This window comes from Triticum aestivum, chromosome 3A (genome assembly GCF_018294505.1).
Source record: "Triticum aestivum cultivar Chinese Spring chromosome 3A, IWGSC CS RefSeq v2.1, whole genome shotgun sequence".
NCBI lineage: Eukaryota > Viridiplantae > Streptophyta > Magnoliopsida > Poales > Poaceae > Triticum > Triticum aestivum.
This window is the reverse complement of record NC_057800.1, coordinates 214094379-214166467: the sequence shown is the minus strand read 5'-3', so window position 1 is coordinate 214166467 and position 72089 is coordinate 214094379.

The window sequence follows — 72089 nt, the reverse complement described above, 5'->3', positions numbered from 1 at the left end:
TCTTCCGATGGAAGTCGGTCGTTGACCACATTAACCATGCCGCACCAAGGGCACCAAGGCGGTGGACGACGGCAAGGCCTAGGAAGGGGATGATGCAGGGCCAGGGAAGACGTGACAGTGGATGCCCACGCGGAGAGGAGTACGAGGGTTCACTGGTTCGGCTATGGTGTGAGGCTGCCGTCGCCGCAGAATAACAGGGGGTGTGGGTGAGTGGAGGGATGGCCTGGCCAGCGGTGGGAGTAGTATGGGGGCGGTGAGGCCTCCACAGCGGCACAGCCGGCCACGAGAGGCAAGAGTAGGCGGCATGACCGGCGCTGCTTTGGGCGGCTGGAGCAAGAAGACCAGAGGTTGAAGAAGCACTAAGGCCGTTGGATGGACATCGTACGGTCACTGGAGCTAGAATCGTTCATATTGACTAACTTGACAAAGCCCTCTGCCCCCGTCAACTTAGTAGGCCCACAAGTCAGCCTCCCACTGTGGTGGGTCCCAGCTGGCAGGGGGGTATTCATTTTTTTGTGCGCAATAAGGAGGCACTTCCTTGCGTGCGAAGATATAGTTGGTGGGTCTGACCTGTCAGCGGAGGGAACGTTTTTTTCGCGAAATAGAGAGGCCCTTCCGGAGGCTCCCAGGAGTCAGGTGGAGGAATCATTATTTTGCGTGTAATAAGGAGGCATTTCCTTGTGTGCGGCCGTGGACCCAGCTGTCAGCCTCTCCACATACAGTCCACTTCCGATCGATGTCGTTCGTTGACCATGTTAACCACGCCGCATCGAGAGCACCAGGGCGGTGGACGATGGCGAGGCCTACGAAGGGAACGACACGGAGTCGGGGAAGACACGATAGTGGCTGCCCACGCAGTGGAGAGTACGAGGGTTGACTGGTTCGGCTACCGTCTCCGGAAAATAAAAGGAGGTGTGGGTGAGTAGAGGGATAGACAGGCCAGGGATGTGAGTATATGATGGGGCCATGAGGCCTGCCCAGCAGCACAGCCGGCCACGGGAGGCGGGAGCAGGCGGTTCCGACGGTGCTGGTTTGGGCGGCTGGGGCAGGAAGATTAGAGACTGAAGAAGCATGATTGCCGTTAGATTGACATCTAACGGTCTGACGCTGGTAGAGTCGATTGTTGACTAGGTTTCTTTTCTGATAAACCTTGTGTACGCATGAACTTAGTAGGCCCACAAGTCAGCATCCAAATCTGTGGCAGACAACATAGAGACCATTTGCTATTTTTTTAATAATTTGCAGCCCATTTGCTAATTCTTATGTAATTTGTTACAGCCCATTTTCTGCCCAGGACCACGGTCAAAAAGTTCAACTTTATTTTGCATATTTCGGAGGAGTCCAAACTTTTGTAATCCTGAAATGATAAACATTTTTAAGAACTTATTGATTTGCCAAAAACAATCCTTTTGTTTTTGTAAGCAAATAAGACGTAGGACAATTGACTTGGTTTAAGGGAAAACCAGTAGTAAAATAATCAGCGCTGGGAGGAAAAACAACAGCAAAAACAAGGATGTAAATATGAAAAGTGAATTTTATGTATTTTCAATATAATGATACGTGTATATGAACTAGTAAAACTATAGGTAGAGATTAGAAAATGGATGTAGGACATGCATTTCAAGAGGAAAATAGAACGGTGATGTGTGTTTGATTCAGTAAAAAAAGTGCCTGCGGATGTTGTAAGACAAAATATAACTAACACTGGCGGGCCTGAGGCCAGTAGATACCTGCTGGATCTTTGTGCCCTGTTGTCATCATGGGATGGGCCTGTTAAAAACAAAACCAAGCCTGGGTAGTCTACAGCCCAGTTGAAACTTGCTCGACCTGAAAAAACAATATACGTGCTCAATAAACGAGAGAATTCTGCAAGTACAAACTGATAACTGGGATGCAGCAGGGATATTGTTTTTTCATCGTGATAATAATAGAATGCACTTGTTTCGAAAAAATTGGAGAACTGGGAATTCGAACGGCAGGTGCTTATGCTACCCATCAAATAAAAATCAGGTGCATGAAAATTCGTTTCGAAACAAATGATTCAGCTTTATATCCACGTCGACCCTCGGCATGATGGTTGGAAGAAAATGCCAAGTTCATACCAAAAGATCATTAACAACAATACCAACTTGCGGATGACAAGGTAGTACAAGTACCAATACCAAACTAACTTATAATCTTTTTAGTCCTGGCCCTAGTGTTCGTCTGGTAGAAAATCTTGCAGAGGACCAGCTCCTGCTCATTCTCTTGCTCTAGGTCCCAGAGGTGGTACTGGTGCATCACCTAGTTGGTCCTCTGCTGGTCTAAGTTCTTGTTGGTGTGCAGCACCAGAACCTTTTTGCTGCCCGTCTGCCGGCCGTTGACCATCATCGGCAAGGTATTGCGGTGTTGTGCCACATCGCGTGCATGCCGCACTCTGACTGTATCTTGCGACGCGTCCACGTGCCCTTTCTGAACGCACTGGAATTGCGCTGGAATAAATGCTTGCTTAGGCCTCAAGGTGCTTGATCAACTCCTGATCCATGCAATCGAACTTGACGCCAGCTGGCAGCACCGGCCAATCCTTCTTCGACTTGCATGGGTTAATTCCAATTATATGGTACTCAATGTATGATCAATCGACTGTTTTAAGTGAATGATGAAAGATTTAGACAGATAAGTGGTACTCCAAATCTGAAGTCTAGAATACCCGAACACGCCGTCGGGATTCTTGTGTCACCTCATGCACAGCGTGTTGTCACGTCAATTCAATGTGTGGACATGATGAATAATTTGACTGACGTATACTAGTACTGCTACTGTACTACTTACTAGTCGTATTTAGTGTCACATTTTAACCATAGATTTAACTAACAAGTACGCACTTGAAGCCTAAGTGATATCAGTACATCATATATATATACTGTACTACTATATATATATACTGCGCAACATCTCCATCATCATTATCCGTACATCCCGCGCAAATGAGTTAGGATGCACTTGATCCCAAAAAGGTATCTATCCTTCAAACCAGAGGAGTGCTTCAAACTAACAATAGTACATAATATCCTACAAAAGAGGGTTGTTCTACAGTAGTAGAATACATGGCTCAGTCTACATATCAGTACGAATCAAGTTGTCCATATTTGTTGTTGGCATGAACCACATCGCCGCATGTCGGGTTTGCAAAAGCCATCCATCGCATGGAATCTTGATGCCTTTCACACACTGAAGATTATCTGGCAACAAGCTGTGTCGACAAATCTCTGGATATGGTGATTCATGAAACCCATGGTATGATGTGTAAACAAAGCCCCCCTGGCGAATGGAAGTTGCATAGCACGGTAATCATTGCTGGTGATATGATCGATGATTGGTTGGATGATCGGATAATTGAGCCCGAGGAACATGGAGTGGTTGTCGAGGCTGTAAACCCGCCTCCAGTTGAATACGCCTAGCCCAACATAGCTGGGATCTTTCTCGAACACGAAGCAGCCATAGCCATCAATGTCACGAACGCCCCAGGCATTGTACTGCATGTGGTTTGATGAAATGGTTTGGTCAATTTGGTACGTGCAAATGAGCATCAAATGACCACCGTCAGCTGAACGAGCGATAAACCACCACCCATCGGCTGGTATGATTCCAGGTCCTGGAATCATGAAGGCTAGTGAATTTGCGTCTGCTGCAACAATTCAAATTGGAGACCAAAAGGACAAAAATAAACAATCATGTTCAGAGTAGGTGTGGAATTAAGATTATTATAACAGTGACACATATCATAGACAGAGAATTGCAATGCCGTGGTGATAATCATACCCCAAGTTAAAAAAATAAGTCAATGGCTTTCATATTCTAGCAATATTCAAGGTTCAAACATCATGTAACAATGAGAGGAAAACAGATAGGATATGGCCTACTAATATTCTACCATAGCACTTACTACAGTTATCATATGAACTCTAAGCAATAACATGCGTTGTTTTAAAAATCCTGGAAATGAGAGTAACATATAGCAATCATGAGGTTATACTCATAATATCTATTCTAACAATCATTAGATACCAATTGTTCTCATATCAACTCTAACAATAACATGTGTGGTCATAAAAATCTAGGAAATGAGAGGAACATATATCAATGATGTGGTTATGGAGATACTATATATTCTAAATTTGTAACAATGAACAGGCAGTCGTATTCTTAAGGTAAACATGAGATGAGATAGAACAATTACACGACGATAGATTCCACCAGTATAGGCAGCCAATCTGTGTGTCGACCGCATAAACGATGCCATCGTGCACTATAGCATCAGACAGAAGTGTTGGGTAAAGAGGATCGACGATGAGCCATAACCATGTATGGCGACCAGATTCCAGATAGACTAATCCCATGTTGAACACGACAATGAGCTTGTAATCCATGTAGTCTTCTGATGGTGTGGGCACTTCACAGATTACAACCTTTAGCAAACAGAGGTCGAGCGAAAAGCTTGACGCGTCTCGTGCATAGTAGGCAGGAGTGTCTGGCGGGCCGCGAGGCTCGATGGTGGGGGTATCCAAAGATGGAAGGGTGGTCTCTTGCTGGGTGTAGATATCCACGAGATGCCATGGACTATCGGATTGGTGGATGAGGACGATCCAGTTGGCCTTCATGCCCGCCCAGTAGTGGCCGCGCATGAAGGACAGGTGGACGGGTAGTGGTAGCATGTCGAGGGGCACCACGGCAACCTCCTTAGGATCGTCAAGTCGGTGTCTGGGCCACCTGCGAGGATCGGGCATCAGCAAGTAGGGTGTCTTGAAAAGAGCCAGCTGGTTGTAGACGAGTAGACGGTACAAAGACACCGAGCATGCGGCCATACGGATGGTACAGAATAGGTCCATATGATTACAAATCTGATCCAAGAGAACATCGGGGAAGGAATTCCAATCGCGGCTCTGCGTGTCAGTCGGTTCTGCCATTGGGGTTTTCCGTGCCTGCGAGCCAGCGGGGAAGTGGATTCGGGCGGGCGAGCGAAGAAGCTTCTCCTCGCGTGGTGGAGCAGTGAGCGGGGGGATATGGTACGCACGAGCTACTAAGGAAGATAGCGCGGGCGGGCGAGCAGTGAGCGGGGGGAAATGGTGTGCGGCCGACGATGGGGAAGAGAGGAGGAAGAAGAGTGGAAGACGGGGAAGAAAGTGCATTAAATCTCAATTCTACTACTACTACCAGGATATACCGTCCTTCGGAGTGTAAATAGTTATGCCGATGACATGTGGGTCTACCACAAGAGGGCCCATATGTCAGTTAATTGAGGACAGAAGCATGCTCTACTGGCAAACATGATGGCAGTACTGGGTAAGGCTGATTTAGTAACACCAAGACGCTGGTTCAGCTTATTAATTAAGTGTCCCATCTGCTGCAGCGTCTATTGTGACTTCATTGTGAAGACTAGTTGAATAGTTCTCTCTGACCGAGATGGGGAATAATGGATCGCCAAGACTTCCTTTCTACATTATCCCTATGCCTCTACGCTCACTTCACTCAGTTTGCTCCGTACGTAGTCACTTGTTGAAATCTCTAGAAAGACAAATACTCCATATTTGGGAACAGAGGGAGGATTTTACTCTGTATTTGGGAACAGAGGCAGTATCACCATATGGAGGGAACAGAGGAAGCTTTAACTATGAACATGTCAATGGGAGGGAGTAAGTCCCATGCATGCATGCAACATGCAACACTCACACGTACACATGGACGCACACAACACTCACACACCCATGCGGCACACAGCACACGATGCAACATACACGCTCACGCTCAAGTGCTCAACCTACTCCCTATGTCCGTGAAAGACTGTACATTTAGATATTTACACATTCACCAGGGCATAATTAATGCCCACAAGTAGCAGACTTATGTGTGCATGTGACCATTGAGATAAGAAGATTAAATGAAGGTCGTTGCATGCTGTAATTAAGGGTAGACATGTAGCCTATACCTAGAGCACAAGTTGGTGCATTAGTCAATCAATATCGATTTAGATTAAAGGCTAAATGAATTGGAAGTGTAGATGTACTACACTCTTTGTTTTTAGCTGATTTCTTTTCTCTGCCAACTGACAGGTGGGACCTAGAAACCAGGTGACAATTTAACCAGTCAACAAAGTGCCACATCGACTATGTGGCCGGTCAATAGGGTGCAATACGGTGCTCTACGATGAGCTAGTGATCGTATAATCACCGCAAAACTATATATAGTGACCGTAAAGAGTGTATTGTTACATACGTTGACCGCCAGTGTATCTTTCTCATTTCAAATTAAGCCATATTAACCGGAAAGGACGCAGTATGGACTAGTACTAGTACTGCTTTGATGTGTCCCGTCAAATCGCCGAATGAGGAGAAGCTTGCTTACTACGCCTCTCCCTCGCCCACACGCGCAGTGGTTTGCGGGACGAGGAGAGGGTTTTGACTACAGCACCCTCTCCCTGTCCCTTGACTTCGCCCTCGCGGTGGACATGCAACAGTTCAATCGGTGTTAGATTGCCAAAATCATAATGTAGCGACCAGACCTCAAACAGTCTGATCTCTGTGCTCTGGTGTCATCCCTGGATCAGTAATGCTGACACCAGACAGTACTCGAAGGATTTATAGCAGAGTAGCAATCACACACTTATTACATCGAGTGTCTCAAAAGAGAACTTATTACAATAAATATGGCTTAAGGCCATCTAATAACGATAACAGCGGAAGGCTTGGAAGATAAGTGAGTCCATCAACTCCAACGGCATCACTGAGTATAGAACCACGACCTAAAAACTCCTTAATCGTCATCTGAAAAGTCTGCAACATTAACGTTGCAGCCCGAAAACGGGTCAGCACATGAATATGCTGGCAAGGTAACACATAGAGAGTAATGGAATGCAACAGCAATACTACATGCATATTTGGCTGGTGGAAAGCTCTATTTGTACAGTTTTTGCGTAAAGCCTATTTTTCCCTACTTCAAAGGAATAAATTTAATTACTATCATGGTGGTTGTTAAACATTGAGAATTGTTGTAGCGACCAGACCTCAAACAGTCTGATCTCTGTGCTCCGGTGTCATCCCTGGATCAGTAATGCTGACATCACACAGTACTCGAAGGATTTATATCAGAGTAGCAATCACACACTTATTACATTGAGTGTCTCAAAAGAGAACTTATTACAATAAATATGGCTTAAGGCCATCTAATAACGATAACAGCGGAAGGCTTGGAAGATAAGTGAGTCCATCAACTCCAACGGCATCACTGAGTATAGAACCACGACCTAAAACTCCTCAATCGTCGTCTGAAAAGTCTGCAACATTAACGTTGCAGCCCGAAAACGGGTCAGCACATGGAATATGCTGGCAAGGTAACACATAGAGAGTAATGGAATGCAACAACTATACTATATGCATATTAGGCTGGTGGAAAGCTCTATGGTTACAGTTTTTGCGTAAAGCCAATTTTTCCCTACTTCAAAGGAATAAATTTAATTACTATCATGGTGGTTGTTAAACATTGAGAATGGTTGACAGCATTCTCAATCCCAATTAAAAGTAATCATTAAACCCAACAAAATTAATTTTAGAGTAACATGTTGAGATTCACATGAAAATCCAGGTACTAGATACTCAAGATGTCCATAACCGGGGACACGGCTAACCATGATTAGTTTGTTACACTCTGCAGAGGTTTGCACACTTTTCCCCACAAGACTCGATCGCCTCCATTGGATTTCTCGCACTACATGGTGTTTGAGAAACGGATGACCGAGACATAGTCTTTCAGAAGCGCTAGCACCTTACGATCGGGTAGACCGTACCACCTACATCCCCTACATCTGCTAGTATACCACTGTAAGAGTTCGCACAACTTAATCAACTATGCCAGAGCCCATAATGGCTTGTGGCTGCACACAGAAGTTTCTAGTTTGAATAATCTCATGATCCCTTTGAGCCTCGGTGGCGGTCCAAAAGAGAAACAGGCAAGTCCTGGAATAACTAAGTGCCTCAATCCACCCAGATGTGTGTTTAGGTTGCCACCTTAGATAAACCCTTAATTAACAATCTCACATCTGTCATGGATATCACTCACCCAATCCATGTCTACTAGCATAGCATGGCATAATAAGTAAACGTAGAAGTAACTCCCAAAGGTTTGATAATAAACAGGTAATAGGCACTACCTCATCTACTTCCCATCCCACAATTTCATTAGATCCTAATCATGCAATGTGTGAGGATTGATCTAATGCAATAAAACTAGGTTGTAGAAAAAGGCATGGTCAAAGTGTTACTTGCCTTGCTGATGATCCGCGAAACCTAGAGATTCAAAGTAACAGGCGGCGCACTCCGGGTATTCTATCGCAGACAAACAAACAAGCATACAATAAGTACTCATCTAATGCACAGGTAAAACTCAAATAGAAGATCTAACCAGAAAGTTCAACTTAAGAACCCTGGTTTGCAAAAAGAATCAAATCGAACGAAGCAAAAGAAATCAAATGGCGAAAGAAAACAACTTCGTTCTAGTAATTTGGATCTAGGGCAAATTTTACAGTAGCAAAAACTTGTTTAAGTTGATTATTCGGAAAGAGGGTTTCGAGACGAAACTCTAGGCGCTTGAATCGCCTGATTCCGATAAACGAGCGAAAAGTTATACTAAAACGAAAATCGAATTAGAAATTACGATCAAAAAATAACTGCGGAAAAATCCGACGAAAAAGAAAAACGACGAACATAATTTTTTTTAATTTTTTTAAACGGCACGGATTTTGAGGGCGGCGAACCTCGGGCGACGCGCGGCTCCGGCGGCGGCGGCGTGCGGCGGCGGCTGGCGGCGGTGGCGGTGGCGGCGGCGGGGCTGGGCTAGGGTTAGGGTTTCGGCTGGGGCGGCTGGGCTCTCTCGGGCCCCGGGGCGGCGGCTTATAAAGGCCTCGGCCGGCGGTGTCCTGGCCGAGTACGGCCCATAGTCGGTTCCGCGTTTTTTTTAAATTCCGCTCGAAAGAAAAATAAAAAGAAATACTAAACGAACTCCAAAATTCACGAAATAAATTTTCTCGGGCTTCTAAAATCAAGCCTGAAAAAGTAAACATTTATCTGGGCCCAAACTACAACTTTGAAAAACGCGCATTTTTCCTAAATTCAAATAAAAATACCGAAAAACTCCGAAATAAATCTTATTTGATTTTTTTATTAAATCCTCAATATTTCTATATTTTGGGAAAGTCATTTTATTCCCTCTCTCATATTTTTGTAATAGAAATAATTGATGATAAAATAAATAAAATCAAATGATGCTGTTTACATAATTTGAGAAAACTCAAATATGTAAATAACGAAATCCCCAACTCTCTCCGTGGGTCCTTGAGTTGCTTAGGATTTTCTAGGATCAAAACCAAAAGCAAAATAAAACATGATATGCATGATGACCTAATGTATAACATTCCAAATTGAAAATTTCGGATGTTACAAACCTACCCCCCTTAAGATGAATCTCGCCCTCGAGATTCGGGTTGGCTAGAAAATAGGTGAGGGTGGTCTTTAAGCAAATCTTCCTCTCGCTCCCAGGTGGCTTCATCCTCCGTGTGGTGGCTCCACTGAACCTTGCAAAACTTGATAACCTTGCTGCGAGTGACTCGGCTGGCAAACTCAAGAATCTTGACTGGTTTCTCCTCATAGGTCAAATTGTTATCCAACTGAATGGCTTCTAATGGCACTGTGTCTCTCAAAGGTATGTCAGCCATCTCCGCGTGACACTTTTTCAACTGAGAAACGTGGAACACATCATGAACTCCTGTCAATCCTTCTGGCAATTCCAACTTGTAAGCCACTTCTCCCATACGTTCTAAAACTCGATATGGCCCTACCAATCGTGGCACTAACTTCCCCTTAACTCCAAAGCGCTTAATCCCTCGAAGTGGGGATACTCGAAGATAAGCTCTGTCTCTGACTTCGTAAACTGTCTCCTTGCGTTTAGTATCTGCGTAGCTCTTCTGCCTGGACTGGGCTACCTTGAGCCTATCGCGAATCAACTTCACCTTCTGTTCAGACTCCTTAATCAAGTCAGGTCCAAACAACTGGCAGTATCCAACTTCGTCCCACGACAACGGTGTCCTACACCTCCTTCCGTACAGAGCTTCGAAAGGTGCCATCTTCAAACTGGTCTGATAGCTATTATTGTAAGAGAACTCTACATATGGCAAATTATCGTCCAAACTAGATCCATAATCTAGCGCACAAGCTCTCAGCATTCCTCCAAAATCTGATTGACTCTCTCGGTCTGTCCATCTGCCTGCGGATGAAAAGCTGTACTAAACTCTAGCCTGGTACCCAAAGTCTCATGCAACTGCTTCCAGAACTTTGAGGTAAACTGGGTTCCTCTATCTGATATGATGCTCCTCGGAACTCCATGCAAACATACGATCCTGGTCATGTATATCTTTGCCAACTTAGCACTGGTGTAAGTGGTCTTTACTGGGATGAAATGAGCTACCTTCGTCAATCGATCAACTACAACCCAAATCAAGTCATAGCCTGAATGAGTCCTTGGTAATCCCGTGATAAAATCCATGCCTAGCTTATCCCACTTCCATTCAGGTATCGGCAATGGTTGCAACAATCCTGCTGGCTTCTGATGCTCTGCCTTTACTCTCTAACATACGTCACAAACTGCTACATACTCTGCAATATCCTTCTTCATTCCGGTCCACCAGAAAATATCCTTCAAATCCAAATACATCTTGGTATTTCCTGGGTGAATCGAATACGGTGAATCATGTGCCTCTTGCAGAATCAACTTTCTGATCTCCGGGTCATTGGGTACATAAACACGATCTTCAAACCATAGGGTGTCATGCTCATCCTCACGAAATCCTTTAGCTTTTCCTTCTTTCATTTTCTCCTTTATGGAAGCAATCTCCTTGTCAGTTTTCTGAGCTTCTCTGATTCTATCCATCAAAGTTGACTGCATTTCCAACGCTGCTACATAGCCTCTCGGAACTATTTCCAAACATAGTTCACGAAGATTTTCTGCTAACACCTTGGGTATTTCTCCCGTCATTAACGTGTTGACATAGCTCTTGCGGCTTAATGCATCAGCTACCACATTGGCCTTTCCGGGATGATAATGCAATCTCATATCATAATCCTTGATGAGCTCCAACCATCTCCTTTGTCTGAGGTTCAACTCCTTCTGCGTGAAAATATACTTCAAACTCTTGTGATCCGTGTACACCTCACAATGATTTCCAATGAGGAAATGTCTCCATGTCTTCAATGCATGCACTACAGCTGCTAACTCCAAATCATGCGTGGCATAATTCAATTCGTGAGGCTTCAGTTGTCGTGAAGTATACGAAACAACTCTTCCATCCTGCATAAGCACTGCTCCAAGTCCTCGACATGAAGCGTCGCAATACACCTCATAATCCTTGGTCTGATCTGGCAAAATCAACACTGGTGAGGTAACCAAACGGTTCTTCAATTCCTGGAAACTATCCTCACACTCCTCAGTCCATTTGAACTTGGTATCCTTCTTCAACAACTCCGTCATAGGCTTCGCCATCTTTGAGAAATTCTCAATAAACCTCCGGTAGTATCCTGCGAGTCCAAGAAAACTCTGGATCTCTCCAACTGTTGTTGGGGCTTCCCACTTGGTCACAGTTTCAACTTTAGCGGGATCTACCGCTATACCTTCTCTAGATATAACGTGTCCGAGGAATCCTACTTCCTTCAACCAAAACTCAGATTTGCTGAACTTGGCATATAATTGATGTTCTCTGAGCTTTCCAAGTACCAAACGCAAATGCTCCCTATGCTCCTCTTCATTCTTCGAATATACCAGGATATCATCAATGAACACTACGACGAACTTATCCAAAAACTCCATAAACACTTTGTTCATCATGTTCATAAAATAGGCAGGTGCGTTAGTCAGACCAAATGACATAACGGTATACTCATATAGTCCATATCTTGTGGTGAATGTTGTCTTAGGTATGTCCTGCTCTCAAATCTTCAACTGATGGTACCCTGATCGCAAATCGATCTTGGAAAATACTTTAGCTCCTTGCAATCGATCAAACAGATCGTTGATCATTGGTAGTGGGTACTTGTTCTTGATAGTTACTTCATTCAATCCTCGATAATCAACAACCATTCTTAACGATCCATCCTTCTTCTCCACTAGAAGTACTGGTGATCCCGAAGGCGAAGAACTTGGGCGAATATATCCCTTATCCAGTAACTCCTTAATCTGCTTCTTAATTTCCACCAAATCCTTTGCTCGCATCCTATATGGTCTCTTTGATATTGGCCTAGTGCCTGGTAAAAGCTCAATCAAAAACTCAATGTCTCTATCCGGTGGCATGTCTGGCAACTCTTCGGGAAATACATCAGGAAAATCCTTTACCACTTGTACTTCCTCCTGCACAACTCCTGATAAGGAATTTACTTGTGTCTTCTTTGGCACATGCCGGGATACATACTTGATCCTTCTCCCTTCTGGTGTGGTAAGCAAAATTGACTTACTAGCACACTCAATATTTCCTTCATACTTTGATAACCAATCCATGCCTAATATCACATCCAATCCTTGAGATTCCAATACTACTAGGTCTGAGGGAAAAACATAGTTACCAATCCTTAATGGTAACCGATCACACCATAGACTAGCCACATACTCTGCTTCTGGCGAGGTTACTAACATGGGTGACCTAAGGGTTCGGGTTGGTAGGTTATACTTATCCACAAATCCCCTTGAGATGTATGAATGCGATGCACCAATATCAAAAAGAACGAGTGCAGTAAATGACTTAACCAAAAACTTACCTATTACTGCATCGGGCTGAGCTTCAACCTCCTCCACACTAACGTGGTTCACCTGTCCCCTGTTGAAAGGGTTCGGCTTCTTTCCAGAACTTCCATTGCCGTTTTGGCCTTCAGGACATTCATTTGCGCAATGTCCTGGCTTCGAACACTTATAACAAGTGACTTGGCTCAAGTCCTTCTTGGCTGGGGTTGATGGGGTGCTGTGGTTATGGCCATTGCTTCCTCCATTCCCATTACCATTCTTGGTGCCATTGTGATTGTGCGAGCTACCTACTCCATGGGTATGCTGAAAATGTCCTCCCGGTCTAGGGGTAAAGCAAGGCTTCTGCTGAGCTCCTGAATTATACTTTCCTTGTCCATACTTCCTCTTGCGGTTCTCAATTTGCTGTTGCTTTCCTTCAATCATAAGAGCACGGTCTACCAACTCCTGGTGGTTGTTTGAAGGTGGCTACCATCAACTGCATACTCAACTCATCATTCAATCCTTCCAGGAATTTCTCCTGCTTAGCTGCATCCGTAGCAACGTCATCTGGGGCATAACGTGCTAGCTTACTAAACTCCTCCACATACTGGCCAACTGTCCGTCCTCCTTGGCGCAAGTTACAAAACTCACGCTTCTTCATGGCCATTGCTCCTGCTGAAACATGGGAAGTATGAAAAGCCTGCTGAAACTGGTCCCATGTGACAATGTCGACTGGGAAGGTGGCTGTGAAATTCTCCCACAAGGATGCTGCGGGTCCTTCTAACTGATGTGCGGCAAACTTCACCTTCTCCGCATCTGTGCATCCTGTTGTGGTCAACTCCCTAGCTATCTTGCGGAGCCAATCATCTTCTACTATTGGCTCGGTGCTACTGGAAAATACCGGCGGATTCAGCCTAAGAAAACGGGCTAAGTGGTCAACAGGTGGTGGTGGGGGTGGGTTGTTGTTGTTGTTGTTGTTCCCCTGATTCTGATTCTAAACTAGCAACTGCATCAAGGTGTTCTGCTGCTGGATCAACTGGGTGAGCTCCAGCGGAAAGGCAAATCCGGGGTCACGTCTCAGAGGCATCTGAGGGTTTAGAAAAGAAGAGATATAAGAATAGAGGGGGTCTAAAGAGAAAACACTACCCATATGCACATGAGGCAAAAGCAAACAACCCACTTCAATCAAACAAACAAAGGCATACAATCGATCTAACTATCGCAAAAGTGCTCGGACTACTAAATTTACATGGTGGACTACCACTACTAATGAGGTGGTCTACTAGAAATATTCTACGGTTGTAGACTCCATGATATCTGCTCCTGCTTCATCAACACAGTCATCATTACTACTATCTTGTTCCGAGTCGGTGCCGTCAGTGATGATGTAGTCTTCTGCGCTAATCTCCTTGGGTTCCTCGTCTTCATCTACTGGTGGCGGGCCTCCCTTAAATATTCCAATCTTCTTGATCAGATCGTCATTCTTCTCCACCAATACTTCAATTTCTTCTTCATAATCTTCACGTGTAGCCTTGAGTTCTTCCTCCAGTTCCTTGATTCTAGTCTTAGCCTTCTTCAGATCTATCATGTCGGCGCACATCTGATTCTCCTGTCGTCGAATGTGTTGATTTAACTCCTGAATAAAAGCTGCAATTGATCTATCTTTCCTGGTGCTGATCATCTCCCAGTGTTTATCTCGGCGCCCACAAATCTGGTAGATAGTATCCTTAAGATCCTTGCGGTAGACTTCTCTAATGCGTCCCATGGCGATGTGAGCTGCCATACTCTTTCCTAGACTCCAAGTTGGTGCATCAAAAGAAAACTCTATGGGCTCAGTGACTGGCATGAACGTCCTTCCTGGAACTTGAACTTGAATCATCCAGCACTCTTCTTCAGGTAAAGTGGCGTTGTAGGTTCCCGTGAAGCTTGGTATTCCTATGTTCAGGTATCTAGTGACTTCCTTCAAGTGGCATCCAAAGGGTGTATCCTCATCTGGTTGGGTGAACTTGTTCCTTGCATCCGCCATCCTGAAGAGTAGAAAAGATGAGAAGTCAGAAGAGAAGAGAGTGAGTAGTGATCTAGGTCTTTAGCTTAGTGGTCGTGTCCTACAGTCAGCGTGTGCTCTGATACCATCTCTGTAGCGACCAGACCTCAAATAGTCTGATCTCTGTGCTCCGGTGTCATCCCTGGATCAGTAATGCTGACATCACACAGTACTCGAAGGATTTATATCAGAGTAGCAATCACACACTTACTACATCGAGTGTCTCAAAAGAGAACTTATTACAATAAATATGGCTTAAGGCCATCTAATAACGATAACAGCGGAAGGCTTGGAAGATAAGTGAGTCCATCAACTCCAACGGCATCACTGAGTATAGAACCACGACCTAAAACTCCTCAATCATCGTCTGAAAAGTCTGCAACATTAACGTTGCAGCTCGAAAACGGGTCAGCACATGGAATATGCTGGCAAGGTAACACATGGAGAGTAATGGAATGCAACAACTATACTATATGCATATTTGGCTGGTGGAAAGCTCTATGGTTACAGTTTTTGCGTAAAGCCAAATTTTCCCTACTTCAAAGGAATAAATTTAATTACTATCATGGTGGTTGTTAAACATTGAGAATGGTTGACAGTATTCTCAATCCCAATTCAAAGTAATCATTAAACCCAACAAAATTAATTTTAGAGTAACGTGTTGAGATTCACATGAAAATCCAGGTACTAGATACTCAAGATGTACATAACCGGGGACACGGCTAACCATGATTAGTTTGTTACACTCTGCAGAGGTTTGCGCACTTTTCCCCACAAGACTCGATCGCCTCCGTTGGATTTCTCGCACTACATGGTGTTTGAGAAACGGATGACCGAGACATAGTCTTTCAGAAGCGCTAGCACCTTACGATCGGGTAGACCGTACCACCTACAACCCCTACATCTACTAGTCTACCACTGTAAGAGTTCGCACAACTTAATCAACTATGCCAGAGCCCATAATGGCTTGTGGCTGCACACAGAAGTTTCTAGTTTGAATAATCTCATGATCCCTTTGAGCCTGGGTGGCGGTCCAAAAGAGAAACAGGCAAGTCCTGGAATAACCAGGTGCCTCAATCCACCCAGATGTGTGTTTAGGTTGCCACCTTAGATAAACCCTTAATTAACAATCTCACATCTGTCATGGATATCACTCACCCAATCCACGTCTACTAGCATAGCATGGCATAAAGCAAACGGAGAAGTAACTCCCAAAGGTTTGATAATAAACAGGTAATAGGTACTACCTCATCTACTTCCCATCCCACAATTTAATTAGATCATAATCATGCAATGTGTGAGGATTGATCTAATGCAATAAAACTGGGTTGTAGAAAAAGGCATGATCAAAGTGTTACTTGCCTTGCTGATGATCCGCGAAACCTAGAGATTCAAAGTAACAGGCGGCGCACTCCGGGTATTCTATCGCAGACAAACAAACAAGCATACAATAAGTACTCATCTAATGCACAGGTAAAACTCAAATAGAAGATCTAACAAGAAAGTTCAACTTAAGAACCCTGGTTTGCAAAAAGAATCAAATCGAACGAAGCAAAAGAAATCAAACGGCGAAAGAAAACAACTTCGTTCTAGTAATTTGGATCTAGGGCAAATTTTACAGTAGCAAAAACTTGTTTAAGTTGATTATTCGGAAAGAGGGTTTCGAGACGAAACTCCAGGCGCTTGAATCGCCTGATTCCGATAAACGAGCGAAAAGTTATACTAAAACAAAAATCGGATCAGAAATCACGATCAGAAAATAACCGCGGAAAAATCCGACGAAAAAGAAAAACGACGAACAGAATTTTTTTTTAAACAGCACGGATTTCGAGGGCGACGAACCTCGGGCGACGCGCGGCTCCGGCGGCGGCGGCGGAGGGGCTGGGCTAGGGTTAGGGTTTCGGCTGGGGCGGCTGGGCTCTCTCGGGCCCCGGGGCGGCGGCTTATAAAGGCCTCGGCCGGCGGTGTCCTGGCCGAGTACGGCCCATAGTCGATTTCGCGTTTTTTTTAAATTCCGCTCGGAAGAAAAATAAAAAGAAATACTAAACGGACTCCAAAATTCACAATAAATTTTCCCGGGCTTCTAAAATCAAGCCCGAAAAAGTGAACATTTATCTGGGCCCAAACTACAACTTTGAAAAACGCGCATTTTTCCAAAATTCAAATAAAAATACCGAAAAACTCTAAAATACATCTTATTTGATTTTTTATTAAATCCTCAATATTTCTATATTTTGGGAAAGTCATTTTATTCCCTCTCTCATATTTTTGTAATAGAAATAACTGATGATAAAATAAATAAAATCAAATGATCCTGTTTACATAATTTGAGAAAACTCAAATATGTAAATAATGAAATCCCCAACTCTCTCCGTGGGTCCGTGAGTTGCTTAGGATTTTCTAGGATCAAAACCAAAAGCAAAATAAAACATGATATGCATGATGACCTAATGTATAACATTCCAAATTGAAAATTTGGGATGTTACAATGGTTGATAGTATTCTCAATCCCAATTAAGTAACACCATTAAACCCAACAAATTTAACTTTAGAGTAACATGTTGAGATTCACATGATAATCCAGGTACTAGATACTCAAGATGTCCATAACCGGGGACACGACTAACCATGATTAGTTTGTTACACTCTGGAGAGGTTTGCGCACTTTTCCCCACAAGACTCGATCGCCTCCGTTGGATTTCTCGCACTACATGGTGTTTAAGAAACGGATGACCGAGACACAGTCTTTCAGAAGCGCTAGCACCTTACAATGGATAGACCGGTACACCTACTTTCCCCTACATCTGCTAGTCTACCCTGTAAGAATTCGCATGACTTACTCAACTATGCCAGAGCCCATAATGGCTTGTGGCTGCACACGGAAGTTTATAGTATGAATAATCTCATGATCCCTTTGAGCCTGGGAGGCGGTCCAAAATAAAAACAGGCAAGTCCTGGAATACCCAGGTGCCTCAATCCACCCAGATGTGTGTTAGGTTGCCACGTTAGATAAACCATTAATTAACAATCTCACATCTGTCATGGATATCACTCACCCAATCCACGTCTACTAGCATAGCATGGCATAAAGCAAACGCAGAAGTAACCCCCAAAGGTTTGATAATAAACAGGTAATAGGTACTACCTCATCTACTTCCCATCCCACAATTTAATTAGATCATAATAATGCAATGTGTGAGGATTGATCTAATGCAATAAAACTAGGTTGTAGAAAAAGGCATGATCAAAGTGTTACTTGCCTTGCCGATGATCCGCGAAACCTAGAGATTCAAAGTAACAGGCGGCGCACTCCGGGTATTCTATCGCAGACAAACAAACAAACATACAATAAGTACTCATCTAATGCATAGGTAAAACTCAAATAGAAGATCTAACCAGAAAGTTCAACTTAAAAACCCTGGTATGCAAAAAGAATCAAATCGAACGAAGCAAAAGAAATCAAACGGCGAAAGAAAACAACTTTGTTCTAGTAATTTGGATCTAGGGCAAATTTTACAGTAGCAAAAAGTTGTTTAAGTTGATTATTCGGAAAGAGGGTTTCGAGACGAAACTCCAGGCGCTTGAATCGCCTGATTCCGATAAACGAGCGAAAAGTTTTACTAAAACGAAAATCGGATCAGAGGTCGCGATCAGAAAATAACCGCGGAAAATCCGACGAAAAAGAAAAAAAACGACGAACAATTTTTTTAAATGGCACGGAAGTCGAGGCGGCGGCAAACCTCGGGCGGTGTGCAACTCCAGCGAGTTGGCAGCGGCGGCGGCTATGGGCTAGGGTTTCGGCACAGGCGCGGCTATGGGCCTGGGGCTCGGGCGCTTCACTATATAAAGGCGCCCCGGGGCGGAGTCCCGCTCGGGTACGGCCCATAGTCGGTTTCATTTTTTTAAATAATTACGCTCGGAAAAAAAATAAAAAGAAATACTAAACGGACTCCAAAAATCATGAAATAAATTTTCTCGGGTTTCTAAAATCAGGCCCGATAAAGTGAACATTTATCTGGGCCCAAACTACAACTTTGAACAACGTGCATTTTTCCTAAATTCAATTAAAAATACCGAAAAACTCCGAAATAAATCTTATTTGATTTTTTATTAAATCCTCAATATTTCTATATTTTGGGAAGCCATTTTATTCCCTCTCTCATATTTTTGTAATAGAAATAATTGATGATAAAATAAATAAAATCAAATGATCATGTTTACATAATTTGAGAAAACTCAAATATGTAAATAACGAGATCCCCAACTCTCTGTGTGGGTCCTTGAGTTGCTTAGGATTTTCTAGGATCACAACCAAAAGCAAAATAAAATATGATATGCATGATGACCTAATGTATAACATTCCAAATTGAAAATTTGGGATGTTACAAACCTACCCCCCTTAAGATGAATCTCGCCCTCGAGATTCGGGTTGGCTAGAAAATAGGTGAGGGTGGTCTTTGAGCAAATCTTCCTCTCGCTCCCAGGTGGCTTCATCCTCCGTGTGGTGGCTCCACTGAACTTTGCAAAACTTGATAACCTTGCTGCGAGTAACTCGGCTGGCAAACTCAAGAATCTTGACTGGTTTCTCCTCATAGGTCAAATGGTTATCCAACTGAATTACTTCCCATGGCACTGTGTCTCTCAAAGATATGTCAGCCATCTCCGCGTGACAATTTTCAACTGAGAAACGTGGAACACATCATGAACTCTTGTCAATCCTTCTGGCAATTCCAACTTGTAGGCCACTTCTCCCATACGCTCCAAAACTCGATATGGCCCTACAAATCGTGGCGCTAACATCCCCTTAACTCCAAAACGCTTAATCCCTCGAAGTGGGGATACTCGAAGATAAGCTCTGTCTCCGACTTCGTAAACTGTCTCCTTGCGTTTAGAATCTGTGTAGCTCTTCTGCCTGGACTGCGCTACCTTCATTCTATCTCGAATAAACTTAACATTTCTCTTCTAACTCCTTTGATCACCTTTGGTCCAAACAACTGTCGGTCTCCAACTTCATCCCACATACTCTTGGGGCATCACACATATCGAGACAAAACTCGTATTCATTTTGTCCGAAATCCATTACAGGGTACTACCACCCTTAAAATGCACAAATCTTCCATAGACCATATTTCTCTTATCCTCAAAAATGGTCAAAATCCTTCTTCATAGAGTAACAACTCATAAAATCCATATCGGTACCAATGATGCTACTTTATTCATTCTCAAATGATTACAATCTCTCGCTTCTCCATTACATGTCTCAACTCAACACCTCAATATAAAAGAAAAATGTTCTCACTTCTACTACTCCATTTCTTTTGTTGCAAACTCAACTATCTAGCACAAGTTTCCTTCTCCTTGGGGCATTCTCTAGCAAAGTGCCCTGCTCCTTTAAAACTATAACATATTACTTCTGACAAGTATCAAGGTTTCCTTTTTGGGCAATCGTTGAGGTAGTGCCCTGACTCCTTGCACCTGTAACAGGTGATATGACTCAGGTCCTTCCTGGAATCCAATCTGCTTCTCTTCCTGGACCTTTCCATGCCAATCATGGCCTCTATTTCCTGTGGGTCATATTCTACTTCCTCTGTCGGGAATTCTACTAGATCCCCATTCATGCAATTTTGGCAGATGTGACCTTCTTCTCCACATGAATAGCATGACTTGGTGTAGGGTTTAATTAGTTCTTCTTTGGGCGTGTCCTCCACCTCTTCCTTCATCACAGTTTCTTCTAAGATTTCCATGAGGGCTCCTTTCATTACTTCTTTCTTCTGCTGGATGGTTTGTTGTACCATGGGGTAAATGTGACACTGCGCAGGATAGTGGGTAGTCCCTTCACACAAGAAACAAGTAATCTGCCTATTTGGGCATTCTTCAACTGGGTGACTTCCTTCACAATTAGGGCATTTATCCTTGTGTTCTTTATGGGTGTGTCCTATTTCTCCACAAATCTTGCATGCACAAGGTTTCTTCATATCCTTTCCATAAGGTTTCAACTTCTGGGACACAAGGTGAGATCTTTGCAGAGTCAACTTTAATTCTCTCCAGGTGGTTACTCCTTGCCATCCATTGATGGTTTGGTACATCCTCCACCAAGTAGCAGCACTTCTTTCAAAGCACTGAAGAGCATGCTGGGTCATATCCTTTCCGACTATAGGGTTATTCTCCATGTGATCCTCCATGTTCGGAATCCATTGGTCCGTCTCCAATTGTCTCATCGGTCCAGAAAATATAAGCTCATCTTCATTCATCCTCTATTGGGTCCATGGGTTTGGGGTGAGATAAGAGAGAGGGAGAGGGATACACACAATACAAACAATGTTTTGAAAAGACAGATTTTATTGTGGCTGTCGGAAAATCATCAAATAAATGACAGCTCACAAACGCCGCATCTAACATAGGTATATAACAGGGGTTTGGTCTTCTAAAGGTCAATAAATCTTCAACGTCGCCACACTCTTCCAGTCTTGTTCTGCCTCCAATGGCTTCTTCTGATCATGCTTGTCTTTCTCAAGTTCTTTTGCCAGATCAACTTTGTTGACGCGAAGTCTCTCGTGACGTCCTTTAATATTCCGGAGTTGTGTTCCAAACTTCTGGTTTCAACATCCTTCACATGAACCATGGTCATACTGTCCTTCTGTTCCTGACAAATCTCCGGTATCTTGAGGTTGTAGCTCCTCCAGCTTGGCTACTTTCAGCTCCTGGGTCCTGAGTTCTTCACGAAATGCTTCCTCATAAAATATTGCTTCCTGCAGATCCCACTTAACTTCTTGATGTAATTCTCCAAATCCTGGCGATACACCGCTAAGGTTAAAACTTCTTCTTACTAATAGGTGCTTCATCAACCTTCTTCCATCAAATCCATTCTGAAGACATGCATCCTTAACTCAGCACGGTGACAATAGCATTAGCGGGTGATGACATCATGGATAACCGTGTTTCTGCTCTTGTCATTTCCATGAGCTATCTCTCCACAGTTGATATCTCCTGCCTTAGGGTTTCTTTTACAAAACTTCGAGTTCTCATACTCCTTGTTTCAGTCTTTCTCCGATACACCTTGATCTCGGGTATTGACAACTTCCATAATCTGTCAAGTTCCATAAGGGTAGCCTTCCTAGGTCATACAAATCTGGGAATTCTTCAGAGCCTTCAAATTCTACTTGTCTTCGGTCTTCAACCGTTGTAGTTTCCATTATTCAGATGCACGGAAAATACTCTTCATTTCGAAGTGGTCTTAGTTGTCCGATATCTTGTACTTCTTGGAGTGGTCTCATTAGTCGAATGTTCGTGTGGTCAAAAAGGGGAAAGGGGTATGGTCTCACTAAAGGGAACTTTTGAATAAGCTCAGAAGAGAACAGAGGTAAAAAAAATTGAAAGGGAAAGTTGTAGAGAAAAAATCTTTGCTATGGGCTTGCCAGTTTCTAGGGTCACGTCCTATAGTCAACATGTGCTCTGATACCATCTTGTAGCGACCAGACCTCAAACAGTCTGATCTCTGTGCTCCGGTGTCATCCCTGGATCAGTAATGCTGACACCACACAGTACTCGAAGGATTTATAGAAGAGTAGCAATCACACACTTATTACATCAAGTGTCTCAAAAGAGAACTTATTACAATAAATATGGCTTAAGGCCATCTAATAACGATAACAGCGGAAGGCTTGGTAGATAAGTGAGTCCATCAACTCCAACGGCATCACTGAGTATAGAACCACGACCTAAAACTCCTCAATCGTCGTCTGAAAAGTCTGCAACATTAACGTTGCAGCCCAAAAACGGGTCAGCACATGGAATATGCTGGCAAGGTAACACATAGAGAGTAATGGAATGCAACAACTATACTACATGTATATTTGGCTGGTGGAAAGCTCTATGGTTACAGTTTTTGCGTAAAGCCAATTTTCCCTACTTCAAAGGAATAAATTTAATTACTATCATGGTGGTTGTTAAACATTGAGAATGGTTGACAACATTCTCAATCCCAATTAAGTAACATCATTAAACCCAACAAATTTTACTTTACAGTAACATATTGAGATTCACATGATAATCCAGGTACTAGATACTCAAGATGTCCATAATCGGGGACACGACTAACCATGATTAGTTTGTTACACTCTGCAGAGGTTTGCGCACTTTTCCCCACAAGACTCGATTGCCTCCGTTGGATTTCACGCACTACATGGTGTTTGAGAAACGGATGACCGAGACACAGTCTTTCAGAAGCGCTAGCACCTTACGATGGATAGACCGGTACACCTACTTTCCCCTACATCTGCTAGTCTACCCTGTAAGAGTTCGCACGACTTACTCAACTATGCCAGAGCCCATAATGGCTTGTGGCTGCACACGGAAGTTTCTAGTATGAATAATCTCATGATCCCTTTGAGCCTGGGTGGCGGTCCAAAATAAAAACAGGCAAGTCCTGGAATACCCAGGTGCCTCAATCCACCCAGATGTGTGTTAGGTTGCCACCTTAGATAAACCATTAGTTAACAATCTCACATCTGTCATGGATATCACTCACCCAATCCACGTCTACTAGCATAGCATGGCATAAAGCAAACGCAGAAGTAACTCCCAAAGGTTTGATAATAAACAGGTAATAGGTACTACCTCATCTACTTCCCATCCCACAATTTAATTAGATCCTAATCATGCAATGTGTGAGGATGGATCTAATGCAATAAAATTGGGTTGTAGAAAAGGTATGATCAAAGTGTTACTTCCCTTGCTGATGATCCGCGAAACCTAGAGATTTGAAGTAACAGGCGGCGCACTCCGGGTATTCTATCGCAGACAAACAACAAGCATACAATAAGTACTCATCTAATGCACAGGTAAAACTCAAATAGAAGATCTAACCAGAAAGTTCAACTTAAGAACCCTGGTTTGCAAAAAGAATCAAATCGAACAGAGCAAAAGAAGTCAAACGGCGAAAGAAAACAATTTCGTTCTAGTAATCTGGATCTAGGGAAAATTTTACAGTAGCAAAAACATGTTTAAGTTGATTATTTGGAAAGAGGGTTTCGAGACGAAACTCCAGGCGCTTGAATCGCCTGATTCCGATAAACGAGCGAAAAGTTATACTAAAACGAAAATCGGATCAGAGATCGCGATCAGAAAATAACCGCGGAAAATCCGACGAAAAAGAAAAAAACGACAAACAGATTTTTTTTAAACGGCACGGAAGTCGAGGCGGCGGCGAACCTCGGGCGGCGTGCAACTCCGGCGAGTCGGCAGCGGGTCCGGCGACGGCGGCGGCGGCGGCTATGGGGTAGGGTTTCGGCGCAGGCGCGGCTATGGGCCTGGGGCTCGGGCACTTCGCTATATAAAGGCGCCCCCGGGCGGAGTCCCGCTCGGGTACGTCCCATAGTCGGTTTCGTTTTTTTTAAATAATTACTCTCGGAAGAAAATAAAAAGAAATAGTAAACGGACTCCAAAAATCACGAAATAAATTTTCCCGGGTTTTTAAAATCAAGCCCGATAAAGTGAACATTTATCTGGGCCCAAACTACAACTTTGAAAAACGCGCATTTTTCCTAAATTCAATTAAAAATACCGAAAAACTCCGAAATAAATCTTATTTGATTTTTTTATTAAATCCTCAATATTTCTATATTTTGGGAAAGTCATTTTATTCCCTCTCTCATATTTTTGTAATAAAAATAATTGATAATAAAATAAATAAAATCAAATGATCCTGTTTACATAATTTGAGAAAATTCAAATATGTAAATAACGAAATCCCCAACTCTCTCTGTGGGTCCTTGAGTTGCTTAGGATTTTCTAGGATCAAAAGCAAAAGCAAAAAAAATATGATATGCATGATGACCTAACGTATAACATTCCAAATTGAAAATTTGGGATGTTACACATAATGTGTACTGTAGTATCATCATTGTTGGACCTTCCGAAGAGGCGAAGAGCCAAGTGCAAGGTTCACACCAGTACGAACTGTTGAACCTCCCAAAGAGGCAAAGAGCCAAGCGCAAGGTTTTATAGGAGTTGTCGTCCTAGTATGAGTGTACTACAACTATAGCAAACGATGCTACTGTATGATGCCGCGACGTCACGTATATCCAAAGCTATGCCACCTTTTTTCTCAAAGAGCGTGTTATAGCCCATGCAACAACCACATAAGTTGCACGTACACATAACACATTTACTAGTAATAAATTCTAAAGGACAAATGCCAGTATGCCACACAAGTTCATCTCCAATTCATGTGATAAATTTGTGCACGACTAGTCTACATATATTCATAGCGCTACCGTTCACAATTTACCGTACTCCACTTACACGTTATAGATGGGCTATATGTCCTCCTCCAGGTTCCAGTCCCAGGTGTTCTTCATGGATGGCACGATCCATAGCGATGGGCAACGGGAATCATTGTCGCAGCTTTCTAGTCCGGTTCCGCACAATGGAGACTCATCCAAGCTGAAGCGGCATAAATCAGGGATAGCATGTCCCAGCATGTCATTCATCCGGCAGTGCGCACTGAAGACACAACCATGCTTCATGGATGGCAGGCCTTTCGTGTCGTGCATGGAAGGTGGCATCTGCTTCACAATGGGGTAGCTGTCCCCAATGAAAAGCGAGTACTCTCCAAGAGTGTTCCTCGGTACCCACGGAGCATCATGGGGGTCGAACTCGGCACCGTTCATCTAGTACATGCGACATCTCATATCTGGACACATGGTGACGTACATAGTCAAGGTCCATGCATAATAATGTTGTGCTGAAATATGGCAGTCAGTAATACTGTGCAACAAATAGTACTACTCTGGTATAGAGGAAGTAAAATAACCGGCTTATTATATATAGCCACTATTGGCTACATGGATGAGATAGTAAGACATGGAAAAACAAAAATGGTGGCAGCTAGTGGGTTCAAGTCTTCAAGGGCCTAGCTAGCTATACACGTCCTCCAAGGTAAAAAGTACTCCTACCAGGTATCAAACACGAAAAATGAGGTATACACTCCTGCGACCAGTAGTAGTACTTGTTGGTGTACAACGCAACCTAGAATCACATTTTGTCGCTAGTAGTACATTGTTCCTTAGGCTGGCCATAGTGGGGGTACCATAAGTGGTAGCATACACTTGGGACTAGCAAACATGCTTATGTGGCACATAATTAAAGAAGAGAGAGTGTTAGAGTAACATAGGTAGATACCGTATCATGTTAAATGCTATGCTACTTTGTGTCATGCATGGCAATAAATATGATCATCTATGATACTAGTTTATGATACTATGCACTATGGAGGTAGTATCATAAACTAGTATCATACGCATGTTACTAGCATATGATACTCCCCACTATGAGTAGCCTTACAAGAAACCCCTAATAATGCAAGAAACCACTAATAATGCTAAGACACTACTACCACTTGCATACGTGGCAGACTTAAGATAAGACTACCTTATCAACCATTGTACATGCTCTTACCAACCAGCCCTACCAAGAAACGACTACTCTACAAAGTGCCATTATAGGCACGTTTCAACCCATGGCCCTATTTGGATACATTTATTGTCAATCTAACCTTGCCATCCAAACACCACTTTGGTTAGAGTTATTCCAAGGTTAGAATCTAACCTCCGACTTAGAGTATCCAAACAAGGCCCATGTCGTCCATTAAGTCAACGCCTTCTATTCGACCGGGCGTTATGACTTGTGGGACCTACATGTCAGTCTGCACAAAAATCCCCGAGTGACCTCCTACCTCTGGCCCATCCACCTAGTCATCCTCGGCCATGGGACGCAACTACAGTCACCGGCAGAAGGCGAGGTCAAAACTGCCGGCGGTGTGGAGCCCATCTTGTGGCAGCCCGGATGCCAGCTCCGTCCGGCGCTCGCGGCCGCTAGCTAGCCAAGATAGCTCCGTCCATCTGCTTGTCTGCATGGTTTGCTAGCTAGATTGGCACAGCGGCGCGGCAGCTTGCTCTCGCGCGCCACGCTAAGGCCAGCCATCTGGCTCGAGCGAAGGCCGGCGCGGCGGCTTGCTCGCTCGTGAGTCATGCTCGGGCCAGCTTGCCAACCCGTGCGGAGGCCAGCGCGGCGTCCAGCATGTCCGGCGGAGCAGCGGCTAACTCGCTCGTCACCGGCGCCACCGACGAACATGCATCAGTACTGTTTGAAGCAATGTTCAGGAAAAATAATGATTTGAGGGGGAATAATAGGATAGAAGGTCAGATGTGGGTCCCTCGTGTCAACGGTCAAACAAAATGTGTTGGTTTAAGCTGCCTCGTCAGCAGGGATGTGTGGGCCCACCCTGTCATAAATGTGTTCAAACTAACCTAATCGGTAGGTAGTAGTTTTTGGCGTGGATTAAGAAAATTTGGGTATGTTTTTGCTATTTTTTGTTCAATAGATTCTTCCTAGGGCTGGTTGAAAGTGGTAGTTTTTTGTTAAATACTCTACATATTGTAAGTAGGAGTGAAAGTTAAGCTTTGGAACCCAATAAGCAAGGCTAGTTACATAGTGCATATGTGTAGATGATTGAAAGTAAATATCAACCATGAGTGACTAATATCTTGATGGAAAACTCGAAACTATGGAATACTAGGGAAAAAATTTGCATGGTTGGAAATACTAGCAACGTTCATGTGCGTTGCAACAAATCATAATTAGAATAATACTTATTCACAAACTTGATACAAAACACTCTAATTTTGGTATACATATATCACTAGAGATATATTATGTTTCAATTAGAATATATTCCTTGGGCTGTTTTGGTGAGGTCAGGGAGGGATGTGGTTGGTTTTAAGATACTAATTATGGGTTTTTCTGCAAATTGGTAGACAAGTGGGATGTTTGTGAGAAAAGGCAACAACTTACCTCATAGTCGTTAGATGTATATCTAATGGTCACAAACGATGGATGGCAGACACACCATCATCACCAACTTAGTCTTCTGTAGGAGTACTAGCAAGATCCGTGCATTGCACGGAACATCAAGATGCATTTTTTTATAAAAAAACACTCATTGTGATTGACCCATGCGGGAGTAATCCCATGTGTAAAAACTAATGATATCTCGAGAAATAGGAGATAAGGTGAAGAGGAGTGGGGCGTGGTGGTGATTGGTGGTCGGACTGAGCGAAGGCCTGGGGATTGATGACGCCGGCAGCGGCCACCACGCCAGTTTGTTCCAGAGGCTTCCTTTCTTAATTGCTCAACAATGAGGTTGTTGGAGATAAGGATGAACAAGGGAAGGCCTTGTCTGCAAATGTGGAGAGGGGTGCGGGTATCTTTTAGTTTAATTTCCATCAGTCAGATATAGATCAGATAGTCTATATAGCAAGATGGCACACATACCATCATCACCAACTCGATTTTTTATAAGAGGAGAAATATAAGTATGGAGATACAAACGTATTATCGATACTTGTTTCCGTAAACTAGCATCTACATTCTATTCAACGCCTCAGCATGTGAGGCCTTATCACAATGACTTCTCGACTGTGTAAAACAAAGGTTTTCCCGTCGCCGACAAGGAGGGGGTGACGGCGGCGCGCTTTTTGGCTTGCTCTAGTCCTAGTAGTCATACTAGGTGGTCTAAGCACATGTAGATTTATTCTTTTTCACGTCTTGTGTTCGTCGTACTGCCACGGCTGTTGATGAATAGACGGTAAGTTATTCACGAGGAAACCCTTGTTGAGCGTGTTTGCGAGAGAGAGAGAGAGACAGTGTGCGTGCGTGTTATGTCTAGAGACTGAGGCAATGATAACAGATTCTTTGTGTCTATGTGTGTGGAGGATAGAGAGAGACATGTACATGGGGCTTTGTGTTGTGTAATGTGGAGACACATATACATAATTAGAGAGTGAGTGTGGGAGATACACATGCGGACATGGGGAGAGATGAGGATCCAGATTAATGGGTATTTGTGCGTGTCTATGTGTGTTTGTGCGTGCGTTTGTGTGCGAGAGGGAGTGTGTGTATGTGGAGTAGGGAGACCACTAATGATGTAAACCTAGTATAAGGGAAGGGGGAGTGGTGTGACATGTGTAATAGCGGGATAGCATCGGTGCGGGCGGGGGGTGGGCAGACTATTTGGAAGAGACATTGATTGTGTGTGGGAGAGGGGTGTGAGAGCGAGAGAGCTAGCGACGGACAGAGAGAGAGGGAGAGAGAGAGACACAGAGAGAGAGAGAGAGAGAGAGAGATAGAGAGAGAGAGAGGAAGAGAGGGGGCGTTTGTGTCCATAAATGGCGTATAGATAGGGAGACAATGTTGATGTTGTTTGAAATTGGCCTATGTACAGAGACGCAAGGGAAGCGAGTCATCGTGTGTGTGATAGGGACTTCATGAGAGATCTAGAATAGATGGTGTAGAGAACAATATGCGAGATCGAGAACGATGATACATTAGGGAGCTATGGAAAGAGTCACGACATATATGTATACAGGGAGGAGCTGGGGCGGGTCCGCATGTGGGAGAGATAGAAAGAGGAGAGTGGTGCACAAGGAGACAAAGTGTGCTTGTTTTGCAGTGGGGGTGGTGTGTGAGGTGAGTGTGCGAGAACCACATAACTAGGGAGATAGACGTTTGGGGGTGACGTTTTGTGTGTATGAGAAAGATACACTCACCACAGTGCGTGTGCTTGGGAAAGAGAGATGCCGTGAGACCTAGCTAGAGAGTGGGGGAAGAGATGTGTGCATGCCCAAGAGATAAAGTGATAGAGACCTATATTGGGGTCCGGAATTTAGAAGAGAGAGGGGTGTTAATGTTCTCGTGTGTTGGTGTTTGGGGGAGAGAACAACTTCTCTGTGTGGGGGGGGGGGGCGATGATGTCTACTACACAACCTTCTTCTTGTAGACGTTGTTGGGCCTCCAAGTGCAGAGGTTTGTAGGAAAGTACCAATTTCCCTCAAGTGGATGACCTAAGGTTTATAAATCCATAGGAGGCGTAGGATGAAGATGGTCTCTCTCAAGCAACCCTGCAACCAAATACCAAAGAGTCTCTTGTGTCCCCAACACACCCAATACAATGGTAAACTGTATAGGTGCACTAGTTCGGCGAAGAGATGGTGATACAAGTGGTATATGGATAGTAGATAAAGGTATTTGTAATCTGAAATTATAAAAACCGCAAGGTAGCAAGTGATAAAAGTGAGCATAAACGGTATTGCAATGCTAGGAAACAAGGCCTAGGGTTCATACTTTCACTAGTGCAAGTCCTCTCAACAATACTAACATAATTGGATCATAAAACTATCCATCAACAAGCAACAAGGAGTCACTCCAAATTCACTAATAGCAGAGAACAAACGAAGAGATTATGGTAGGGTACGAAACCACCTCAAAGTTATTCTTTCCAATCAATCAGTTGGGCTATTCCTATAAGTGTCACAAACAGCCCTAGAGTTCGTACTAGAATAACACCTTAAGACACAAATCAACCAAAACCCTAATGTCACCTAGATACTCCAATGTCACCTCAAGTATCCGTGGGTATGATTATACGATATGCATCACACAATCTCAGATTCATCTATTCAACCAACACATAGAACCTCAAAGAGTGCCCCAAAGTTTCTACCGGAGAATCACGATGAAAACGTGTGCCAACCCCTATGCATAGGTTCATGGGCGGAACCCGCAAGTTGATCACCAAAACATACATCAAGTGAATCATGTGATATCCCATTGTCACCACAGATATCCACGGCAAGACATACATCAAGTGTTCTCAAATCTTTAAAGACTCAATCCGATAAGATTACTTCAAAGGGGAAACTCAATTCATTACAAAAGAGTAGAGGGGGGAGAAAACATCATAGGATCCAACTATAATAGCAAAGCTCGCGATAAATCAAGATCGTATCATCTCAAGAACACGAGAGAGAGAGAGAGAGAGAGAGAGAGATCAAACACATAGCTACTGGTACATACCCTCAGCCCCGAGGGAGAACTACTCCCTCCTGGTCACGGAGAGCACCAGGATGATGAAGATGGCCACCGGAGAAGGATTGCCCCCTCCGGCGGGGTGCCGGAATGGGTCTAGATTGGTTTTCGGTGGCTACGGAGGCTTCTGGCGGCGGAACTCCCTATCTATTGTGCGTTCTGGATGTTTTAGGGTACGTGGAGTTATATAGGCGGAAGAAGTACGTTAGGGGAGCCATGGGGGCCCCACGAGGCAGGGGGCGCGCCCTAGGGGGGTGGATGTGCCCCCCACCCTCGTGGGAAGCTCCTGTATCTTCTGACGTGGGGTCCAAGTCCATCAGGTGTGTTTCCTTCCAAAAATAACTTCTTCAGTTGATTTCGTTCCGTTTCGACTCCGTCTGGTATTCCTTTTCTCCAAAACACTGAAATAGGCATAAAACAGCAAATCTGGGCTGGGCCTCCGGTTAATAGGTTAGTCCCAATAATAATATAAAAGTGGATAATAAAGCCCAATATTTCCTAAAATAGTAGATAATATAGCATGGAGCAATCAAAAATTATAGATACATTGGAGACGTATCAAGGATCCCCAAGCTTAATTCCTACTCGTCCTCGAGTAGGTAAATGATAAAAAAGATAATTTTTGATGTGGAATGCTAGTTGGCATAATTTCAATGTAATTCTTCTTACTTGTGATATGAATATTCAGATCCATAAGATTCAAGACAAAAGTTTAATATTGACATAAAAACAATAATACTTCAAGCATACTAACTAAGCAATCATGTCTTCTCAAAATAACATGGCCAAAGATAGCTATCCATACAAAATCATATAGTCTGGCTATGCTCCATCTTCACCAAACAAAATATTTAAATCATGCACAACCCCGATGACAAGCCAAGCAATTGTTTCATACTTTTAATGTTCTCAAACTTTTTCAATCTTCACACAATACATGTGCGTGATCCATGGACATAACACTATAGGTGGAATAGAATGGTGGTTGTGGAGAAGATAAAAAAGGGGGAAGATAGTCTCACATCAACTAGGCATATCAACGGGCTATGGAGATGCCCATCAATAGATATCAATGTGAGTGAGTAGGGATTGCCATGCAATGGATGCACTAGAGCTATAAATGTATGAAAGCTCAACAAAAGAAACTAGTGGGTGTGCATCCAACTCGCTTGCTCACGAAGACCTAGGGCATTTTGAGGAAGCCCATCATTGGAATATACAAGCCAAGTTCTATAATGTAAAATTCCCACTAGTATATGAAAGTGACAACATAGGAGACTCTCTATCATGAAGATCATGGTGCTACTTTGAAGCACAAGTGTGGTAAAAGGATAGTAGCATTGTCCCTTTTATTTTATTTTTTTATTTGTCCTTTCCTCTTTTTTTGGCCTTTATTTTTTATTTGGCCTTTTTACGGCCTTTCTCTTTTTTGGGACAATGCTCTATTGAATGATGATCATCACACTTCTATTTATTTACAACTCAATGATTACAACTCGATACTAGAACAAAGTATGACTCTATATGGATGCCTCCAGCGGTGTACCGGGATATGCAATGAATCAAGAGTGACAAGTATGAAAGAATTATGAACGGTGGCTTTGCCACAAATACTATGTCAACTACATGATCATGCTAGCAATATGACAATGATGAAGCGTGTCATAATAAACGGAATGGTGGAAAGTTGTATGACAATATATCTCGGAATGGCTATGGAAATGCCATAATAGGTAGGTATGGTGGCTGTTTTGAGGAAGGTATATGGTGGGTTTATGGTACCGGCGAAAGTTGTGCGGTACTAGAGAGGCTAGCAATGGTGGAAGGGTGAGAGTGCGTATAATCCATGGACTCAACATTAGTCATAAAGAACTCACATACTTATTGCAAAAATCTATTAGTTATCAAAACAAAGTACTACGTGCATGCTCCTAGGGGGATAGATTGGTAGGAAAAGACCATCGCTCGTCCCCGACCGCCACTCATAAGGAAGGCAATCAATAAATAAATCATGCTCCGACTTCATCACATAATGGTTCATCATACGTGCATGCTATGGGAATCACAAACTTCAACACAAGTATTTCTCGAATTCACAAGTACTCAACTAGCATGACTCTAATATTACCATCCTCATATCTCAGAACAATTATCAAGTATCAAACTTCTCATAGTATTCAACACACTCATAAGAGAATTTTATTATTCTTGAATACCTAGCATATTAGGATTTTAAGAAAATTACCGTGCTATTTAAGACTCTCAAAATAATCTAATTAAAGCATGAGAGTTCATCTATTTCTTCAAAATAAAACCACCACCGTGCTCTAAAAATATATAAGTGAAGCACTAGAGCAAATGACAAACTACTCCAAAAGATATAAGTGAAGATCAATGAGTAGTCGAATAATTATGCAACTATGTGAAGACTCTCTAACATTTAATAATTTCAGATCTTTGTATTCTATTCAAACAGCAAGCAAAGCAAAATAAAATGACATTCTAGGAATGGCAACATCGTGTGAATAAGCAAAAACTTAGGATCAACCGAAACTAACCGATAGTTGTTGAAGAAGAAAGGTGGGATGCCAACCGGGGCATCCCCAAGCTTAGATGTTTGAGACTTCTTGAAATATTATCTTGGGGTGCCTTGGGCATCCCCAAGCTTGAGCTTTTGTGTCTCCTTAATTCCTCTCATATCGCGGTCTCCCTAAATCTCAAAAGCTTCATCCACACAAAACTCAACAAGGACTCGTGAGATAAGTTAGTATAAACCATTGCCAAAACCTTATCATACTCTACTGTAGAAAATCACTAAAATTATTACTCAACATTGCATACTAAATGTCTCTGCATATTAATAGTCCTATCCTCAAATAGAATCATAAAAGAAGCAAACATATGCAAACATAACAGCAATCTGCCTAAACAGGATAGTCTGTAAAGAATGCTGCAACATCCATACTTCCCTAGCTCCAAAATTATGAAATAAAATTCCCACTGTATTAAATTTATCAGAGCTTAATGTGCAAAAAGTTTCAACATTTTATCACATTCTTACTTTTCTAGGGAATTATTGCAACAGCGGTAAACTTTCTGTTTTCAAACAGCAACATGTACACTTGTAACATAGGCATAGTAAAGGCTATCAATGCCACTTTTATTGAAATAGAAGATGCAAAACATCATTCTAAATAACAGCAAGAAAATCCTAACAAAATAAATTGACGCTCCAAGCAAAACACATATCATCTGGCGAATAAAAATATAGCTCCAAGTAAAGTTACCGATGAACGAAGACGAAGGAGGGGATGCCTTCAAGGGCATCCCCAAGCTTAGGCTCTTGGTTTTCCTTGAATATTACCTTGGGGTGCCTTGGTCATCCCCAAGCTTAGGCTCTTTCCACTCCTTATTCCATATTCCATCTAATCCTTACCCAAAACTTGAAAACTTCACAACACAAAACTTAACAGAAAACTCGTAAGCTCTGTTAGTATAAGAAAGCAAATCACCATCATAAGGTACTGTAATGAACTCATTCTAAATTCATATTGGTGTTAAACCTACTGTATTACAACTTCTCTATGGTTTATAAACTATTTTACTAGCCATAGATTCATCAAAATAAGTAAACAACACATGGAAAACAGAATCTGTCAAAAACAGAACAGTCTGTAGTAATCTGAATCAAACATATACTTCTGGAACTCATAAAATTCTCGAATAAATTTCTGGACCTGAGGAATTTATATATTAATCAGCTGCAAAAAGAATTAACTAAATAACACTCTCTAATAAAAATGGGAGCAATTCTCGTGAGCGCTAAAGTTTCTGTTTTTGACAGCATGATCAACAAGACTTCCCCCAAGTCTTTTCAAAGGTTCTACTTGGCACAAACACTAATTAAAAGCATAAAACCACATATAAACAGAGGCTAGATGAATTATTGATTACTAAACAGGAACAAAAAGCAAGGAACTAAAATAAAATTGGGTTGCCTCCCAACAAGCGGTATCGTTTAATGCCCCTAGCTAGGCATGATGATTTCAATGATGCTCACATAAAGGATAAGAATTGTAACATAAAGAGAGCATCATGAAGATTATGACTAGCACATTTAAGTATAACATACTTCCTATGCATAGGGATTTTGTGAGCAAACAACTTATGGGAACAATAATCAACTTGCATAGGAAGGTAAAACAAGCATAACTTCAAAACTTTAAGCACATAGAGAGGAAACTTGATATTATTACAATTCCTACAAGCATACTTTCCTCCCTCATAATAATTTTCAGTAGCATCATGAATGAATTCAACAATATAACCAGCACCTAAAGCATTCTTTTCATGATCTACAAGCATAGAAATTTTATTACTCTCCACACAAGCAAAATTCTTCTCATGAATAATAGTGGGAGCAAACTCAACAAAATAACTATCATGTGATTGAAAATTAAGATCAAGATGACAAGTTTCATGGTTATCATTATTCTTTAAAGCATACATGTCATCACAATAATCATCATAGATAGGAGGCATGCTTTCATCATAGTAAATTTGCTCATCAAACACTACTAGGAAAAGGGCTACTAATGGCGCATCACTGGTGCGCCATTAGTATCACGCCACTAGAATTTTTTACTAATGGTGCACCAGTGGTGTGCCATTAGTATATGGTATACTAATGGCGCACCAGGCAGTGCGCCATTAGTTTTTCCCACAGTGCGCCACTAGTGTCTGCTATACTAATGGCGCACCACACGTTAGTGCGCCATTAGTAACAATTTTTTTAATTTTTTTTCTTAATATCATGTCACTATTTCACCTATGAGATATCCAACACATATATATACAACAAGCATCCATATAACAATCATATCCAACACACAAGTTCCATCATATATACATACATAGCCAACACACAAGTTCCATCATATATACATACATAGCCAACACATAGTTCCATCGTTACATATTACAAAAGTTTCACATTGTTCATCCAACACCATTATCCATCAATTCACAAAAGTTTCACATTGATACAAAATAAAAACACAAATGGAAAAGAAGCACTCCGTCCATGCAAGCTTCCGTGAATTAAGTCAAATATGCAAAATGATAAACAAGAAGTTAGAAGAAGAAAAAGAAGAAGACTAGAAGAACACTAGAAGAAGAATAAGAAGAATTTTGGAAAAGAAATAAGAAGAAGACTATAAGCTTATTATGTAAACTTGATCATTTTGTGCTAACATAAGTTATTTTGGAGCTAACCTATAGGAAACTAAGCATATAAGCTCTAAGTTAGCATATTAGAGCCAACTTAGGTAAAATGAAGCTAACCTATGTCATTTTGGAAAAGAAGAAGAATAAGAAAAAGAATATAAGCTTATTATGTAAACTTGATCATTTTGTGCTAACATAAGTTATTTTGGAGCTAACCTATAGGAAACTAAGCATATAAGCTCTAAGTTAGCATATTAGAGCCAACTTAGGTAAAATGAAGCTAACCTATGTCATTTTGGAAAAGAAGAAGAATAAGAAAAAGACTATAAGCTTATTATGTAAACTTGATCATTTTGTGCTAACATAAGTTATTTTGGAGCTAACCTATAGGAAACTAAGCATATAAGCTCTAAGTTAGCATATTAGAGCCAACTTAGGTAAAATGAAGCTAACCTATTTCATTTTGGAAAAGAAGAAGAATAAGGAAAAGACTATAAGCTTATTATGTAAACTTGATTATTTTGTGCTAACATAAGTTATTTTGGAGCTAACCTATAGGAAACTAAGCATATAAGCTTTAAGTTAGCATATTAGAGCCAACTTAGGTAAAATGAAGCTAACCTATGTCATTTTGGAAAAGAAGAAGAATAAGAAAAAGACTATAAGCTTATTATGTAAACTTGATCATTTTGTGCTAACATAAGTTATTTTGGAGCTAACCTATAGGAAACTAAGCATATAAGCTCTAAGTTAGCATATTAGAGCCAACTTAGGTAAAATGAAGCTAACCTATGTCATTTTGGAAAAGAAGAAGAATAAGAAAAAGACTATAAGCTTATTATGTAAACTTGATCATTTTGTGCTAACATAAGTTATTTTGGAGCTAACCTATAGGAAACTAAGCATATAAGCTTTAAGTTAGCATATTAGAGCCAACTTAGGTAAAATGAAGCTAACCTATGTCATTTTGGAAAAGAAGAAGAATAAGAAAAAGACTATAAGCTTATTATGTAAACTTGATCATTTTGTGCTAACATACGTTATTTTCGAGCTAACCTATAGGAAACTAAGCATATAAGCTCTAAGTTAGCATATTAGAGCCAACTTAGGTAAAATGAAGCTAACCTATGTCATTTTGGAAAAGAAGAAGAATAAGAAAAAGACTATAAGCTTATTATGTAAACTTGATCATTTTGTGCTAACATAAGTTATTTTGGAGCTAACCTATAGGAAACTAAGCATATAAGCTCTAAGTTAGCATATTAGAGCCAACTTAGGTAAAATGAAGCTAACCTATGTCATTTTGGAAAAGAAGAAGAATAAGAAAAAGACTATAAGCTTATTATGTAAACTTGATCATTTTGTGCTAACATAAGTTATTTTGGAGCTAACCTATAGGAAACTAAGCATATAAGCTCTAAGTTAGCATATCAGAGCCAACTTAGGTAAAATGAAGCTAACCTATGTCATTTTGGAAAAGAAGAAGAATAAGAAAAAGACTATAAGCTTATTATGTAAACTTGATCATTTTGTGCTAACATAAGTTATTTTGGAGCTAACCTATAGGAAACTAAGCATATAAGCTCTAAGTTAGCATATTAGAGCCAACTTAGGTAAAATGAAGCTAACCTATGTCATTTTGGAAAAGAAGAAGAATAAGAAAAAGACTATAAGCTTATTATGTAAACTTGATCATTTTGTGCTAACATAAGTTATTTTGGAGCTAACCTATAGGAAACTAAGCATATAAGCTCTAAGTTAGCATATTAGAGCCAACTTAGGTAAAATGAAGCTAACCTATTTCATTTTAGAAAAGAAGAAGAATAAGGAAAAGACTATAAGCTTATTATGTAAACTTGATTATTTTGTGCTAACATAAGTTATTTTGGAGCTAACCTATAGGAAACTAAGCATATAAGCTTTAAGTTAGCATATTAGAGCCAACTTAGGTAAAATGAAGCTAACCTATGTCATTTTGGAAAAGAAGAAGAATAAGAAAAAGACTATAAGCTTATTATGTAAACTTGATCATTTTGTGCTAACATAAGTTATTTTGGAGCTAACCTATAGGAAACTAAGCATATAAGCTCTAAGTTAGCATATTAGAGCCAACTTAGGTAAAATGAAGCTAACCTATGTCATTTTGGAAAAGAAGAAGAATAAGAAAAAGACTATAAGCTTATTATGTAAACTTGATCATTTTGTGCTAACATAAGTTATTTTGGAGCTAACCTATAGGAAACTAAGCATATAAGCTTTAAGTTAGCATATTAGAGCCAACTTAGGTAAAATGAAGCTAACCTATGTCATTTTGGAAAAGAAGAAGAATAAGAAAAAGACTATAAGCTTATTATGTAAACTTGATCATTTTGTGCTAACATACGTTATTTTCGAGCTAACCTATAGGAAACTAAGCATATAAGCTCTAAGTTAGCATATTAGAGCCAACTTAGGTAAAATGAAGCTAACCTATGTCATTTTGGAAAAGAAGAAGAATAAGAAAAAGACTATAAGCTTATTATGTAAACTTGATCATTTTGTGCTAACATAAGTTATTTTGGAGCTAACCTATAGGAAACTAAGCATATAAGCTCTAAGTTAGCATATTAGAGCCAACTTAGGTAAAATGAAGCTAACCTATGTCATTTTGGAAAAGAAGAAGAATAAGAAAAAGACTATAAGCTTATTATGTAAACTTGATCATTTTGTGCTAACATAAGTTATTTTGGAGCTAACCTATAGGAAACTAAGCATATAAGCTCTAAGTTAGCATATCAGAGCCAACTTAGGTAAAATGAAGCTAACCTATGTCATTTTGGAAAAGAAGAAGAAGAAGAAAAAGACTATAAGCTTATTATGTAAACTTGATCATTTTGTGCTAACATAAGTTATTTTGGAGCTAACCTATAGGAAACTAAGCATATAAGCTCTAAGTTAGCATATTAGAGCCAACTTAGGTAAAATGAAGCTAACCTATGTCATTTTGGAAAAGAAGAAGAATAAGAAAAAGACTATAAGCTTATTATGTAAACTTGATCATTTTGTGCTAACATAAGTTATTTTGGAGCTAACCTATAGGAAACTAAGCATATAAGCTCTAAGTTAGCATATTAGAGCCAACTTAGGTAAAATGAAGCTAACCTATGTCATTTTGGAAAAGAAGAAGAATAAGAAAAAGACTATAAGCTTATTATGTAAACTTGATCATTTTGTGCTAACATAAGTTATTTTGGAGCTAACCTATAGGAAACTAAGCATATAAGCTCTAAGTTAGCATATTAGAGCCAACTTAGGTAAAATGAAGCTAACCTATGTCATTTTGGAAAAGAAGAAGAATAAGAAAAAGACTATAAGCTTATTATGTAAACTTGATCATTTTGTGCTAACATAAGTTATTTTGGAGCTAACCTATAGGAAACTAAGCATATAAGCTCTAAGTTAGCATATTAGAGCCAACTTAGGTAAAATGAAGCTAACCTATGTCATTTTGGAAAAGAAGAAGAATAAGAAAAAGACTATAAGCTTATTATGTAAACTTGATCATTTTGTGCTAACATAAGTTATTTTGGAGCTAACCTATAGGAAACTAAGCATATAAGCTCTAAGTTAGCATATTAGAGCCAACTTAGGTAAAATGAAGCTAACCTATGTCATTTTGGAAAAGAAGAAGAATAAGAAAAAGACTATAAGCTTATTATTTAAACTTGATCATTTTGTGCTAACATAAGTTATTTTGGAGCTAACCTATAGGAAACTAAGCATATAAGCTCTAAGTTAGCATATTAGAGCCAACTTAGGTAAAATGAAGCTAACCTATGTCATTTTGGAAAAGAAGAAGAATAAGAAAAAGACTATAAGCTTATTATGTAAACTTGATCATTTTGTGCTAACATACGTTATTTTCGAGCTAACCTATAGGAAACTAAGCATATAAGCTCTAAGTTAGCATATTAGAGCCAACTTAGGTAAAATGAAGCTAACCTATGTCATTTTGGAAAAGAAGAAGAATAAGAAAAAGACTATAAGCTTATTATGTAAACTTGATCATTTTGTGCTAACATAAGTTATTTTGGAGCTAACCTATAGGAAACTAAGCATATAAGCTCTAAGTTAGCATATTAGAGCCAACTTAGGTAAAATGAAGCTAACCTATGTCATTTTGGAAAAGAAGAAGAATAAGAAAAAGACTATAAGCTTATTATGTAAACTTGATCATTTTGTGCTAACATAAGTTATTTTGGAGCTAACCTATAGGAAACTAAGCATATAAGCTCTAAGTTAGCATATCAGAGCCAACTTAGGTAAAATGAAGCTAACCTATGTCATTTTGGAAAAGAAGAAGAAGAAGAAAAAGACTATAAGCTTATTATGTAAACTTGATCATTTTGTGCTAACATAAGTTATTTTGGAGCTAACCTATAGGAAACTAAGCATATAAGCTCTAAGTTAGCATATTAGAGCCAACTTAGGTAAAATGAAGCTAACCTATGTCATTTTGGAAAGAAGAAGAATAAGGAAAAGACTATAAGCTTATTATGTAAACTTGATTATTTTGTGCTAACATAAGTTATTTTGGAGCTAACCTATAGGAAACTAAGCATATAAGCTTTAAGTTAGCATATTAGAGCCAACTTAGGTAAAATGAAGCTAACCTATGTCATTTTGGAAAAGAAGAAGAATAAGAAAAAGACTATAAGCTTATTATGTAAACTTGATCATTTTGTGCTAACATAAGTTATTTTGGAGCTAACCTATAGGAAACTAAGCATATAAGCTCTAAGTTAGCATATTAGAGCCAACTTAGGTAAAATGAAGCTAACCTATGTCATTTTGGAAAAGAAGAAGAATAAGAAAAAGACTATAAGCTTATTATGTAAACTTGATCATTTTGTGCTAACATAAGTTATTTTGGAGCTAACCTATAGGAAACTAAGCATATAAGCTCTAAGTTAGCATATTAGAGCCAACTTAGGTAAAATGAAGCTAACCTATGTCATTTTGGAAAAGAAGAAGAATAAGAAAAAGACTATAAGCTTATTATTTAAACTTGATCATTTTGTGCTAACATAAGTTATTTTGGAGCTAACCTATAGGAAACTAAGCATATAAGCTCTAAGTTAGCATATTAGAGCCAACTTAGGTAAAATGAAGCTAACCTATGTCATTTTGGAAAAGAAGAAGAATAAGAAAAAGACTATAAGCTTATTATGTAAACTTGATCATTTTGTGCTAACATAAGTTATTTTGGAGCTAACCTATAGGAAACTAAGCATATAAGCTCTAAGTTAGCATATTAGAGCAAACTTAGGTAAAATGAAGCTAACCTATGTCATTTTGGAAAAGAAGAAGAATAAGAAAAAGACTATAAGCTTATTATGTAAACTTGATCATTTTGTGCTAACATAAGTTATTTGGAGCTAACCTATAGGAAACTAAGCATATAAGCTCTAAGTTAGCATATCAGAGCCAACTTAGGTAAAATGAAGCTAACCTATGTCATTTTGGAAAAGAAGAAGAATAAGAAAAAGACTATAAGCTTATTATGTAAACTTGATCATTTTGTGCTAACATAAGTTATTTTGGAGCTAACCTATAGGAAACTAAGCATATAAGCTCTAAGTTAGCATATTAGAGCCAACTTAGGTAAAATGAAGCTAACCTATGTCATTTTGGAAAAGAAGAAGAATAAGAAAAAGACTATAAGCTTATTATGTAAACTTGATCATTTTGTGCTAACATAAGTTATTTTGGAGCTAACCTATAGGAAACTAAGCATATAAGCTCTAAGTTAGCATATTAGAGCCAACTTAGGTAAAATGAAGCTAACCTATGTCATTTTGGAAAAGAAGAAGAATAAGAAAAAGACTATAAGCTTATTATGTAAACTTGATCATTTTGTGCTAACATAAGTTATTTTGGAGCTAACCTATAGGAAACTAAGCATATAAGCTCTAAGTTAGCATATTAGAGCCAACTTAGGTAAAATGAAGCTAACCTATGTCATTTTGGAAAAGAAGAAGAATAAGAAAAAGACTATAAGCTTATTATGTAAACTTGATCATTTTGTGCAAACATAAGTTATTTTGGAGCTAACCTATAGGAAACTAAGCATATAAGCTCTAAGTTAGCATATTAGAGCCAACTTAGGTAAAATGAAGCTAACCTATGTCATTTTGGAAAAGAAGAAGAATAAGAAAAAGACTATAAGCTTATTATGTAAACTTGATCATTTTGTGCTAACATAAGTTATTTTGGAGCTAACCTATAGGAAACTAAGCATATAAGCTCTAAGTTAGCATATTAGAGCCAACTTAGGTAAAATGAAGCTAACCTATGTCATTTTGGAAAAGAAGAAGAATAAGAAAAAGACTATAAGCTTATTATGTAAACTTGATCATTTTGTGCTAACATAAGTTATTTGGAGCTAACCTATAGGAAACTAAGCATATAAGCTCTAAGTTAGCATATCAGAGCCAACTTAGGTAAAATGAAGCTAACCTATGTCATTTTGGAAAAGAAGAAGAATAAGAAAAAGACTATAAGCTTATTATGTAAACTTGATCATTTTGTGCTAACATAAGTTATTTTGGAGCTAACCTATAGGAAACTAAGCATATAAGCTCTAAGTTAGCATATTAGAGCCAACTTAGGTAAAATGAAGCTAACCTATGTCATTTTGGAAAAGAAGAAGAATAAGAAAAAGACTATAAGCTTATTATGTAAACTTGATCATTTTGTGCTAACATAAGTTATTTTGGAGCTAACCTATAGGAAACTAAGCATATAAGCTCTAAGTTAGCATATTAGAGCCAACTTAGGTAAAATGAAGCTAACCTATGTCATTTTGGAAAAGAAGAAGAATAAGAAAAAGACTATAAGCTTATTATGTAAACTTGATCATTTTGTGCTAACATAAGTTATTTTGGAGCTAACCTATAGGAAACTAAGCATATAAGCTCTAAGTTAGCATATTAGAGCCAACTTAGGTAAAATGAAGCTAACCTATGTCATTTTGGAAAAGAAGAAGAATAAGAAAAAGACTATAAGCTTATTATGTAAACTTGATCATTTTGTGCTAACATAAGTTATTTTGGAGCTAACCTATAGGAAACTAAGCATATAAGCTCTAAGTTAGCATATTAGAGCCAACTTAGGTAAAATGAAGCTAACCTATGTCATTTTGGAAAAGAAGAAGAATAAGAAAAAGACTATAAGCTTATTATGTAAACTTGATCATTTTGTGCTAACATAAGTTATTTTGGAGCTAACCTATAGGAAACTAAGCATATAAGCTCTAAGTTAGCATATTAGAGCCAACATAGGTAAAATGAAGCTAACCTATGTAATTTTGGAAAAGAAGAAGAATAAGAAAAAGACTATAAGCTTATTATGAAAACTTGATCATTTTGTGCTAACATAAGTTATTTTGGAGCTAACCTATAGGAAACTAAGCATATAAGCTCTAAGTTAGCATATTAGAGCCAACTTAAGTAAAATGAAGCTAACCTATGTCATTTTGGAAAAGAAGAAGAATAAGAAAAAGACTATAAGCTTATTATGTAAACTTGATCATTTTGTGCTAACATAAGTTATTTTGGAGCTAACCTATAGGAAACTAAGCATATAAGCTCTAAGTTAGCATATCAGAGCCAACTTAGGTAAAATGAAGCTAACCTATGTCATTTTGGAAAAGAAGAAGAATAAGAAAAAGACTATAAGCTTATTATGTAAACTTGATCATTTTGTGCTAACATAAGTTATTTTGGAGCTAACCTATAGGAAACTAAGCATATAAGCTCTAAGTTAGCATATTAGAGCCAACTTAGGTAAAATGAAGCTAACCTATGTCATTTTGGAAAAGAAGAAGAATAAGAAAAAGACTATAAGCTTATTATGTAAACTTGATCATTTTGTGCTAACATAAGTTATTTTGGAGCTAACCTATAGGAAACTAAGCATATAAGCTCTAAGTTAGCATATTAGAGCCAACTTAGGTAAAATGAAGCTAACCTATGTCATTTTGGAAAAGAAGAAGAATAAGAAAAAGACTATAAGCTTATTATGTAAACTTGATCATTTTGTGCTAACATAAGTTATTTTGGAGCTAACCTATAGGAAACTAAGCATATAAGCTCTAAGTTAGCATATTAGAGCCAACTTAGGTAAAATGAAGCTAACCTATGTCATTTTGGAAAAGAAGAAGAATAAGAAAAAGACTATAAGCTTATTATGTAAACTTGATCATTTTGTGCTAACATAAGTTATTTTGGAGCTAACCTATAGGAAACTAAGCATATAAGCTCTAAGTGAGCATATTAGAGCCAACTTAGGTAAAATGAAGCTAACCTATGTCATTTTGGAAAACAAGAAGAATAAGAAAAGACTATAAGCTTATTATGTAAACTTGATCATTTTGTGCTAACATAAGTTATTTTGGAGCTAACCTATAGGAAACTAAGCATATAAGCTCTAAGTTAGCATATTAGAGCCAACTTAGGTAAAATGAAGCTAACCTATGTCATTTTGGAAAAGAAGAAGAATAAGAAAAAGACTATAAGCTTATTATGTAAACTTGATCATTTTGTGCTAACATAAGTTATTTTGGAGCTAACCTATAGGAAACTAAGCATATAAGCTCTAAGTTAGCATATTAGAGCCAACTTAGGTAAAATGAAGCTAACCTATGTCATTTTGGAAAAGAAGAAGAATAAGAAAAAGACTATAAGCTTATTATGTAAACTTGATCATTTTGTGCTAACATAAGTTATTTTGGAGCTAACCTATAGGAAACTAAGCATATAAGCTCTAAGTTAGCATATCAGAGCCAACTTAGGTAAAATGAAGCTAACCTATGTCATTTTGGAAAAGAAGAAGAATACGAAAAAGACTATAAGCTTATTATGTAAACTTGATCATTTTGTGCTAACATAAGTTATTTTGGAGCTAACCTATAGGAAACTAAGCATATAAGCTCTAAGTTAGCATATTAGAGCCAACTTAGGTAAAATGAAGCTAACCTATGTCATTTTGGAAAAGAAGAAGAATAAGAAAAAGACTATAAGCTTATTATGTAAACTTGATTTTGTGCTAACATAAGTTATTTTGGAGCTAACCTATAGGAAACTAAGCATATAAGCTCTAAGTTAGCATATTAGAGCCAACTTAGGTAAAATGAAGCTAACCTATGTCATTTTGGAAAAGAAGAAGAATAAGAAAAAGACTATAAGCTTATTATGTAAACTTGATCATTTTGTGCTAACATAAGTTATTTTGGAGCTAACCTATAGGAAACTAAGCATATAAGCTTTAAGTTAGCATATTAGAGTCAACTTAGGTAAAATGAAGCTAGCCTATGTCATTTTGGAAAAGAAGAAGAATAAGAAAAAGACTATAAGCTTATTATGTAAACTTGATCATTTTGTGCTAACATAAGTTATTTTGTAGCTAACCTATAGGAAACTAAGCATATAAGCTCTAAGTTAGCATATTAGAGCCAACTTAGGTAAAATGAAGCTAACCTATGTCATTTTGGAAAAGAAGAAGAATAAGAAAAAGACTATAAGCTTATTATGTAAACTTGATCATTTTGTGCTAACAAAAATTATTTTGGAGCTAACCTATAGGAAACTAAGCATATAAGCTCTAAGTTAGCATATTAGAGCCAACTTAGGTAAAATGAAGCTAACCTATAGGAAACTAAGCATATTAGAGATAACATAGGTAACTAAGTATATATATGTATATCATTTTGGAGATCTGACATACCTGACAAAGTTCAGTTCTCATGCAATGTTCTTCTCCTTCTCCTTCCTCAGCCTGATGCGCCAAGAGCGGCGAGGCGGTGGAGGCGGTGGAGGCAGTGGGATGTAGTCTTCTACCTCAATTGGCATGGTCATGTCGCCCAGCTATGGGATCGCCGGCGCCACCACTGGTGCGTGGTCATTGTCAGGCACCACCACCATCGCGAGGCCACCTTCAGGCACGACCATTGCTAGGTCATCCTCAGCCACCTCCATCTCTTGCCCATGGTCAGCCACCACCATCTCTTGCCCTTGGTTAGCCACCACCATCTCTTGCCTTGGTCAGCCACCACCAGCGCTAGGTCATCCTCAGCCTGATGCCCATCGTCATCCTGCAGCTCCTCATCCCCACTCTGCTCCTCTTCTCCCGCACTCCAGTCCGGATCATCCTTCTTGTTGTCTATGCTGCTGCCAGAATCGCTGCTGCTTTCGCTACAGCCAGAATCGCTGCTGCTTTCGCTATAGCCATGGTCGCTGCTGCTTTGGCTGTAGCCATTGTCGCTGCTGTTGCTCCCATTACCTGTCCAAATGCAACAATGACTGTTAACAATCAATGTGAGACAAAGCCAAATGTAGAGGAATAAGAAGAGGTAGAACGTACCGGCATCATAATCTTCAGCGTAGCGCATGCGACACATAGTCGCGTTGAACACCTTCACGATGAGCATGGTGGCGGCGTCGTCGTACCTGAAGAGAAGGAAGTACCCCAGCCGCAGGTCGTAGGCACGGTAGAACTTCTCCCACCCACAAGACAAGTACATGTGGCCCTCCTTGATCACCAACTCCACATCCCACAGCCTGCGAAACCCGCTGTCGGCCTGTCGCACCTTCACATTATTTGGCGGATCTTCACCCATCAGCATGTTCTTAAAACTGTCAGGCAGCCTCTGCAGTTTGGGACAATGAGTGATGTAGGCAAACAACAAATATCATAATGAGATAGGTGAAGGGGAGATCTCTCATTTTATATACCTGCGTCATGGATGATACTGAAGTCCCAAGTATGATAGTGAAGAACTCGGAAGCATCCAACTCGTACTGTGGTGTCGCAGAGCGGCGGTGGCTGCTTCCCGCCATCTCTGATAAGCAGCAGAAGAGACCAATTAGTACCCTTACAACAGATCATAAAACATATGGAGTACCCTGTTTATTTATTCTATGCTATCAAACCTAACAAACCTACTGGACAACATACAGGTATAACCGATACAACCAAACAAGGCAAGGTATTATACAGATAACATTTAGATTTCTTTACTTGAAAAGGACAGACAAAATATACCATAGACCTTTCTGTAGTGGAAGCACAAAATATCAATTGACCATAGACCTTTATGCACTAGAACCGAACAAGGCAAGGCAAGGTATTAAGACAGATGTGAACACATGAGATAAAATCTAGAGACGTGAACACAGAAGATAATAAGAACTACTCGTCATCATCACCAATATTGTTAAAGTTCTAATTGGCCTAAATCTCTGAACATCTTCCAATTTATTATTTATGTCAAAGACACCACACATATTATTATTCAGCAATATATTATGGACAATGGATAGATCTCATCTTAACAGAACTGTTGGGAAGAAAATATTAACACATGGAATAAATCTCCTGGCATATCACATCTGATGCAATAAACCGATGCTCCTCTAACTATTCTAAAATAATCATATTGTCCTAATAGGCTACATTTACTTTGGCATGTGAAATGCAGTTACAATACTCTAGCATCTACCACAGTTGACTGCCTAGAGCGTAGTGAAGAGAATTCATTGGGGCATGAGAACTAATAACTCACAGCATCGAGGGAAGCAAATCGTTGACAGGGCATAATAGGATAATCAGAGAAGCATCATAGTCAGAATCAGATTCTGAAATTTCAGCATAAGTCCCCTGTAAAATTCTAATCAAGTAGAAATGTCAACTAGAAGTTGAGATAAATGTAGCAATCAAACTGCAAAATCAGGGAGTTTGGTGGTTACGTCACAAAGCAGCAGCCCATTAACACAACTTGGACACAACTAATGACATCCAGCTTATAGAAACCATTTAAGAGACACATGATGTACAAGCCTATATGGTAATGGAAGGATCTCCGGGACATAACAATGAGTGCACTAAATGTAAAAGGGACAGCGGTTGAACAATATGAGTTTTATCCTATTCAGCTATGTAGGAACACATTAAATGTTAAGTCAAGCAATTTCAGCAACACTGATATGCAAAGACAATGACAACACCGCCAAGGCGCCTAGAGCTCATCAATGGAGCAAACAGAATTAGCCACTGAGCAACCACTGAAGAGACACGTAATGATGTACAAGCCTGCAGGATAAGGAAAGCATCTACAGGACGTAACAATGAGGGTGCCAAATATAAAAGGGGCAGTTTCATAGAAGTAGTGCCATAACAGGATAACCAGAGAAGCATCATAGTCTGAAGCTCTGACACTGTTATGAACCTAAGACCAACATTCTAATAGCGTCAGTGCACGAGCGCGCGAGAACGGCGTCGGCACGAAGCAGCAGCATCGGCACGACGGGGCGGCGGCGGCGAGCTCCTGCTCCTAACCCTAGGGTGCCGCCCCGTGGGGGCATGGGGATGAGCGCGGGAGAGAGGGGGAGAGAGACTGACCAGGGGCCGCACGGGGACGGCAGACTCAGGGGAGGGCGACGATGAGCTCGTCGCAGTGGACGGCGGTGGGGTCGGAGTCGGGAGGGCGGTGATCTCGTGGGAGCAGCCACTGGGCGCGGCGGGTGGGCGGGGGGCGGGGACGAGAACGATGGCGACGGCGGAGCGGCGGAGGGAGGCGGTGAGGGAGGCGGCGCTCGGCTCGGGGACGGCGAAGGAGGCGAGGGGGCGGCGAGGGGGACGGCGAACATGGGGGGCAGCGGGTGAGATCGATGAGGCAGGGGAGAGATTAGAGAGATTGGGGATTTAGTGTGGGGGGAAGCTTTCTAATGGCGCACCACCCCTCGTGCGCCATAAGTACGACTATTCTAATGGCGCACCACCCCTCGGTGCGCCATTAGAATTTTGTTTTAATCTAGCCCACACTAGCCCTATCTACAACCTAACCCTATATACAACAGAACCCACCCACTAGCCCGACTGGTCAGCACGCAGCACACACACCAGGAGGTCCTGGGTTCGATTCCCAGGCTCCCCAATATTTTTTATGCATTTTAAATGCTGTTTTTTATATTTATTTGTGTTTAAATATGTTCAAACTTGTTTAAATCATAACAGTAATATTTTTTATAAAAACAATAATAATTTTTAAAAAAATATGTTCAAATTTGTTACTTGAAAATATCATCGGCGGCGGCGATGGAGCGGGGGAGGGTGCAGGGGGTGCCCGTTGGCGGCGGTGGAACGGGGGAGGGTGCGGGGGGCCGGGTGCTCGTCGGCGGCGGTGGAGCGGGGGAGGGTTGCGGTGGGTCGTCGGCGGCGGTGGAGCTAGCGGGCTAGGGTGGGATCGAGATGGAGGGGGATCGAGATCGAGATGGAGGGGGAATCGAGATCGAGATGGAGGGGGATCGAGATCAAGTGTCCTCATGAATTCAAAAAGTGCCCATGAAATTTAAAAATATTCATGATTCAAAAAGTGCCCATGAAATACAATCGAGAAATGAAGACTACGATTTAAATACAATTGATCTTAGCTAGCTATCTGTTCACAACCAGGCGCGGGGGAGCTGCAGTGGTGGGGGGCGTGGGGGCGCGGGGGTCGGGGCGGCGGCAACAGGGGACGAAGGGGACGGAGGGGGCGGAGGGGCGCGGGGGCGGGGGTCGGGGCGGCGGCGGCAGGGGACGGAGGGGGCGTGCAGGCGCGGCGGCGGTGTACGGTTGGGGAATAGGTGGAGTGGGGGGGGGAGCTTACTAATGGCGCACCTAGCAGTGGTGCACCATTAGAATGTTTTTTGCCAAAAAGTAAAAAAAATTAATTTACTGGTGCACTCTGTCGCCGGTGCGCCATTAGTAGTTCTAACTACTAATGGCGCACTTTGCCAGGATGCGCCATTAGTATGTTTGAAAAAATGGAAAAAAAATTGTTTTACTAGTGGCACACCTTTTTCCTGGTGCGCCATTAGTGTCTTCCACACTAATGGTGTATCTCCACCTGGTGCGCCATTAGAATATAGTAGTGGCACACCACTTCCCTGGTGCGCCATTAGTGTCAATCCTATCTTTAGCCCTTTTCCTAGTAGTGAAAGCTTGGGGGACAAAAAATATCATCTTCATCAAACATAGCTTCCCCAAGCTTGCGGCTTTGCATATCATTAGCATCATGGATATTCAAGGAATTCATACTAACAACATTGCAATCATGCTCATCATTCAAATATTTAGTGCCAAACATTTTATAGATTTCTTCTTCTAGCACTTGAGCACAATTATCCTTTCCATCATACTCACGAAAAATATTAAAAAGGTGAAGCATATGAGACAAACTCAGTTCCATTTTTTATAGTTTTCTTTTATAAACTAAACTAGTGATAAAACAAGAAACTAAAAGACTCGATTACAAGATCTAAAGATATACCTTCAAGCACTCACCTCCCCGACAACGGCGCCAGAAAAAAGCTTGATGTCTACTACACAACCTTCTTCTTGTAGACGTTGTTGGGCCTCCAAGTGCAGAGGTTTGTAGGACAGTAGCAAATTTCCCTCAAGTGGATGACCTCAGGTTTATCAATCCGTAGGAGGTGTAGGATGAAGATGGTCTCTCTCAAGCAATCCTGCAACCAAATAACAAGAGTCTCTTGTGTCCCCAACACACCCAATACAATGGTAAATTGTATAGGTGCACTAGTTCGGCGAAGAGATGGTGATACAAGTGGTATATGGATAGTAGATAAAGGTATTTGTAATCTGAAATTATAAAAATAGCAAGGTAGCAAGTGATAAAAGTGAGCGTAAACGGTATTGCAATGCTAGGAAACAAGGCCTAGGGTTCATACTTTCACTAGTGCAAGTCCTCCCAACAATACTAACATAATTGGATCATAAAACATCCCTCAACATGCAACAAAGAGTCACTCCAAATTCACTAATAGCGGAGAACAAACGAAGAGATTATGGTAGGGTACGAAACCACCTCAAAGTTATTCTTTCCAATCAATCCGTTGGGCTATTCCTATAAGTGTCACAAACAGTCCTAGAGTTCATACTAGAATAACACCTTAAGACACAAATCAACCAAAACCCTAATGTCACCTAGATACTGCAATGTCACCTCAAGTATCCGTGGGTATGATTATACAATATGCATCACACAATCTCAGATTCATCTATTCAACCAACACATAGAACCTCAAAGAGTGCCCCAAAGTTTCTACCGGAGAATCACGACGAAAACGTGTGCCAACCCCTATGCATAGGTTCATGGGCGGAACCCGCAAGTTGATCACCAAAACATACATCAAGTGAATCACGTGATATCCCATTGTCACCACAGATATCCACGACAAGACATACATCAAGTGTTCTCAAATCTTTAAAGACTCAATCCGATAAGATTACTTCAAAGGGGAAACTCAATTCATTACATGAGAGTAGAGGGGGAAGAAAACATCATAGGATCCAACTATAATAGCAAAGCTCGTGATACATCAAGATCGTATCATCTCAAGAACACGAGAGAGAGAGATCAAACACATAGCTACTGGTACATACCCTCAGCCCCGAGGGAGAACTACTACCTCCTCGTCATGGAGAGCACCGGGATGATGAAGATGGTCACCGGAGAAGGATTGCCCCCTCCGACAGGTTGCCGGAACGGGTCTAGATTGGTTTTCGGTGGCTACGGAGGCTTCTGGCGGCGGAACTCCCGATCTATTGTGCGTTATGGAAGTTTTAGGGTACGTGGAGTTATATAGGCGGAAGAAGTACGTCAGGGGAGCCACGGGGGCCCCACGAGGTAGGGGGGCGCGCTCTAGGGGGGTGGGCACGCCCCCCACCCTCGTGGGCAGCTCCCGTATCTTCTGACGCGGGGTCCAAGTCCATCAGGTTTGTTTCCTTCCAAAAATAACTTCTTCAGTTGATTTCGTTTCGTTTCGACTCCGTTTGATATTCCTTTTCTTCAAAACACTGAAATAGGCATAAAACATCAAATCTGGGCTGGGCCTCCGGTTAATAGATTAGTCCCAAAAATAATACAAAACTGGATAATAAAGCCCAATATTGCCCAAAACAGTAGATAATATAGCATGGAGCAATCAAAAATTATAGATATGTTGGAGACGTGTCAGGCGACGAGGGGGGGGGGTTGCTTCAGATAAAGACTGAGGTGTCTATATTTGAGGGACTTTAGCGTAATTGAGATATACATGGAAAATAGTGTGTGCACTCAAGGTTGATCAATTTGTTTCACAGTTTGGACTATGAGATAATGATACTTTTGAACATGCATGATATACTTTGATGTACCAGGATTACAAACCTAAGATTGGAATTTTGGAATTCTACTCCATCATTAGCTTTTGTAATTCATTTAAACGGGGGTACATTTTTAAGCTGGGATTTCATGATTTTAAATTCATATATCAAACCTAGAGATATACACATACGGGCATGTTCAAACTTTATAAGCATCCACTTTATTCATACACATACACATTTTTGCTTTTGTCATCATATTTAGGATAAACACATTTGGCATTTCATTTGAATTGGACCATATGATGGTATTTGCTTGTAGTAGCTCAATGATCCATATTTGAATTGAATGGACAATCTAAGTTTCGAGTTAGAGACATTGATTTTCAAAACTTGCACTTTTTTGCGTGCAAAACAAACAAATTCTCGGCCATGATATCATAGTCGGCCGTACAAGATCAGAATATAATTTCAGGCGCCAAAAGCTTTCAAACTTCCCACTCACATCGAAATATCTCGTGCTCGAAAGTTTAGCCCTGCGATATTCCTGTTTTACCCCTACCACATGAACGAAAAAGGTCCGCTTTGGTAACTCCATTGTTTTCCCCTCTTTGCCCCTAACATTCTTCCCGAGAGCCCCTCCCCTTCCCCTCCCCGACCCGCTGATACGTCCATTTTGCATCATGCTTTTATATCGATATTTATTGCATTATGGGCTGTTATTACACATTATGTCACAATACTTATGCCTATTCTCTCTTATTTTACAAGGTTTACATAAAGAGGGAGAATGCCGGCAGCTGGGATTCTGGGCTAGCAAAGGAGCAAATATTAGAGACCTATTCTGCACAGCTCCAAAAGTCCTGAAACTTCACGGAAGTTATTTCCAGAATATATAAAAAATATTGAGCGCAAGAAGTAACAGAGGGGGGCCACCCACCAGCCACTAGGGTGGGGGGCGCGCCCTACCCCCTGGGCGCGCCCCTTGCCTCGTGGGCCCCCTGGTGGCCCTCCGATGCCCATCTTCTGCTATATGGAGTCTTTCGTCGAGGAAAAAAAATCATAAGCAAGCTTTTGGGACGAGACTCCGCCGCCACACGGCAGAACCTTGGCGATCCATTCTAGGGCTCTGGCGGAGCTGTTCTCCCGAGGAAACTTCCCTCCGGGAGGGAGAAATCATCACCATCGTCATCACCAACGATCCTCTCATCGGGAGGGGGTCAATCTCCATCAACATCTTCACCAGCACCATCTCATCTCAAACCCTAGTTCATCTCCTGTATCCAATCTTTGTATCCAAACCTCAGATTGGTACCTGTGGGTTGCTAGTAGTGTTGATTACTCCCTGTAGTTGAAGCTAGTTGGTTTACTTGGTGGAAGATCATATGTTCAGATCCATTATGCATATTAATACCCCTCTGATTATGAACATGAATATGCTTTGTGAGTAGTTATGTTTGTTCCTGAGGACATGGGAGAAGTCTTGCTATTAGTAGTCATGTGAATTTGGTATTCGTTCGATATTTTGATGAGATGTATGTTCTCATCCCTCTAGTGGTGTGATGTGAACGTCGACTACATGACACTTCTCCATTGTTTGGGCCTAGAGGGAGGCATTGGGAAGTAATAAGTAGATGATGGGTTGCTAGAGTGACAAAAGCTTAAACCCCAGTTTATGCATTGCTTCGTAAGGAGCTGATTTGGATCCATATGTTTCATGCTATGGTTAGGTTTACCTTAATACTTCTGTTGTAGTTGCGGATGCTTGCAATGGGGGTTAATCAGAAGTGGGATGCTTTTCCAAGTAAGGACAGCACCCAAGCACCGGTCCACCCACATATCAAATCACCGAAGTTCCGAACGCAAATCATATGAATGTGATGAAAACTAGCTTGACGATAATTCCCATGTGTCCTCGGGAGCGCTTTCCTTCATATAAGAGTTTGTACAGGCTTGTCCTTTGCTACAAAAAGTATCGGGCCATCTTGCTGCACCTTATTTACTTTTATTACTTGTTACTCGTTACAAATTACCTTATCACAAAACTATCTGTTACCGATAATTTCAGTGCTTGCAGAGAATACCTTGCTGAAAACCGCTTATCATTTCCTTCAGCTCCTCGTTGGGTTCGACACTCTTACTTATCGAAAGGACTACGATAGATCCCCTATACTTGTGGGTCATCAAGACTCTTTTCTGGCGCTATTGCCGGGGAGTGAAGCGCCTTTGGTAGGTGAAATTTGGTAAGGAAAATTTTATATAGTGTGCTGAAATTTACTGTCACTTGTTACTATGGAAAGTAATCCTTTGAGGGGCTTGTTAGGGGTATCTTCACCCTGGCCGGTAGAGCAAATAGTTGCTCCTCAACCTACTGGACCTACTGAGAATGAAAATTTTTACTTCGAAATTCCTTCGGGTATGATAGAGAAACTGCTAGCTAATCCTTTTGCAGGAGATTGAACGTTGCATCCCGACTTACACTTAATCCATGTGGATGAAGTTTGTGGATTATTTAAGCTTGCAGGTATGACCGATGATGTTATCAAGAAGAAGGTCTTCCCTTTATCTTTGAAGAGAGATGCATTGACATGGTATAGGCTATGTGATGATATGGGATCATGGGACTACAAACGGTTGAAAGTGGAATTCCATCAGAAGTTTTATCCTATGCATCTTGTTCATCATGATCGTAATTATATATATATATATATAACATGATCCAACGAAGGGATTAAAAAAATACGACTGTATGTGTCCTGGACAAAAAAAACAAATAGTTCAGTATATATTTATGTCGCAGTGAGATGAAATGCTTATTATATTTGTCGAGGACACATAGATGCATATTTTGACAATCCCTCCGTTGCATCATCTTATTACATTAGAGAGATGCTCCCATATTTATTTCATATTTTTTGATAACTTTTGAACTGTTAGAAGTTTAGGGAAACTTAACTAGTTCTGTGGCAAGCTATGGTAGACACAGTTTTACCTATATATATATATATATATATATATATATATATATATATATATATATATATATATATAAATTTTGGCCTTGCGAAGGAGAAAGCATCGCTCAAGCTTGGGGGAGGCTTAAGTCAATGTTATATTCATGCCCCAATCATGAGCTCTCAAGAGAAATGATTATTCAAAAATTTTATGCTCGGCTTTTTGACAATAATCGCTCCATGCTCGATACTTCTTATACTGTTTCCTTTATGATGAAGACTATTGAATTCAAATAGAATTTATTGGAGAGAATTGAACGCAACTCTGAAGATTGGGATCTCGACGAAGGTAAGGAGTCAGGTATAACACCTAAGTTTGATTGTGTTAAATCTTTTATGGATACCGATGTTTTCCGTAAATTTAGCACTAAATATGGACTTGACTCTGAGATAGTAGCTTCTTTCTATGAATCATTTGCTACTCATGTTGATCTCCCTAAGGACAAGTGGTTTAAATATAATCCTCCCATTGAAGTTGTAACGCCCTCGATGCGGCTATATCTCCTACGTGTCGAAGCACGACTTAGAGGCATAACCGCATTGAAAGCAATGTCGCAAGTAAGGTAATCTTCACAACCACCCATGTAAATAGATAATAGGGGAAAAGGTACATAGTTGGCTTACACTCGCCACGTCACACAAAGTACATGAATAACATTACAATCATCCAATACACTCATGGTCCGACTACAGCACCAAAATAAAAAGATCAACCCCAACAAGCGACATGGTCCCGATCGCCCCAACTGGGCACCACTACTGATCATCAGGGAAAGACACATAGTAACGGCAGGAGGCTTCATCAAACTCCCACTTGAGCTCAAGTGCATCATCTGGAACGGAATCATCGGGCCCTACATCTGGTTTGGAAGTAATCTGTGAGCCAGGGGACTCAGCAATCTTGCACCCTCGCGATCAAGACTATTTAAGCTTCTAGGTAAGGCAAGGTAATATGTGGAGCTGCAGCAAGCGACTAGCATACATGGTGGCTAACCTGTTCGCAAAAGAGAGCGAGAAGAGAAGGCAAGGCACGAACGAAGAACTATAGAACAACCTACGGCAAACATTACTCCAACACTGTGTTCACTTCCCAGACTCCGCCGAGAAGAGACCATCACGGTAACACACGTAGTTGATTCATTTTATTTAAGTTAAGGTTCAAGTTATCTACAACCAGACATTAACAAATTCCCATCTGCCCATAACTGCGGGCACGGCTTTCGAAAGTTCAAATCCCTGCAGGGGAGTCCCAACTTAGCCCATCACAAGCTCTCATGGTCAACGAAGGATAAACCTTCTCCCGAGATATTCCGATCAGACTCGGTATCCCGGTTCTACAAGACATCCTCGACAAGGGTAAGACCAAACCAGCAACACCACCCAGATGTGCCAACAAATCCCGATAGGAGCTGCACATATCTCATTCTCAGGGCACACCATATGAGAAAGACGTCGGGTAGGCCAACCCAGAGTTGCCCTTGGTAGCCCCGGACATCGCTCAGTTGGACCAACACTTAGAGAAGCACTGGCCCGGGGGGGGGGTTAAAATAAAGATGATCCTTGAGTCCGCGAATCCCAAGGGAAAAAGGCTAGGTGGCAAATGGTAAAACCAATGTTGGGCATTGCTGGAAGAGTTTTATTCAAGGCGAACTGTCAAGGGGTTCCCATTTTCACTCTACCGCGTAAGGAACGCAAAATCCAGGAACATAACACTGATATGACGGAAACTAGGGCGACAAGAGTGGAACAAAACACTAGGCAAGAGGCCGAGCCTTCCACCCTTTACCAAGTATATAGATGCATTAAGATAACAAGATAATATAATGATATCCCAATAATAATCAATGTTCCAACAAGGAATGATCTCCAATCTTCACCTGCAACTAACAACGCTATAAGAGGGGCTGAGCAAAGCGGTAACATAGCCAATCAACGGTTTGCTAGGACATGGTGGGTTAGAGGTTTGACATGGCAATTTGGGAGGCATGATAAGCAAGTGGTAGGCATCGTAGCATAGGCATAGCAAAAGAGCGAGCATCTAGCAGGCAAAGATAGAAGTGATTTTGAGGGTATGATCATCTTGCCTGCAAAGTTGTCAGAGTTGACTGGATCCTTGAAAGCAAACTCAACGGGCTCCTCGTTAACCAACTCGTCTCCCGTCTCTACCCAAACAAGACAAACAAGCAAAAGGAGTACAATCAACCACATGCAAAGCTCAAACAACATGATGCAGCATGGTATGCTATGCGGGATGCGATATGTGATGCATATGCAAGATTTGACAAAGGATGATTGAACCTGGCCTCAACATGGAAATCCAAGAGTGTCACTGGAAAGGTGAGCTGATTTCGGTTGAAATCGATATAAGGATCACCGGAATCAGATGCACGGTTTGGAAATGGCAAGCAAAACAAATATGGCACCGGTCTGCGATAAACAGCAAGTAGTCATCTAAATGCATCAAGATAATTACGCTACAACACTCAAACATGGCAAAAAAAATACACGGCAGGGATCCACTCGTGATGCTTGACAAAAGATGAACACTGATCTATGGCCAATTCATCCATTAACAGGTTCAAACAAGCATGGCAAAAGTGCAAATGATAAACAGGTTTCAGACTTGGTGAAATTAACACAAGTCTGGAATTTCACATCAGGTAGCACACTTTGGAGCATGAAAACTATATGCTACAAGAACTTAACATGGCAAAACAATGCAAGAGATAAAGCTACTCAAAGCACTTAACAAAAGTCCGTTAGTGACCTTGAGCCAAAAGGGATCGGAAAATACAATTGCAAGCATGTGAACATGGAAAAAACATAATCAGATCTCAGACTTAGTGAAAAACTGGAGCATGCAAATATGTTAACGAGTAGGCATGTTTACGAGCTCGATGCACCCACTATGGAGCATGGCATGACAAACTAAGCATACACCCATCAAGAATACATATCATAGAAGCTAGGCAAGGCAAGAAAAACAACATAGCATCCACGGATCAACAACAACATCCTCGGTAAAATCACTAACAAGTAGACAATCTGCCAGGATTCACGAAATAGCAAAAGTAGAGCTCGATTGACTCAAGCTAGGTGCTCCATAATTTCAAACAAAGACATGGATGGATAGAGCAGCACAATATTAACAAATCATCCTTACTGATCATCCTCGAAAGAGGCACGGATCACTAGGAAACAACATGAACATATGGCATATTGATAAAAACAGATCAAGTCCCTGAAATCAGCATTAACGAATGCACTACTTTGCAAGCTTGTGCTAGTCACCACACATATCACAAAAATACATGGTAAGCACCTCTGTAAAGATGGCATGGCATATAAAAAAACTCATGTAGAGCTTAGGAGCATATCATGCACACATTAATCATGGAAAAAAATGACAAATAGCTAATTGATGCAGCAGTTCTGACAATTATCTCAAATAGCTCTCTTCCAACATCATTTTGGGCATCAAGATGAGCTCAAATGAAAATTATGCAATGAGGTGAAATGATGTAGTCTCTGAGACGAACGTTTCGATATGCTACACGCACGAATTGGAGCAACGGTGATGAAGTTATGATGCGTCAAAGTATGCAAAATAATTAGGGTTTCAGGGAGAAAGTCAACTGAGTCTAGATCTCAGATCCAGATCGCACGGAAACCGAGGCCGCCGGAGTTACTGTAACTGCCGGAGGTCGAGGTCACCGGAGGAAGGTAAGCCGGATCCGCGGTGAGGGCTCGCCGGAGAGGGTCGGCGTGGTGCAAGCCGGTGCGGTCGCCGGAGCTCGGTCGCCAGCGAGGACGACGAGGAGGACGAAGGCGGGACGGCTTAGCCGCGGCGGAGGTGCTCCAGCCGGTGAGGTTCGGCGTGGTGGCGGCGGGGTTTGGCGCCGGCATGGGGGAAGAAGGGCGGCGCGCGGGCGGAGAGGATCGGCGTGGGGCACGGCCCGATGGCGCAGTGGAGAGGGCCGGTCGCGGGCTTCCCCGGGCCGCAGCGGCGGCGGGCGCCGGTTGCCATGTGTGGGCTCCCGGTTGGCAGCGGCGGAGGAAGCCATGCGAGGAGAGGGAGGGGGCTAGGATTTGCCTGGGAATTTCGAGGAAGAACTATTTATAGAGGTGGAGGGAGCTGGAGAGTCCAAATGAGGTGCGGTTTGCGGCCACGCGATCTTGATCGAACGATCTAGATGATAGAGAGGGTTTAGGTGGGTTTTGGGCCACTTTGGAGGGGTGTTGGGCTGCAACACACACGAGGCCTTCTTGGTCCCTTGGTTAACCGTTGGAGTATCAAACGAAGTCCAAATGGTACGAAACTTGACAGGCGGTCTACCGGTAGTAAACCAAGGCCGCTTGGCAAGTCTCGGTCTAATCTGGAAATGTTTAACCCCCACACACGAAAAGAGGTAGAAAGGACCACCGGAGGAGATAGGAGCGCCGGAATGTAAAACGGACAACGGGGAAAATGCTCGGATGCATGAGACGAACACGTATGCAAATGCAATGCACATGATGACTTGATATGAGATGCATGACAACGGCAACAACACACGGAGACAAAAACCCGAACCCGAGGAAAATAAAATAACTTAGTGCCGGAAACGGCAAGAGTTGGAGATCATATAAGGTAAATTACATCTGGGGTGTTACAACACTCCACCACTACGAAAGGATCTCGTCCCGAGATCTAGGACTGGAAGAACACCGGGTACTCGGAACGAAGGTGATCCTCGCATTCCCAGGTGGCTTCACGGTCGGAATGGTGTGACCACTTGACTTTGAGGAATTTGATTGACTTATTGCGAGTCTTGCGTTCAGTCTCTTCAAGAATAGCAACGGGGTGCTCACGATAAGAAAGGTATTCTTGGAGATCAATGTCTTCGAAGTTGACGGTGCGGTCAGGAGTCTTGAAGCACTTGCGTAGCTGAGAGACATGGAACACGTCGTGCACATTTGCAAAGTTTGAAGGAAGCTCGAGTTGATAGGCCAGATCACCTCTCTTGCTGACGATCTTGAAAGGACCCACGTATCTAGGGGCAAGCTTCCCTTTGATACTGAAGCGATGAGTACCTTTCATTGGAGAGACGCAGAGGTAAACATGGTCTCCGATCTCGAAAGCCAAATCACGGTGCTTACTATCATAGTAGCTCTTCTGGCGCGATTGCGCTTCTTTGAGGTTATCACGAATGACTTTGCACATCTCCTCTGACTCTGTGATCAAGTCATTTCCAAGAAGTTGACATTCACTGGTTTCTGACCAGTTGAGAGGAGTACGACACTTCCTGCCATATAGAATTTTGAATGGGGCCTTGCCCGAACTTGATTGAAAACTGTTGTTGTATGAGAATTCGGCATATGGAAGACAATCCTCCCACTTCATACCGAAGGAGATAATGCAAGCCCTGAGCATATCTTCAAGAATCTGATTGACACGCTCGACTTGACCGCTAGTTTGAGGATGGAAAGCTGTGCTGAAGCGGATGTTGGTGCCCATGGCCTTCTGAAAAGAATCCCAAAACTTGGAGGTAAAGATGCTACCATGGTCTAAAGAGATCACCTGTGGAATGCCGTGCAGAGAGACAATACGAGAGGTATAAAGCTCCGCCAATTGAGCTGCAGTGATAGACTCTTTGATAGGCAGAAAGTGAGCCACTTTAGTGAGTTTGTCGATGACAACGAATATAGCATCATTGCCACGCTTAGACTTTGGAAACCCAGTCACGAAGTCCATCTCAATGTGGTCAAACTTGCATTCTGGAATGGCAAGAGGTTGGAGGAGACCAGCTGGCCTTTGGTGTTCTGCCTTCACTCTTCTGCAGACATCACATTCATTCACGAACTGAGTAATCTCGCGCTTCATTCGAGTCTACCAATAAGCCTGCTTGAGGTCCTGATACATCTTCGTACTCCCAGGGTGAATGGAGAGGAGTGAATTGTGAGCCTCATTCATGATAACTTTACGAAGGTCACCCTTGGGCACAACAATACGATCCTCAAAGAAGAGAGTATCCTTGTCATCAAGGCGATAGCAGTTGTACTTGGGTTGACTCTTGGCAATCCCAATCTTCACCTTCTTCACCATAGCATCAAGAAGTTGAGCCTCGCGAATCTGATCTTCCAAGGTAGGAGAGACTTGAAGGTTGGCGAGGAAACCTTGAGGAACAACTTGCAAATTGAGTTTGCGGAAAGCTTCACAAAGCTCAGGTTGGTAAGGCTTGAGAATCAGACTGTTGCAGTAAGCCTTCCTGCTCAAATCGTCAGCAATCACATTGGCCTTGCCTGGAGTATACTCAATACTCAGATTATACTCCTGAATCATTTCGACCCAACGAGTCTGCCTGAGGTTGAGATTAGGCTGAGTGAAGATGTAGTTGAGGCTCTTGTGGTCAGCGAAGATGTCCACTTTTCTTCCCAATAAGAGATGTCTCCAAGTCAAAAGAGCATGCACAACTGCCGCCAACTCGAGGTCATGAGTGGGGTAGTTCTTCTCGTTAGGCTTCAACTGGCGAGAGGTATAAGCCACAACTATCTTCTCTTGAATCAACACTGCACCAAGACCTTGAAGAGAGGCATCACAGAAGACCTCGTACGGTTTGGATTCATCAGGAGGAGTCAGAATCGGAGCAGTGACCAATTTCTCTTTCAAAGTGTTGAAAGCGATGTCACATTCTGGAGACCAAACGTACTTAACGTGCTTCTGGAGAAGGTTGGAAAGAGGCTTCGTGATCTTTGAAAAGTTCTCAACAAACCTTCGACAATACCTTGTGAGACCAAGGAAGCTGCGGAGTTGCTTCACGTTCTGAGGTGGTTCCCAATTCACAATTGCAGACACCTTCTCAGGATTCACCGCAATGCCCTTGGCAGAGATGATATGCCCAAGATAGAGAACCTCATCAAGCCAAAACTCGCACTTTGAGAACTTGGCGTAGAACTGATGTTCCCTGAGCTTATCGAGCACCAAACGCAAGTGCTTGGCATGATCTTCCTTGTTCTTCGAAAAGACCAGAATGTCATCGAGATAGACCAAGACAAAGTCATTTGTGTAGGCGTTGAAGATGAAGTTCATCATGCGAGAGAAAGTTGGAGGAGCGTTGACAAGGCCAAAAGACATGACAGTGTATTCATATGAACCATAGCTTGTTCTGAAAGCCGTCTTGGGAATATCTTGCTCACGGATTCGAATCTGGTGATAGCCCATACGGAGATCAAGCTTGGAGAATACTTGAGAACCTTTGAGTTGTTCGAACAGCTCATTGATGTTGGGAAGTGGGTACTTGTTCTTGATAGTCTTCTTGTTCAATGGACGGTAGTCAACACAAAGTCGGTCCGTTCCATCCTTCTTCTTCACAAAAAGTACTCCACAACCCCACGGAGAAGAACTAGGTCGGATGAGACCCATTCGCTCTTGAATATCGAGTTGCTTCTTCAGCTCCTTCAACTCTTTAGGTCCGAGCTTTTAAGGACGCTTGCAAACCGGTCCCGTGCCAGGCTCAAGATCGATGACGAATTCAACTGGCCAGTGCGGAGGTATTCCTGGAAGCTCTTCTGGAAAGACGTCTTGATATTCGCAAACAAATGGAATTTGAGAGATGGCATCCAGTTCACCCTTCTCATTGAGAGAAAACAGACGGATTGTATCATCACGAGCGGCAAAGACAATTACATCCTCAAATGAATGAGTCAATTGAATCTGCTTGGCAGCACAATCAAGATGCGCCTTGTGCTTAGAAAGCCAATCCATTCCGAGAATAAGATCAATATCCAAGTTACCAAGGACCATTGGAGAAGAAAGAAACTTGTAATCGCCCAACGTGATAGTAACATCCGTAGCCAACATTTTGGTGTTCATGAACAAACCCGGAGAAGAAACCACTATCGGCTTAGGCAAATCAATAGTATGCACATCATGCATGGATGCAAAAGGCTTCGATAAAAATGACAAAGATGCACCAGTATCAAAAAGAACTCTTGCGGGAATGTCATTAACAAGAAGGTTACCCATAATCACATCTGGCGAGTCCTCTGCCTGAGCTGCATTCAACAAGTTGACCTTAGCAGACTTGGGGTTATGCTTGACCATAGCTGTACTTGCCGATCTCACGGGAGGAGGAGGAGGGAGACACCTCTGATTGAAGCATTTGTTGGCATAGTGACCCTTCTGTTGGCACTTGTTGCACATGACCTCTGAAAGCGGACGGTGATACGGAGCACTCGATCTTGGAGCTTGAGACGAAGTCTTGTTCTGAAAGCCAGGGTTGGGTGGGTGGGAAGATCCACTGCCACCTTTGCTCTTCTGCTGATAAGGCTGACGGAACGGAGGAGGAGGAAACCAATACTTCTGCTTCTTAGCCACTTGAGTAGAGGAAGAAGGAGTAGCATCTCTGACTCGCTTCTTGGAAGCATCACACTTCAGTTGAGCAGCCTCTTGCTTCAATGCCATGTTGTAAAACTGATCGTACCTCATGGGCTCAAAGAGAACAAGACCTAGCTGGATTTCTTCTCTGAGACCACCCCTGAACTGGTATATCATGCTCTTCTCATCAGGGACGTCCTTCTTAGCAAAACGGGTGAGCTTCTGAAACATCTTGTTGTACTCATAGACAGACATAGAGCCTTGCTTCAGGTTGCGGAATTCCTCACGCTTGCTTTCAACCACGCTCTGAGGAATATGATGAGCTTTGAAGTCTTGACGGAATTCATCCCAGGTAATCACACGGCCTCCTCTGGAATCTTTGTACTGCTGAAACCATTCTATAGCTTGGTCTTTGAGTTGGAAGGAAGCGAACTTGACAAAGTCCTCAGGCCTGACGTTACTGCACTCGAAATGCTTGCACAAGTCCACGAGCCAATCATCAGCGTCAGTTGCCTCAACGCAATTGCTGAAGGTCTTTGGCTGGTTAGCAAGGAACTGGTTGAGTGTAGCAAAGTGATTCTGATTGTTGCCTTGGTTGCCTTGGTTCGCTTGGTTGCGCTGTTGAAGAATTTGCACGATCAGCTGCGTGTTTGCATTGGCAACGGCCATCACAGCTTGCCATGCCTCCAAAGGTGGATGTGGTGGTGGCGGATCAGGATTCAGAGTCGTGCGCGTTGGAGGAGCCATCCTGAACAGGTTGACATCCATTATCACATTGACAGATAATTACTGAAGCTGAACCAAACGGGTAGAAATTGCAACATATAGCCTTCACATCCGAACAAAATGAACGAATGCATTCCAATTGAAATGGTCACATATCCATAGATTGAGAAGCCACTTAGCATTGATGTAGAAGAATAAAATCAACAAGGTACGGAACAAGAACGAATACTCGGTAAGGATCACCCAATCTCAAACCAAATATCCGTGGAAGAAGAACTAGAGCTACAAGAATTCCCACCTATGAAACTCCCGAACCTTTCTGGTTATGCAATCAGGTGTTGGGGATACAGGGGAAGCATAATATCTCACCCAAATCTAGCAAATCCTACATCCAGCTGTATCCATCCTTCAACACATAACCGAGAAAAACTTCGGAAATCGTCTACCTCAAACTTCGAAAAGCATCCGTTATACAAGTTATGGCAATACTCCTGAGCTCCCGCCCCAGTACTGGGTGGCGTCGAGGTTATGTCACCAACAACTGCATAAAAGAGATTTTCGATGTCGGCGAAGTAAACTCAGGTATTCCAGAACTGCAACGATAAAATTGTGACGACAACACATCGGAGCTCAACTCCCCGGGACACTGCCACAACCCCTAAATGACAGGAGGCACCAAGAACAATGTTCTCGTCACAAATCGATCGGAACAATTCCAAGATACCCCCGTGATCCTAATTTTTTTAGTGAAATTTGAGAAGAGAAGAGTCAAAACTCTACATCAGGATGCCTTACCAGAGTGATGAAGGGACTGGGGAGTAAAAGAATTCCTAAACTCTCCGATATATAATTCCTAAATGACTCAAAACATTTTTCTAGACTCAACTCGTCAGCTAATTTGATCAAGCAGTGGGGCTCCTAAGGTCGGGGAAGGCTCTGATTACCAACTTGTAACGCCCTCGATGCGGCTATATCTCCTACGTGTCGAAGCACGACTTAGAGGCATAACCACATTGAAAGCAATGTCGCAAGTAACGTAATCTTCACAACAACCCATGTAAATAGATAATAGGGGAAAAGGTACATAGTTGGCTTACACTCGCCACGTCATACAAAGTACATGAATAACATTACAATCATCCAATACACTCATGGTCCGACTACGACACCAAAATAAAAAGATCAACCCCAACAAGCGACATGGTCCCGATCGCCCCAACTGGGCACCACTACTGATTATCAGGGAAAGAGACATAGTAACGGCGGGAGGCTTCATCGAACTCCCACTTGAGCTCAAGCGCATCATCTGGAACGGAATCATCGGGCCCTGCATCTGGTTTGGAAGTAATCTGTGAGCCACGAGGACTCAGCAATCTCGCACCCTCGCGATCAAGACTATTTAAGCTTATAGGTAAGGCAAGGTAATATGTGGAGCTGCAGCAAGCGACTAGCATACATGGTGGCTAACCTGTTTGCAAAAGAGAGCGAGAAGAGAAGGCAAGGCACGAACGAAGAACTATAGAACAACCTACGGCAAACATTACTCCAACACCATGTTCACTTCCCGGACTCCTCCGAAAAGAGACCATCACGGTAACACACGCAGTTGATTCATTTTATTTAAGTTAAGTTTCAAGTTATCTACAACCGGACATTAACAAATTCCCATCTGCCCATAACCGCGGGCACGGCTTTCGAAAGTTCAAATCCCTGCAGGGGAGTCCCAACTTAGCCCATCACAAGCTCTCACGGTCAACGAAGGATAAACCTTCTCCCGAGATATTCCGATCAGACTCGGTATCCCGGTTCTACCTAACATCCTCGACAAGGGTAAAACTAAACCAGTAACACCACCCAGATATGCCGACAAATCCCGATAGGAGCTGCACATATCTCATTCTCAGGGCACACCGGATGAGCAAGACGTCGGGTAGGCCAGCCCAGGGTTGCCCCTGGTAGCCCCGGACATCGCTCAGTTGGACCATCACTTAGAGAAGCACTGGCCCCCGGGGGGGGGGGGTAGGTAAAATAAAGATGACCCTTGAGTCCGCGAATCCCAAGGGAAAAAGGCTAGGTGGCAAATGGTAAAACCAATGTTGGGCATTGCTGGAAGAGTTTTATTCAAGGCGAACTGTCAAGGGGTTCCCATTATCACCCAACCGCGTAAGGAACGCAAAATCCGGGAACATAACACTGATATGACGGAAACTAGGGCGGCAAGTGTGGAACAAAACACTAGGCAAGAGGCTGAGCCTTCCACCCTTTACCAAGTATATAGATGCATTAAGATAACAAGATAATATAATGATATTCCAATAATAATCAATGTTCCAACAAGGAACGAGCTCCAATCTTCACCTGCAACTAACAACGCTATAAGAGGGGCTGAGCAAAGCGATAACATAGCCAATCAACAGTTTGCTAGGACATGGTGGGTTAGAGGTTTGATATGGCAATTTGGGAGGCATGATAAGCAAGTGGTAGGCATCGTAGCATAGGCATTTCAAAAGAGAGAGCATCTAGCAAGCAAAGATAGAAGTGATTTTGAGGGTATGATCATCTTGCCTGCAAAGTTGTCACAGTTGACTGGATCCTCGGAAGCAAACTCAACGGGCTCCTCGTTAACGAACTCGTCTCCCGGCTCTACCGAAACAACACAAACAAGCAAAAGGAATACAATCAACCACGTGCAAAGCTCAAACAACATGATGCAACATGGTATGCTATGCGGAATGCGATATGTGATGCATATGCAAGATTTGACAAAGGATGATTGAACCTGGCCTCAACCTGGAAATCCAAGAGTGCCACTGGAAAGGTGAGGTGATTTCGGTTGAAATCAATATAAGGATCACCGGAATCAGATGCACGGTTTGGAAATGGCAAGCAAAACAAATATGGCACCGGTCTGCGATAAACAGCAAGTAGCGATATAAATGCATCAAGATAATTATGCTACAGCACTCAAACATGGCAACAAAATACATGGCAGGGATCCACTCATGATGCTTGACACAAGATGAACACTGAGCTATGGCCAATTCATTCATTAACAGGTTCAAACAAGCATGGCAAAAGTGCAAATGATAAACATGTTTCAGACTTAGTGAAATTAACACAAGTCTGGAATTTCACATCAGGTAGCACACTTTGGAGCATGAAAACTATATACGGCAGGAACTTAACATGGCAAAGCAATGCATGACATGAAGCTACTCAAAGCACTTAACAAAAGTCCGTTAGTGACCTTGAGCCAAAAGGGATCAGAAAATACAATTGCAAGCATGTGAACATGGCAAAAACATAATCAGATCTCAGACTTGGTGAAAAACTGGAGCTTGCAAATATGATAACGAGTAGGCATGTTTACGAGCTCGATGCACTCACTACGGAGCATGTCATGACAAATTAAGCATACACCCATCAAGAATACATATCATAGAAGCTAGGCATGGCAAGAACAATAACATAGCATACACGGATCAACAACAACATCCTCGGCAAAATCGCTAACAAGTAGACAATCTGCCAGGATTCACGAAATAGCAAAAGTAGAGCTCGATTGACTCAAGCTTGGGTGCTCCATAATTGCAAATAAAGACATGGATGGATAGAGCACCACAATATTAACAAATCATCCTTACTGATCATCCTCGAAAGAGGCACAGATCAGTAGGAAACAACATGAACATATGGCATATTGATAAAAACAGATCAAGGACTTAGAGAAATTCTAAGTCCCTGAAATCAGCATTAACGAATGCACTACTTTGCAAGCTTGTGCTAGTCACCACACATACCACAAAAATACATGGTAAGCACCTCTGTAAAGATGGCATGGCATATAACAAAACTCATGTAGAGCTCAGGAGCATATCATGCACACATTAATCATGGAAAAATGACAAATAGCTAATTGATGCAGCAGTTCTGACAATTATCTCAAATAGCTCTCTTCCAACAGCATTTCGGGCATCAAGATGAGCTCAAATGAAAATGATGCAATGAGAGGAAACGATATACTCTCTGAGGCGAACACTTCGATATGCTACACGCATGAATTGGAGCAACGGTGATGAAGTTATGATGCGTCAAAGTATGCAAAATAATTAGGGTTTCAGGGAGAAAGTCAACCGAGTCTAGATCTCAGATCCAGATCGCACGGAAACCGAGGCCACCAGAATTACTGTAACTGCTGGAGGTTGAGGTCACCGGAGGAAGGTAAGACGGATCCGGGGCGAGGGGCTCGCCGAAGAGGGCCGGCGTGGTGCAGGCCGGTGCGGTCGCCGGAGCTCGGTCGCCGGCGAGGACGACGAGGAGGACGGAGGTGGGACGGTTCAGCCGCGGCGGAGCTGCTCCGGCCGGCAAGGTTCGGCACGGTGGCGGTGGGGTTTGGCGCCGTCATGGGGGAAGAAGGGCAGCGCGCGGGCGTAGAGGATCGGCGCGGGGCGCGGCCCGGTGGCGCAGTGGAGAGGGCCGGCCGCGGCTTCCGTGGGCCGCGGCAGCGACGGGCGCCTGTTGCCACGTGTCAGCTCCCGGTTGGCGGCGGCGGAGGAAGCGGACGTGTCCGGCGGCTGGATTTTTGTCCGGCACGCGAGGAGAGGGAGGGGGCTAGGGTTTGCCCGGGAATTTCGGGGAAGAACTATTTATAGAGGTGGAGGGAGCTAGGAGAGTCCAAATGAGGTGAAATTTGCGGCCACGCGATCGTGATCGAATGATCTAGATGATGGAGAGGGTTTAGGTGGGTTTTGGGGCACTTTGGAGGGGTGTTGGGGTGCAACACACACGAGGCCTTCTCGGTCCCTCGGTTAACCGTTGGAGTATCAAACGAAGTCCAAATGGTACGAAACTTGACAGGCGGTCTACCGGTAGTAAACCAAGGCCGCTGGGCAAGTCTTGGTCCAATCCGGAAATGTTTAACCCCCACACACGAAAAGAGGTAGAAAGGACCACCGGAGGAGATAGGAGCGCCGGAATGCAAAACGGACAATGGGGAAAATGCTCGGATGCATGAGACGAACACGTAAGCAAATGCAATGCACATGATGACATGATATGAGATGCATGACAACGGCAACAACACACGGAGACAAAAACCCGAACTCGAGGAAAATAAAATAACTTAGTGCCGGAAATGGCAAGAGTTGGAGATCATATAAGGTAAATTACATCCGGGGTGTTACAGAAGTAAAAGTAGTTGCACCTATTAAAGTTGAAGAAAAGACTATCACTTATAATGATCATGTTGTTCCTACAGCTTATGTTGAGAAACCACCTTTCCCTGTTAGAATAAAGGAGCATGCTAAAGCTTCAACTGTAGTCAACAAAAGTAATATTAGGACACACAAACCCCCTGAGCAAGTTAAAGTTGAACCTAATATTGCTATGGTTAAAGATCTCTTGGCCGATAATATTGATGGGCATGTTATTTACCTTTGTGATGAAGCTGCTAGAATTGCTAGGCCTGATACTAAAAATAAACATAGACCTATTGTAGGCATGCCTATTATTTTTGTTAAAATAGAAGATCATTGCTATCATGGCTTATGTGATATGGGTGCTAGTGCTAGTGCAATACCTCATTCCTTATACAAAGAAATTATGCATGATATTGCACCTGCTGAGATAGAAGAGATTGATGTTACAATTAAGCTTGCCAATAGAGATACTATTTCATCAGTTGGGATTGCTAGAGATGTTGAAGTCGTTTGCGGGAAAGTTAAATATCCTGCTGATTTTCTTGTTCTTGGTTCCCCTCAAGATAGCTTTTGTCCCATTATATTTGGTAGACCCTTCTTGAATACTGTTAATGCTAAGATAGATTGCAAGAAGGATGTTGTTACTATTGGTTTGAGTGATATGTCTCATGAGTTTACTTTTTCTAAATTTCATACACAACCCCGTGATGAAGAATTGCCTAGCAAAGATGAAATTATTGGTCTTGCTTCTATTGTTGTGCCTCCTAATGATCCTTTAGAACAATACTTGCTAGACCATGAGAATGATATGTTTATGAATGAAAGAAGGGAAATAGATGAAGTATTCTTTAAACAGGGACCTATCTCAACACAAAATAAATTTGGAGAAAGACACCAAACAAGTTATTGATCACCAACGATGGCTGAATCCTAAGATGAAAGAAGTCGTAAGAAAGGAAATATTAAAGCTCCTTGAGGCAGGTATAATTTATCCCGTTGCTAATAGTCAGTGGGAAAGTCCTATATATCCATTGTGTCCCTAAGAAGGGAGGTATTACTGTCGTTCCTAATGATAAAGATGAATTGATTCCGCAAAGAATTATTACAGGTTATAGGATGGTAGTTGATTTCCGCAAATTAAATAAAGCTACTAAAAAGGATCGTTCCCCTTTGCCTTTTATTGATCAAATGCTAGAAAGATTATCTAAACATACACATTTTTGCTTTCTAGATGGTTACTCTGGCTTCTCTCAAATACCAGTGTCAGCTGATGATCAAGCAAAGACCACTTTTACTTGCCCTTTCGGTACTTTTGCTTATAGATGTATGCCTTTTGGTTTATGTAATGCACCTGCTACTTTTCCAAGATGCATGATGGCTATATTCTCTGACTTTTGTGAAAAGATTTGTGAGGTTTTCATGGATGATTTCTCCGTTTATGGATCCTCTTTTGATGATTGCTTGAGCAACCTTGATCGAGCTTCGTAGAGATGTGAAGAAACTAATCTTGTTCTGAATTGGGAGAAATGCCACTTTATGGTTAATGAAGGTATTGTCTTGGGGCACAAAATTTCTGAAAGAGGCATTGAAGTTGATAAAGCTAAAGTTGATGCTATTGACAAGATACCATGTCCCAAGGACATTAAAGGTATAAGAAGCTTCCTTGGTCACGCCGGTTTTTATAGGAGGTTCATTAAGGACTTCTCAAAAATTTATTGGCCTTTGACTAATCTATTAAAAAAGGATATTCCTTTTGTCTTTGATGATGATTGTGTAGAAGCATTTGAAATACTTAAGAAAGCATTGATTTCTGCACCTATTGTTCAGCCACCTGATTGGAATTGGGACAATTCCAGTTCTGCCCCTAACTCGAACCCACTACTCAGTTTTGCCCCTAATTTTCAGGTATGCTCAGTTTTGCCCCTCCGCCGTTAGTGTCACTTATAGAAATGCCCGTTTGCGCCGTTACCGTCCGGTCAAAGTACTTTGACCATCCAGAAAAAAATAGCAAAAAAAATCAAAAAAATATGAAATTTGGTGGGATCGAAGATAGTCATGTCCACAAGGCGCGTGCACAATTTTGTGTTGGTTGGACACTCTGGGAGCTCATGGCAAAGGAAAAAAATAATAATTTATTCCTATGAACAGTAAATTTGAAAAAAATAGTAAAAAGTTCAAAAAAAATTGAATTTATTTGGCGTCAAAGAGGCTTGAGTGCACAAGGTGCTTGCAAGTTTTGGTGATCAAATGACGTACGAGGTGCTCTAGAGAAAAAAACAAAATACTGCATTTTTCAAAGTTTTTTTGAGCTAAAATTTGTTTTTTTTCTCCACAAGCTCCTACGATGTCCAAACACAACAAAAACGTGCACACATCTTGCGAACCTGAATATCTTCAGTCCCACGAACTTTCATATTTTTTGATTTTTTTCTATTTTTTTGAATTTACTACTCGCATGCGTACAAAATTTATGTTTTCCTTTGACACGAGCTCCCGGAGTGTCCGAACGGCATGAACATGTGCACGCACCTTGCGGACATGACTATCTTCGATCCCACAAAATTTCATATTTTTTTTGATTTTTTTGCTATTTTTTCAGGATGGTCAAAGACCTTTGACCGGACGGT